The sequence below is a fragment of the Triticum urartu genome, chromosome 3A, assembly GCF_056163025.1.
Source record: "Triticum urartu cultivar PI428250 chromosome 3A, HENAU_Tu73, whole genome shotgun sequence".
NCBI lineage: Eukaryota > Viridiplantae > Streptophyta > Magnoliopsida > Poales > Poaceae > Triticum > Triticum urartu.
The window spans coordinates 290,908,671-290,980,759 of record NC_141875.1 but is presented as its reverse complement, the minus strand read 5'-3'; the positions used below and the strand labels follow the sequence as shown (position 1 = coordinate 290,980,759).

General features: G+C 47.7%; 2 protein-coding genes across 5 annotated transcripts; one reads left to right on the top strand and one right to left on the bottom strand.

Annotated features, from left to right (window-relative positions):
* Positions 1 to 14,761: 14,761 nt before the first annotated feature.
* LOC125543952 (uncharacterized) lies at positions 14,762 to 50,981 on the bottom strand. 4 transcript variants are annotated; one of them, XM_087546955.1, is made up of 9 exons: positions 50,692 to 50,981; positions 31,578 to 31,947; positions 31,345 to 31,462; positions 31,145 to 31,268; positions 30,953 to 31,048; positions 19,668 to 20,375; positions 19,388 to 19,545; positions 15,183 to 15,325; positions 14,762 to 15,086 (listed from the first exon to the last, which is right to left on the bottom strand). In XM_087546955.1, the coding sequence occupies exons 1-9, from the start codon at positions 50,722 to 50,724 to the stop codon at positions 15,001 to 15,003; spliced, it is 1,836 nt and encodes a 611-aa protein (XP_087403081.1). In that variant the 5' UTR covers positions 50,725 to 50,981; the 3' UTR covers positions 14,762 to 15,000. The 4 variants fall into 4 exon arrangements, with proteins under 4 accessions (XP_087403081.1, XP_048563419.1, XP_087403082.1 ...); XM_048707462.2 differs by having other exon boundaries at positions 31,145 to 31,250; positions 50,692 to 50,980; XM_087546956.1 differs by lacking the exon at positions 30,953 to 31,048 and having other exon boundaries at positions 50,692 to 50,978.
* On the top strand, positions 15,626 to 16,965 carry LOC147979485 (uncharacterized). Its single transcript, XM_087545754.1, has 2 exons — positions 15,626 to 16,226; positions 16,459 to 16,965. The coding sequence occupies exons 1-2, from the start codon at positions 15,626 to 15,628 to the stop codon at positions 16,707 to 16,709; spliced, it is 852 nt and encodes a 283-aa protein (XP_087401880.1). The 3' UTR covers positions 16,710 to 16,965.
* Positions 50,982 to 72,089: the final 21,108 nt, after the last annotated feature.

Below are 72,089 nucleotides of genomic sequence, written 5' to 3'. Positions count from 1 at the left end.
TATTCATGATAAAGGTTTATTATTTATGCTAGAATTGTATCGATCGGAAACTTAAATACATGTGTGAAAACATAAACAAATATCATGTCCCTAGTAAGCCTCTACTAGAATAGCTCGTTGATCAAAGATGGTTAAGGTTTCCTAACCATAGACATGTGTTGTCATTTGATAACGGGATCACATCACATTTGATAACGGGGTCACATCATTAGGAGAATGATGTGATGGACAAAACCCATCCGTTAGCTTAGAATATTGATCGTTCAATTTATTGCTATTGCTTTCTCAATGTCAAATGCATGTTCCTTAGACTATGAGATTATGCAACTCCCGGATACCGGAGGAATACCTTGTGTGCTATCAAATGTCACAGCGTAACTGGGTGATCATAAAGATGCTCTACAGGTATCTCCGAAGGTGCTTGTTGAGTTGGCATAGATCAAGATCGGGATTTGTCACTCCGAGTATCGGAGAGGTATCTCTGGGCCCTCTCGGTAATACACATCATAAGAAGCCTTGTAAGCAAAGTGACTAATGAGTTAGTTGCAAGATGGTGTATTATGAAATGAGTAAAGAGACTTGTCGGTAACGAGATTGAACTAGGTATGAAGATACCGACGATCGAATCTCGGGCAAGTAACATACCGATGGTCAAAGGGAATTGCGTATGTTGTCATAAGGTTCGACCGATAAAGATCTTCGTAGAATATGTAGGAGCCAATATGTGACGCCCGGATAATCAAGCTACAGTAACCCTCTAGTAATGATGCCTTGTCACCACTGTTACTGTTGTTAGTCTCGCGTTAGATCGAAACCGGTTCGAATTCAAAATTCAAGATCAGGGAAACAATAAAAGTTTTCAAATGTTAAGACTAAAATGTTAAAAATGGGACAACTAAATCCTAAGTAATAATGGTGGAGAAACCACACTTGTATAAAATGCGTAAATACTCAAAAATGAATAAAACAACAGCAAAATAAATTAATTAAATGCCTTTTGTATTTTGTAAAGTATTAAACTAATTTATTTAGTTGTCCAAATTAATGTGGCAGTGGTATCTTTAACCTACTACATTTAGGTGTTGTTCTCACATTCTATAAAGTTGAAATAAATTAAAATTTTAATAAAACAGAAAAGAAGAAATAAAAGAAAAGAGAAAACAAAAAAAAGAAAACAAAAGAAACCACCCGCTCCCCATGGGCCTCGGCCCTTCCCACCCAACCGGCCTACTTGGCCCAACCGGCCACCCCCTGGCCTATAGGCCACAGCCCCACACCCCAGAAACCCTAACCCCCCACTCCCTCTCCCCCTCCTGATCCAATCTGGATCGGGGACGAAACCCCACTCCCCTCGCTCCTCCCCCCCCCCCCCCCACGAACGGATTGGGATCGAGGGGACGAACCTCCCCACGGCGCCCCGACCCCGTCGACCTTCGCAGCCGCCTCGACACCGCGCGGAACGCCTCCGCCACAGCCACCTCGCCGTCTCCCTCGCCCTCGCACCCCGTCCCCTCTCCCCCGACGGCGCCGCTCGCTGCGCCAATCGCGACCGCGCCCTCGACTCGGCATGGACGCCGCCGCCCCGCCGGACTGCGTCATCTCTGCCCCGCCATCGCCGGACCACCCCAAGCCACATCGAGCCCACTGCCCCGAACCCTACTTCCACCGTGAGCCGCGCCCCTTCTCTCCTTCCCCTGTCCCCGCGTCGCGTCCGACCTCCCCGCGCCGTCCTCTGCAGCGCTGCGTCGCCCGCTCCACCGCGTGTGCGCCCGCAGGCTCCCTCTCGTGCGCACGCCCACGCTCGTGCTCACCGCCGCGGCCGCGCTCACCGCGGCCCTGCTACGCCCCGCCCGCGGTTGCCGTGGACCGCGCACGCCCGCGCCGTCCCGCCGCTCCCTTGCTCTCCTCGGCGTCCCGCTCACGCACGCGCGCCCTTCGCCTTGCCCCTGCCTCGCCCGCCGTGGACAACGGCCCCGCCATCCCGCTCGTCGCCTCACTCATGCGTCGTCCGACGGCGACCACCATGATCTCCAGCCGTTGGCCGCGCCCCCCTCCATTCTGCGGTGGCCGGTGGCCTCGCTGGAGGCCGCGCCCGGCCGCGGAGCCCGAGCCCCCTGGTGCCGTGCGTGCCCAGGTCCGGCCTCCTCGGGCGCCCGCCCGTTAACCCTCGCCCACTTCGCCCGGTTGCCCCCTGGGCCTATGACAGTGGGGGCCGCCCCTAGTACGTTAAAAAAAGAGGTATATAAAAATAAATAAAACAATAATTAAAATAAAAACAAATTTAATTAATTAATTAATTAACTAAATTAATTAAGTTAATTAACCTTAATTAATTAATTAATTAAGTTAATTAACCTTAATTAATTAATCTAATTAACCTGTTAGCTTAACTAAACAGTAATTAGTTTAACTAAACACTACTTAAACTAACAGAGTATGACAAGTGGGTCCCACTGGACCCACGCGTCAGTTTGACCCAGTCAACCCCTGTTGACTGCTGATGTCAGCATGACATCATACTGATGTCATAAATCTATTTTTGAATTAATTAAATAATTAATTAAATTTCAGAATTTAATAAAATCTTTAGAAAATCATATCTTTTAATCCGTAGCTCGGATTAAAATATTTTCAACATGAAAGTTGCTCAGAACGACGAGACGAACCCGGATACGCAGCCCGTTCATCCGCCACATATCCCTAACATATCAAACTCGCAACTTTCCCCCTCCGGCTCCTCTGCCCGAAAACGCGGAACCCCGGGGATACTTTCCCGGATGTTTCCCCCCTTCGCCGGTATCACCTATCCCTGCGTTAGGTCACCCCTAGCACAACGTATTGCCTCGTCTTGCTTTGTGTTACATTTGATTGCTCTGTTATTTATTTTGGTCCCCCTCCGTTACTTCTTTCCGGTAGACTACGAGACTGACGCTGCTGCTGGTACCCCGATCGACTACGGTGTTGACGACCCCTCCTTGTCTGAGCAACCAGGCAAGCCCCCCCTTGATCACCAGATATCGCCTACTCTCCTCTATACTGCTTGCATTAGAGTAGTGTAGCATGTTAATGCTTTCCGTTATTCCTATCCTGATGCATAGCCTGTCCTTGCTACTACTGTTGTTACCATTACCTGCTATCCTACTGCTTAGTATAGGATGCTAGTGTTCCATCAGTGGCCCTACACTCTTGTCCGTCTGCCATGCTATACTACTGGGCCGTGATCACTCGGGAGTTGATCACGGGTATATACTATATACTTTATACATGATACATGTGGTGACTAAAGACGGGTCGGCTTGAGGAGCACCCGCGAGTGGAGTTTTGAGGCGGAGCAGCAGGGCAGGTTCCGACCACCTAGGAGAGAGGTGGGCCTGGCCCTGGTCGGCGTTCGCGGATACTTAACACGCTTAACGAGATCTGGGTTTTTGATCTGAGTTTGGCCATTTGGTCTATACGCACTAACCATCTACGCGGGAGTAGTTATGGGTATCCCGGCGTCGTGGTATCAGCCGAAGCCTTCGTGACGTCAGCGACTGAGTGGCGCGCGCCGGATTGGACTGGAAGGCCACTAGGCTAGGTCTGCTTTCGGCCGCGTTCGCAACGTGCAGGTGTGCTAAGGGCGATGGGCCCAGACCCCTGGGCGCTTAGGTTTAGACCGGCGTGCTGACCTCTCTGTTGGTCTAGGTGGGGCTGCGACGTGTTGATCTTCCGAGGCCGGGCATGACCCAGGAAAGTGTGTCCGGCCAAATGGGATCGAGCGTGTTGGGGTATGTGGTGCACCCCTGCAGGGAAGTTAATCTATTCGAATAGCCGTGATCTTCGGTAATAGGACGACTTGGAGTTGTACCTTGACCTTATGACAACTAGAACCGGATACTTAATAAAACACACCCTTCCAAGTGCCAGATACAACCGGTGATCGCTCTCTCACAGGGCGACGAGGGGAGGACCATCGGTTAGGGTTATGCTATGCGATGCTACTTGGAGGACTTCCGTCTACTCTCTTCTACATGCTGCAAGATGGAGGTTACCAGAAGCGTAGTCTTCGAAAGGACTAGCTATCCCCCTCTTATTCCGGCTTTCTGCAGTTCAGTCCACATATAATAGCCTTATTCCAGTTGATACCAATGCATACATATGTAGTATAGCTCCTTGCTTGCGAGTACTTTGGATGAGTACTCACGGTTGCTTTCTCCCTCTTTTCCCCCTATCCCTTCTACCTGGTTGTCGCAACCAGATGTTGGAGCCCAGGAGCCAGACGCCACCATCGACGACGACTCCTACTACACCGGAGGTGCCTACTACTACGTGCTGCCCGCTGGCGACGACCAGGAGTAGTTAGGAGGATCCCAGGCAGGAGGCCTGCGCCTCTTTCGATCTGTATCCCAGTTTGTGCTAGCCTTCTTAAGGCAAACTTGTTTAACTTATGTCTGTACTCAGATATTGTTGCTTCCGCTGACTCGTCTATGATCGAGCTCTTGTATTCGAGCCCTCGAGGCCCCTGGCTTGTAATATGATGCTTGTATGACTTATTTTATTTGTAGAGTTGTGTTGTGATATCTTCCCGTGAGTCCTTGATTTTGATCGTACACATTTGCGTGCATGATTAGTGTACGGTCAAATCGGGGGCGTCACAAGTTGGTATCAGAGCCGACTGCCTGTAGGAATTCCCCTTCCACACTCCTTGGCCGAAGTTGAGTCTAGTCATTACAAAACTTTTACTAACATGGCTGTGTGCCTTACGGGCCCACGTCGCCATTGGGTGGTATTAGGATCTTTTATTCCTCGTCTATACTCTGGGATTCTGACTCTCTCCTACTCGGGTTAAATGATTTTGCTAAAATCTAACTCTAGGTTCTCGTTACCACTTCCTGCCGAAGAGCCCCTTCATTACAGATGATCGATTGCTTCAACAGAAGATTCTGACAATACTCTCCGATGTTCTCCCGAAACCTTATGCCATTGCTTTTGCAATTCCCTACCACCGAAATATCCCTATGGATAAGTATTTAGACCTGTCGTTCTTACTTTTATTCCCAGTTGATCTTGTTATTACAAGATAACCCGAAATTCTCTATAATGTTTCGAGTATACTTTGTGCCCACTGCCTTGCAGTTCTTTGCCACATGCATACCACTACGGATAATTACTCGCATTTATCGAGTATCCGCTCATCCCCAGATATTCATGAAGTTCACAAAATTCTTCGAAATACCATTCGGTCTTCCGAAAATCCTGAGTAACCTATTGCTCCTGAAATTCTTGCTTGCTTGCATTATGGTTAATCCCATAAGTATAGTAATCTTATTGGCAACCTTTTTCAATATCATTTTGAGTCCATTGACTCAATATGTTGCGAATGCTCGCAATCCTCACTCAGATCATAGAATTCATCCTTCCAGCTCAGACATCATTTTAAACATGAGCTGGTTCTCAACAAATCCAATTGCCGTCGATTGTACCCCTAAGGCTATTCAACTTATCCATCCCTAATCAGAACATTGCTTCTGATCCCTTGAATTGAAAATCATAATTCCTTTGCATTTGTGCTCTGGATTAGTCAGTTGTTTCCATAATCCAATGCCTTTGCATTGTTACTTCCTCTGGTTGTGTGCCGATGCGCACGTCGGCTCTATTATGGACCGGCAGATCCTTTAATGGATTTTATCCGACAGCGTCCTTCATATTCAATAACCTTGTGAGCCTTCCCTCGGATACATAATGCCTTTTGTAAATGGTATCATCTACTTTCTCAACCTTGCTCTACTTTAGAACTTGTAATATTTACTCTTGAAACTTGTGGTATATGTTTCTAAGAAGCCCCTATGGGTTGAACATAGGCCTTCTCTAAACTGTGTGAACTCGAAAGCTTTCGCGAGTCATACACCTCTGGTATTTTGCCAGATAAAATTTCAAACACTACAACTTCTTCGAAAGTGAGAAGTGAATGAAAGGTTATGCATTGGAGAAGTGGGAGTCGACCTTGAACTTTGTGTTCATGCCCATGGACACGATGTAGATCTTATCATTAAAACTTCTCTTAAATTAAATTATTCCTTTGGTATAAGTTCATCTTATATCCGGGATCTGGCCTTTTGCAATCGTGGTTCCGACCATGTTCTCTTTTAAATATCATTTCGCGTGCAAGTTTAAGCGCTTGTCTTCTGTAGAGCAATACCCCAGTCCAACCTCTACTTTGATTTGTCATCGAGTATTACCCCTCTGGTATCTCGAGATTATCACGAAACTGCATAACTTCTTATGAGTTCTTCTTCAAGTATTATTTGACTTTCATTGCATCATCATTTGACTTGATGTCATCGCCGACCGATTACATCTTCATGAAATCTCTCGACAAATGTGTCGTGGTCATCATCAACATCCTGAGCTCTTCCAAGATATATATCGAATTCTTGGTTAGAAATACCATCCTCGCCCCTCAATGGTTTGTGTTATCACCGACCACTTTATTGCCTTCCGTTCAACACAAACTTATTCGTGTTTTGTGTTATACCTTGAGATCCTTTCTATCCAGCATTTGTTCTTCTTTACCTTGGAATATTACCACCTTTTATGTCAAGAATGTCGTGGTAATTTTACCACCTCTTGAGAATTCTTGATATAGTAATATCTCTCGCCTTTTGCGTTCATTTCTTGGTCTCCGTGTTAATTCTAACCGGAATACCGACAAATGGTCTGTGATGTGTAAATTCTAAACTTCTAGCAACCCTATTGCTTTGAACTTATTGGTCTACGTTTCTTTAGAAATTCTATTGCTTATTGAATCATCATTCGAACTTGATCGTGCTACCTAGTCCAGATTCCTGGGTGCACCCTTCTATAATGTTCAGTTGAGTATGTTCCCCTCGAGCATACATCATTATATCATTGACCCGACAAATGATATTTCCTTGTTCACATAATTGTGGAAATCCATCTTTTGGAAATCTCGATGAATTGTCGCTGAGTTCATCAGCCACCTCCTCATTCTATCCTTGATTTAAATGGTGAACTCATGATTCAGGACTTGCCTTCATAGTTCATTTCACGAGAATCTTGCAACGCCATCCCGTCAATGTGTTGCACCTCTTCTTCTCATCCCGAGTCTGAGGTATCCTGACACCAATCTGATCTGAATCCCGGTCAGATATGATGGTTGGAACATATTTCCAAGAGTTTTTAACCTTGGTCTATATATCTCTCGGTAAGGTGATGTCATGCCTAGCACACCTGGCCGGAGGACCTATTGTTACTGTTTCCTTTTCAGCCAGGTTATCCATTCTTCCCTGAGGAAATTGTAAGGCTTATTCTACAAGTTGTTCCTGATGGATCCTTCGTGTATCCGAAGTGTAATCTTTGCTTGACGGCCATGTCAATGCTATCTCAAAGCATGTCTATGGTACTCCAATTTTCAACAAAAACTTTTGAAGCCCAATGCTAAATGTTTCCTGCTCGATTATCCAAACATCGCAGTATGGGTAATATCATGAAAATTATCTCCCCTACCTAAAGAGTTTACTACATTATATCATGTCATGGATATCATGCTCTGCTCGTCCTTCCGAAGATTATACCTTTGAAATATGTGTTTAAACACATTTTCCTTTCCATTGTTCTGTTTAATCTGATGATCATATTTTTCTTTCCATTTTTGGGTTAACATTTCTGGTGATCTATATGATCTAAGCAGTAATATTCTCCTGCTTAGGTAAACACCTCGGTTTACAACTCTGTTAGTGTGACCCTGTTACTATTGCTAACGACATCCTGGTAACCACCGATGGGTGAGAACCTTGCCTATTGGTCCGCCTCGTTTCAACGAGCAGGAAAATGGTTCTCTTCGTCCCTCGCCCTTGGTACCGACGTTATTGCCGACATAATCGACAGGCTACCCTCTGACATGCCTTGCTATCATGGCCGTGCCAGATGTCGACGCCATTCCTACTTTAACCACATGGTGGGCCCATAACCCACAGTTCCACAGGATCGAAACCTGACTCTCCTATACACCCCCTGTTTTTAAGTTTGTTCCTCGCACCTGGCCTCGTATGTAATTCACGAGCCACCTTCCGTGTGATCCTCAATCCTGGTATTAAACACAATACTTGTTTCCGTTGCTTTGAACCCCTTTCACACTCTGTTTCAGGCAACGAACGATTGCCTACCCGCTTGAAACTTCTCATGGTACCTCCTTACTTTATCCTCGATATTTTCTTAAGTTTTAGTTCGAGAGTTACTCCGCCACCTTCCCCGATGTTAACTACCAGGTAGTCAACCTTGCAGAGGTCCGTTCTCCCGGAATATACCCACCCTTTATTCTTTCGTGAGTACGATTGAGTTCTCGAAGAAAGGAAGCCGACTTCATCATGATGACTGAAGCATAGGAATGAAGACATCAATGTTATGGATCGACCTCTTCGAGAAGAGCAACAACGATCAAGAAGAATCACTAGGATTTCGTAACCTATTCTTCCCCCTTACACACCTCTTAAATCTCGGGACGAGATTTCTTGTAGTGGAGGAGAATTGTGACGCCCGGATAATCAAGCTACAGTAACCCTCTAGTAATGATGCCTTGTCACCACTGTTACTGTTGTTAGTCTCGCGTTAGATCGAAACCGGTTCGAATTCAAAATTCAAGATCAGGGAAACAATAAAAGTTTTCAAATGTTAAGACTAAAATGTTAAAAATGGGACAACTAAATCCTAAGTAATAATGGTGGAGAAACCACACTTGTATAAAATGCGTAAATACTCAAAAATGAATAAAACAACAGCAAAATAAATTAATTAAATGCCTTTTGTATTTTGTAAAGTATTAAACTAATTTATTTAGTTGTCCAAATTAATGTGGCAGTGGTATCTTTAACCTACTACATTTAGGTGTTGTTCTCACATTCTATAAAGTTGAAATAAATTAAAATTTTAATAAAACAGAAAAGAAGAAATAAAAGAAAAGAGAAAACAAAAAAAAAGAAAACAAAAGAAACCACCCGCTCCCCATGGGCCTCGGCCCTTCCCACCCAACCGGCCTACTTGGCCCAACCGGCCACCCCCTGGCCTATAGGCCACAGCCCCACACCCCAGAAACCCTAACCCCCCACTCCCTCTCCCCCTCCCGATCCAATCTGGATCGGGGACGAAACCCCACTCCCCTCGCTCCTTCCCCCCCCCCCCCCCGAACGGATTGGGATCGAGGGGACGAACCTCCCCACGGCGCCCCGACCCCGTCGACCTTCGCAGCCGCCTCGACACCGCGCGGAACGCCTCCGCCACAGCCACCTCGCCGTCTCCCTCGCCCTCGCGCCCCGTCCCCTCTCCCCCGACGGCGCCGCTCGCTGCGCCAATCGCGACCGCGCCCTCGACGCCGCATGGACGCCGCCGCCCCGCCGGACTGCGTCATCTCCGCCCCGCCATCGCCGGACCACCCCAAGCCACCTCGAGCCCACTGCCCCGAACCCTACTTCCACCGTGAGCCGCGCCCCTTCTCTCCTTCCCCTGTCCCCGCGTCGCGTCCGACCTCCCCGCGCCGCCCTCTGCAGCGCTGCGTCGCCCGCTCCACCGCGTGTGCGCCCGCAGGCTCCCTCTCGTGCGCACGCCCACGCTCGTGCTCACTGCCGCGGCCGCGCTCACCGCGGCCCTGCTACGCCCCGCCCGCGGTTGCCGTGGACCGCGTACGCCCGCGCCGTCCTGCCGCTCCCTTGCTCTCCTCGGCGTCCCGCTCACGCACGCGCGCCCTCGCCCTTCGCCTTGCCCCTGCCTCGCCCGCCGTGGACAACGGCCCCGCCATCCCGCTCGTCGCCTCACTCATGCGTCGTCCGATGGCGACCACCATGATCTCCAGCCGTTGGCCGCGCCCCCCCTCCATTCTGCGGTGGCCGGTGGCCTCGCTGGAGGCCGCGCCCGGCCGCGGAGCCCGAGCCCCCTGGTGCCGTGCGTGCCCAGGTCCGGCCTCCTCGGGCGCCCGCCCGTTAACCCTCGCCCACTTCGCCCGGTTGCCCCCTGGGCCTATGACAGTGGGGGCCGCCCCAGTACGTTAAAAAAAAGAAGTATATAAAAATAAATAAAACAATAATTAAAATAAAAACAAATTTAATTAATTAATTAATTAACTAAATTAATTAAGTTAATTAACCTTAATTAATTAATTAATTAAGTTAATTAACCTTAATTAATTAATCTAATTAACCTGTTAGCTTAACTAAACAGTAATTAGTTTAACTAAACACTACTTAAACTAACAGAGTATGACAGGTGGGTCCCACTGGACCCACGCGTCAGTTTGACCCAGTCAACCCCTGTTGACTGCTGATGTCAGCATGACATCATACTGATGTCATAAATCTATTTTTGAATTAATTAAATAATTAATTAAATTTCAGAATTTAATAAAATCTTTAGAAAATCATATCTTTTAATCCGTAGCTCGGATTAAAATATTTTCAACATGAAAATTGCTCAGAACGACGAGACGAACCCGGATACACAGCCCGTTCATCCGCCACACATCCCTAACATATCAAACTCGCAACTTTCCCCCTCCGGCTCCTCTGCCCGAAAACGCGGAACCCCGGGGATACTTTCCCGGATGTTTCCCCCCTTCGCCGGTATCACCTATCCCTGCGTTAGGTCACCCCTAGCACAACGTATTGCCGCGTCTTGCTTTGTGTTACATTTGATTGCTCTGTTATTTATTTTGTTCCCCCTCCGTTACTTCTTTCCGGTAGACTACGAGACTGACGCTGCTGCTGGTACCCCGATCGACTACGGTGTTGACGACCCCTCCTTGTCTGAGCAACCAGGCAAGCCCCCCCTTGATCACCAGATATCGCCTACTCTCCTCTATACTGCTTGCATTAGAGTAGTGTAGCATGTTACTGCTTTCCGTTATTCCTATCCTGATGCATAGCCTGTCCTTGCTACTACTGTTGTTACCATTACCTGCTATCCTACTGCTTAGTATAGGATGCTAGTGTTCCATCAGTGGCCCTACACTCTTGTCCGTCTGCCATGCTATACTACTGGGCCGTGATCACTCGGGAGTTGATCACGGGTATATACTATATACTTTATACATGATACATGTGGTGACTAAAGACGGGTCGGCTTGAGGAGCACCCGCGAGTGGAGTTTTGAGGCGGAGCGGCAGGGCAGGTTCCGACCACCTAGGAGAGAGGTGGGCCTGGCCCTGGTCGGCGTTCGCGGATACTTCACACGCTTAACGAGATCTGGGTTTTTGATCTGAGTTTGGCCATTTGGTCTATACGCACTAACCATCTACGCGGGAGTAGTTATGGGTATCCCGGCGTCGTGGTATCAGCCGAAGCCTTCGTGACGTCAGCGACTGAGTGGCGCGCGCCGGATTGGACTGGAAGGCCACTAGGCTAGGTCTGCTTTCGGCCGCGTTCGCAACGTGCAGGTGTGCTAAGGGCGATGGGCCCAGACCCCTGGGCGCTTAGGTTTAGACCGGCGTGCTGACCTCTCTGTTGGTCTAGGTGGGGCTGCGACGTGTTGATCTTCCGAGGCCGGGCATGACCCAGGAAAGTGTGTCCGGCCAAATGGGATCGAGCGTGTTGGGGTATGTGGTGCACCCCTGCAGGGAAGTTAATCTATTCGAATAGCCGTGATCTTCGGTAACAGGACGACTTGGAGTTGTACCTTGACCTTATGACAACTAGAACCGGATACTTAATAAAACACACCCTTCCAAGTGCCAGATACAACCGGTGATCGCTCTCTCACAGGGCGACGAGGGGAGGACCATCGGTTAGGGTTATGCTATGCGATGCTACTTGGAGGACTTCCGTCTACTCTCTTCTACATGCTGCAAGATGGAGGTTACCAGAAGCGTAGTCTTCGAAAGGACTAGCTATCCCCCTCTTATTCCGGCTTTCTGCAGTTCAGTCCACATATAATAGCCTTATTCCAGTTGATACCAATGCATACATATGTAGTATAGCTCCTTGCTTGCGAGTACTTTGGATGAGTACTCACGGTTGCTTTCTCCCTCTTTTCCCCCTATCCCTTCTACCTGGTTGTCGCAACCAGATGTTGGAGCCCAGGAGCCAGACGCCACCATCGACGACGACTCCTACTACACCGGAGGTGCCTACTACTACGTGCTGCCCGCTGGCGACGACCAGGAGTAGTTAGGAGGATCCCAGGCAGGAGGCCTGCGCCTCTTTCGATCTGTATCCCAGTTTGTGCTAGCCTTCTTAAGGCAAACTTGTTTAACTTATGTCTGTACTCAGATATTGTTGCTTCCGCTGACTCGTCTATGATCGAGCTCTTGTATTCGAGCCCTCGAGGCCCCTGGCTTGTAATATGATGCTTGTATGACTTATTTTATTTGTAGAGTTGTGTTGTGATATCTTCCCGTGAGTCCTTGATTTTGATCGTACACATTTGCGTGCATGATTAGTGTACGGTCAAATCGGGGGCGTCACACAATATGGGCATCCAGGTTTCGCTATTGGTTATTGATCGGAGAGGTGTCTCGATCATGTCTACATAGTTCTCGAACCCGCAGGGTCCGCACACTTAACGTTCGCTGGCGATATAGTGTTATATGAGTTACATGATTTGGTGATCGAATGTTGTTCGGAGTCCTGGATGAGATCACGGACATGACGAAGAGTATCTAAATGGTCGAGAGGTAAAGATTGATATATAGGACGATGGTATTCGGACACGACACCGAAAAAGTTTCGGGATGCACCGGGTAGTCATCGGGTCATCGGAAGGGATTCCGGGCACCCCCGGTAGGTGTATGGGCCTAATGGGCCAATGGAGGGACAGACCAGCCCATAGGGGGCTGGTGCGCCCCTCTCCCTGGCCGGCCAGGAAAGGGGGAGGGCTAGCCCCTCCTGCCTTCCCCTTCTCATGGGAGAAAGGAAAAGGGGGGGGGGGCGCCTCCCTCCCCTGCCTTTCCCCCGCACCTAAACATGGCAGGGGGCGCCACTTGGGAGGAGACCCCAAGTAGGATTCGACGTAATTGGGGGCACCTCCTGGCTGCTCCCTCCTCCCCCCCCCCCCCCACCTATATATATGTGGGAGGGGGCGCCTAGCACACCCTGAACAATTGCTTAGCCGTGTGCAGCGCCCCCTCCACCGTTTACACTCTCGGTCATATTTTCGTAGTGCTTAGGTGAAGCCCTGCGGAGATAGCTTCACCATCACCATCCCCATGCCGTCGTGCTGCCGAAACTCATCCACTACCTCGTCGTCTTTCTGGATCAAGAAGGCAGAGAACGTCATCAACGTGACTGTGTGCTGAACGCGGAGGTATCGTATGTTCGGTACTCGATCAGTTGGAACGCGAAGAAGTTCGACTACATCAACCGCCTTGTCAAACGCTTTCGCTTATGGTCTACGAGGGTACGTAGACACTCTCCCCTATCGTTGCTATGCATCTCCATGGATAGATCTTGCGTGTGCGTAGAAAAAATTTATTTTCCATGCAACGTTTCCCAACAGGATTACCACTATCTCTATCCAAACCCAAGCTAGCATTTTGTGCCCCTTTTGCAAAGAGTGGAGAGAAGATTGACTGGTTGCTCAAATATGCTACCATATGGAGAGAAACTAGTGCTAGTAAAATCAGTTTTTTCAAATCTCCCAATTTTCTTCATGAGCTCACTCTCTCTCCCTGTTGGAGTGGTTTCTTGGCTCAATACATATCTCAGGCATTGTTTTTGGAGAAAATGTGGGATGGGAGGTAAGGGCACTCTTTAATTGTTTGGGACAAAGTCTGTCTTTCTAAAGAGCAAGGAGGTTTGGGGTTCTGGATCTTGCAACTCATAACAAGTGTTTGTTGATGAAGCACCTTCATAAAATTTTCAATTCTGAAAATTTGCCCTGGATTAAATTAATTCAGGAAACATACTTTGAAGGTAAGTCACTCTCTAATAGATATGTGGGCTCTTGTTGGTGGAAAAGCATATCAAACTCATAGCAGGATTCAAAGCAGTGACCAAATGCACTATAGGGACATCATCATGATGGGTGTGGGCACATTTGGATGCAAAGAAACTCCTGGATTTTGAATCATGAATACCCAAGTGTTGCCTCTTGGAGATACCTCCTTAAGTCTGATCTTCTATTATTAACTCACACGATCAAGGATAAGTACTCGACAGAGTTCAAGAGCTAGATCTTTGATTGTCTTGCCTAGTTAGCAACTCTTTTCATTAGAGTTTCCTAGGGCTGGAATAGGTTGAGCCAATGGCTTTGTTTTCTCTTTTTTGTTTTGTCTTGTAAAACTTCGTAAATATTTATATTAATAAAAAGTATTAAAATACCATAGAATGATTGTTCTACAGCTTGGGCTTCAAAAAAACTTACCAACCCGGACATTAATTTCATTACATAAAAAAGGAAAACTGAAAAAAAAATATAACTTCAACAAAATTCAGCCCGATTGGTACGTGAGTGATCAAATCCAGTGGATGCATGCCGCCTCAATTAATACAGCCAAATTGGCACTGCCTCTATGCACATATATAAGACGTTTTTGTTTCACATACAGATTTGAAAAACATCTTATATTTGTTTACAGAGAGTACGAAATAAGTTCATCGACCAAAATGACCGTAACTTGCACCTTCGAAAATACAATGACATAAGTGAACTTTAGCGCGGGCGTATTTTACCCCCAAAAATAAGTACAGAGCAGCTGTCTTAGAGCTCTATACACGATTCCAGTCTCACTCTCATGTCGACAAGTCCACATTGGTCTAGTGCATGCAATTCTTGCTGGATCTGATGCAAAGGGGTCAAAAAGCCTGAAAACGGCAAACGTGCTATAAAATACAATACAAAGACCTGCGGGACGCTGCGGCCGCTGTCTATAGAAGTAGGGTACCATTCGGATGTCACGTTGGTCTCCATCTGCGTACTCTATGGAGAAAAACCAACCATCCAGGGGAAATGGGCGTATCAAAATGCAAATACAGAATTCCTATTTTACTATCATTTGAGTAAACTCTGAATACACATCCGTTACACTGAAGGCTGAATTGCCATTTCCTGCGCAGTCTGTTGATCTCCTGATGGTCGCCCAGGCATGGCCCCAGGCATCTTGGAATCTGCAAAATATTGCAATATTCAAGCCATCATGTTTGTTTGTTCTACACGTAGATCTCATGCTGGTAGTCTAGAGATATAGATAATAACATATTCACCAGCTTCAAGTGACATCAGAGTCGAGGATGCGATTTCTTCCTTTGCAAGTGTTGCAACCGTCGAACATGGTCTATGAAACAGCAAATGGGCTACAATTCGATCAACTGGATTGGTGTCTGTTTCTGCTTCCTTCACCAGAGATCTGATATCCAGATACAAGGATGAGCCATTGTGAATATTCGCAGAAAAAAGTACTATTAACTACTCCCTCCGTCCCATAATATAAGAGCGTTTTTGACAATAGTGTAGTGTTAAAAACGCTCTTATATTATGGGACAGAGGAAGTACAAAAAATGCACAAAAGGCAGCTTGCTGTTTACATGCCACAAAAGAAGACACACACGACATGACCTTAGGCTTGACCTAGGAGCATGTGAAGTTCAGATCCTTTCAATTACTTGCTAGGGTTATGAAGGAATTCCAGAGCATCTTACATGTGGACATGGTTGTATTTATTTACGTGGCAGTCCCTTTTCTGAATCTTCTTGTATCAGCCAACAACGATGCATGTTCCAACTACACCAGTAAATACCACCTTTACGCCTGCATCCCCAAGCGACGCCGAAAGATCCGTTGCGTTGCCGACGGGCTGCACGACCATGTTTGGGCTCGTGATATCCATGGCAACCTGGGCGTTCATGAGATTGGCCAACATCTCCTTCTATGGCATGCGATCCAACACACTACCCTCTCGGAAGAGCAGGACCAGCTTGTCTGGAGATGGAGCGCGAGCGGGAGGTACACTGCCCAATCATGCTACCTTGCCACTTTCCAGGGATCAACCAGCTGCAGCGCCTTGACACTGATCTGGAAGACCTGGGCTCCGCCAAAAGTGAAGTTTTTTCATTGGCTAGCCAACCTGGACAGATGCTGGACTGCCGAAAGACTACAACGCCGTGGCCTGCAGCACCACCCCTGCTGCGTCCTTTGTGACCAGGAACCAGAGACGATGCAACACCTTCTTGTCACATGCCCCTTCTCGAGGCAGGTATGGCACGACACCCTTGCCTGGCTAAGGATGACGTGCAGACCACCTGACCGGGTCTTTTTTTCTGGGTCAAGAGGAACTTGTCATTTTGAATTCTTGGGTTCAGGAATTCTTCTATAATTTAAATGACTCAATAAAAGCTTTTTTTATTCTTTTAGTTACTGATTTTTTTGTTGGATTTCACTCCACTCAATGGTGGGCCAATAATGAATTTTTTTGCATATGTATTAAGACGCTTGGCCTGATTTCGAAATTGTCCAGAGTTTTATATGTTGTTTTCATTGCAAAAGCTTCCATCTCCGAATGGTGGCTTGCTGCCAAGGCACTAACCCCCAAGCCACTCCGCAAGGGACTGGCATCTGCAACGCTCTTGACGGGATGGATGATCTGGAAACAACGAAACGGATGTGTATTCGAAGGGGATCAACCATCAGTGCACCTGCTAACAGAGAGAATTAAAGCAGAGGCTGCCTTATGGGTTCGGGCCGGGGCTTCAAGCCTCCGATTGGTGACCCCTAGCACCTGGGATGTCCACTAAGATCATTGTAAAATAAACTGCCAACCACCTCCTAGGAGGCGTGTAACCTGTTCCCCACTTTTCAATGAAAAGAAACGCAAAGTCTTTGCGTTTTCTTGAAAAAAAAAAACCTAGAGCTTCCAAATTTCAGGGGAATATTTGCCTGTTGCCTCAAGCACACCAAAGTGTCCCTATCATCAAAATGTCCATGCCAAAGGAACACTTGTAACCAAGGATTTCCTAGAGCTAAGTAAGAACCAATGAAATGTATATCTTTTACAAAATATATGTTACTTCAAGAAACATGATAAGATTTCCTATTTAACTAGTTTAATTTCTTTTTTTACACAAACCCCAACAATTTTGATATTTTTGGGCATTGATATACAAGTCTTCTTTTCTTTGCATTTTTTCAAGCTAAGCAATTCTGATATGTTGGTCAAATTTGGTATTTCAAACAAAACTAAAATCATTATAGTTGAAGTTGAACTTAATTGAAGCAACAACTATCATGGCATGTTTCGAGCCTTCTTTGCCCTTCTTTTATTTTATTTTCTTTCCCCTTTTTCTTCAGCAGAATAACACATATTGTGTATGAACTACATAAAATAATAAATAGGACCCCAATTTTATAAAGACAGTACAGCAAGTCTGCCTAGCTATACAATCTATCAGGGCATATATACATGCCTAGCTATACAATCTGTCAGGGCAAGTCTGCTTGAGCTAGATGTTAGATCTAGAATCACAGTGGAGTCACCAATAGCCCCTACATACCAGCACACATTTCAAGATTTAACTTTGACCATCAACTAGACCAACACTATAAGTTATGTGACTTCAAAATTATACTAATGAAAATAAAAATGTTGGCGCACATAACCCACATTTTGTTGGTTAAACTGATGGTCAAACTTGATTCTTGAAATGTGTGTGCACCTTATTCACCCCCTCACTTCCAAAACCGGGATTTTAATCCCCTCAACTATCCAAAACCAGGCAAATCATCCCCTCATGCCCTGGTAAGTGGTTTTTGATGGTGGTTCTGCAAACGTGGCAGCGAGGAGACATGGAAAAGGTCTGCTGCACTGGGTGAGGCCATGCGCTGAGCTGGGAGCGTGTTGAGAGCTTGCCGGAGGCGTAGTGAATCGAAGGAGGGGGCGCCATGTCCAGGCACGGAGGCGCGATTGAGGCTGCCGACCGTTGTGACAGCAGCGGAAACTATCCACAGCAGGACGCGTCACTCCATCCCGCACGAGCCATTGTTTTCGGGCTCCACCTGCGTCCATCCCATGGGAGGCTTCGTGTTGCAGAACAACATTAGGAGCTCGTTTCCCCATGATGTCTGTTGTCCGGTCACAGGCCACGTGCATCAGTTCGGCCGTTGTATGGAGCCAGAGAAAAAAGTGATGATGTTGCTCATGGCCTGCGTCTCCAGGGACATGAGATGGACGTGAGAAGGAGCAGGACGAGAGACGTGCAGATCATGTTATCATGGCATGTGCTCGTTCGGAGGTGGAGTTCTTGAATGCCATGGCCGAGGGAGTAGGATAGTCACTGCTCCACGGCACAAGAGTCTTCAGAGGTGCCCGCTCGAACGCCCCCACAGTACCTGCGCAGGGCGACGCAGAGGTGGTGTTGCAGCGTGTCGCCATCGCCACAACATCTCCGGACGAGCAGCGCGTTGGGGACCCTGCCGCTTCTTCTTTGCAGAAAACTTCATGACAATTGTGTGGGTATTGTCATCCCGACACTTGCGGCCTGCTTGATAGGATTTAGCATCTCCGGACGAGCAGCGCGTTGGGGACCCTGCCGCTTCTTCTTTGCAGAAAACTTCATGACAATTGTGTGGGTATTGTCATCCCGACACTTGCGGCCTGCTTGATACTCCCTCTGTAAACTAATATAAGAGCATTTAGATCACTAATATAGTAATCTAAACACTCTTATATTAGTTCACAGAGGGAGTAGGATTTAGCAGCGCCCAAAGTCGCCGACACTTGTCATCCCGACGCGCGCAGCAAGCGGTCATGCACCTCGGCCCTCGGCATTCCCACGGACATCGGGGCCACCATGCATGCTGACTATGGGGAAGGCGGCAGCACAACACTTCCGCCATAGCGCTGTGTGGAGGTGTGCGTAATAGGAATACGCTGACGGCAGTATCAGGTGGACACCCACGCTGGCCTACTCGGATTGTGTAGCGGCGGGATGGCAAGCTCCCTGGAGTCAGGGACTAGGGGCCGTATCTGCTAAACGCGTGTCTTGACTCTTGAGGAGATGGACGATCGAGTACCCTGCTGCTAGTTTTCCTCACCGGCATGCGCCACGGCCTCGTCAGGGGAGCACACGACGGAGTCGCCGGAGATGCGGACATGTGCAGCTCCATTGATGTGTCTTGAGGAAAGAAAAACAGGTTTTCTAAAGAAACAATTGATTACACTGACATGTGAGTCATGAGATGAGATGGCAGTGTAAGTCAAACAAAAAAATCTGGTCAGCGTGCCATGTGGGTAAAACCACCTGCCAAAACAGTTTGAAGGGGGTGATTTGCCTGGTTTTGGATAGTTGAGGCAATTAAGATCCCGGTTTTGGACGTGAGGGGGTTATCTGTCCAAAATGTGATAGTTGTGGGGTTATATACACTCTTTTCCTGGAATGGAGGGAGTACTAACCCACTTTGGCATTAAGCAATATACCTTTTTCTCCTGTTGGATGCGTCATTTTCTGAAACTTCATCTTCATCTCTTTTAGTCTTGTTACTGCTAGTTCTGTCACCAGCAATTTGTCTCTGTGAGGAACTATGAGCCAATCGAAGCAGACTGTCTCGAATGCAGAGTCGAGTTCTGGCATCCAGCTGCACAAGGAATAAAATATTTAGTCAATTTCATTTTCATAAGACCAAATCCTGCAACTGAAAAGTGTTTCACTCAACACATGAACATCAATAACGTTTTACAGAAAGAATAAAGAAATGACCTTCCCAAGGGCATCTTTAAGCTCATAATATATTTTTTCCTCTATAAAGGGATCATCAGGAATTCCAGAATTCTTATGAATCTCTTTACGACAAGCTGAAGTCTGCTCTGGTGCATTTTCGTCTATGATACCTGAACTCCCTAATGAATCTGAGTTCTTCTTCCTTCGGGAGTATGCTCGAGGTACCAAAGTGTCCCTGCCCGAACCCTCTTGACGAAATTGCTGCTGCTGTTGTTGAATAGCTCTCAGGGCATGTTGTTGTTGCCGGAGCCTAAGCTTTTCAATCTTTTCCTGGGGTGTCATCATCAGTGCCCTTGATGGCATATCTTGTGGCTTTTCTGTGGAACTTGATTGCTTCAGAGGATCTACTGAAGTTTGGTAACATGCAGCCTTTGGGTTTGTCTGATGGCCTTCAGCCTGAATATTTGACACCGCCGGAATGGTAGGACACAGATATGCAGGATATCCATAGCCAGGGAATACAAGCTGAATAGCATCTTGAAATAGCTCCATATTCTTGCTATCGTGGAGTAGTGCATATTGACGAGTCTGAAAATGCTGGACAGGAGGTTCGGACAATGAATGCAAACTGTCTGGTTGCTGGTGTCCTTGCTTCTGGGAGAAACCACTTGTATTGTTGGATGTTTTACTTTTGCTTCCTTCATCTGGTTTTCTTTGTGATTTCATTGGTCTCTTCTCTACATCTCCCTACAAAAGTGTCACATTTATACTGGGTTGTAACAAGCCAGGTCACTCACTGAAACAAGATGTAACCAAGTACCTATTGTTTTGACCAATTTTAAACTACATATAAATTCTAGGCTATCAAAACGGCAATTATAGTAGTGAAGACAGTTCCCAATAGGAGGGGGGGAAATGTCATACAGGATGAATCCAGAGAGGATCAACTGAATACATGTATAGAAAAACAGCATACATTACAAGTAGCATCTTTTGTTCAGAGGTGTGTGGAAACTTGCTATCCATGTGCCAGAGCCATGAGTTGGTCGCGAGATCTTATGAGTTTCACCTCTAGCCTACCCCAACTTGTTTGGGACTAAAGGCTTTGTTGTTGTTGTTGTTACTTTTCTGGTGAACATCAACTATTGGAGCCTTAGGCTGGATAACAGATATCAGATTGGTATAGCCAAATTTATCAGGATATGACCATCAGCTCCATTCAGGCCAGTTCAAAAGATCTCTAAATTGCAAGTGAAAAGTAAATGATAACTATGAAGTGAATACGTGTTTAAAAATCACTATACTGGACAATTGACACTCTTATACTATGTGTTAATTTATATGTTTACAAAGGATAGCAACCATGTGAAGAAAACAATATTCCAGATCATCATGAAAGATGGTGATGAATTCATTCATAAAGATGAGCATATGCATCACATGGCTAGCTACCACCTTCAATATCTATACCAATATAAAAAGAGCGAGTTGCAGAGAACCGACAAATCTCACCTGTTCAACCGCATCTATCCAACGGTCTACGCTGCTCTTGTGTTTTGCGTTAAACATTTTTAGCATTAAACATGTTTAACACCCTCCACTAATTAAAAGCATGCCTAATATCAATGTTAGCATTAACCAGGTAATTATATCTTTCCCTATTTAATAATAAAGCGGCTAATAATAAAGCGGTTATTGCTTCTGCCCGCTCACCGTCATCGAAATTACCCTCAAAGTTGTCAAGAATTACCCACCAACGCCACCCGTAAGTGGTAAATAAACGTACGATAGAAAAAAAACGTTTCGTTTTTCTTTTTCCTTCTAAAATTCGTAAGCGGCATGGGCTTCGGTGAAGCAGCACAAAGGTTGTGAAGGAGCAACTCCACCTTGCTGCTACAATGTGTACAGCACAAGTGTTGAAGGAACAGCTTCAACGTGCTGCGCTAGATATCGCTCTAGAGGCGAATGTAGGCTGATAGGGCAGCAAGAGTTCAATCCAGAACTCCTAGGGCACAAGATCTACTCCAAGATCTTAGATAAGAACAACAAGTTCTATTATAGGTAGGGGTACATAGTCTGGGTACAAAGTGGAGGTGAGGACCTCTATTTATAAGGCTTTGGGAAGCCTTCACATACTTCTACTTATAGCTGGAATACTCTAGAAAACATTATGTAAGTTTCACCATTCTACTCATAGCTACTCACAACTAGAAGACTCTAGAAAACAGTAGGTAGGATAGAAAAGAAAAGAAAAGAAATACTACACTAGAGTGGAAGCATCTAGAAGTAGCCAAACAGATCTGGCATGTGTTTTCTTTCTTCTCATCTAGTGTTCCTCATCATTCTCCCCTGGTTGTTTGGAACTCGCCCTCGAGTTATCTTCATAGAGCGTTTCTTCTGGATGGTAGAGAGTCAAGTCCGCAACATTGAAAGTGTTGGAGATACCCATGTCACTTGGAAGATCTATCACATAAGCATTATCATTTATCTTCCTCACGATAGAGAAGGGCCCATACCTTCGCTGCCTAAGTTTCCCTTTTAACACCTAAAGGCAGCCTCTCTTTTCGGAGGTAGACCATCACCTTATCACCGACTTGGAATGATTTTGGCCTCTTTTTGCAATCAGCAAGTTGTTTATATTTCTGATTTTGTGCTTCCAAAGCGCCGCGAATCTCTTCAAATAACTCGGTGTAATTATCAGCAAAGGACAATGCTGATTTTGAGTTTCCCCTTGATGGCAGCTTCACCAGGTCCACCACATGTGTTGGAACTTTAGTGTAGACAATGGAAAAAGGGCTCCTTCCTGTGGATCTATGCTTGGAGTTATTGTAGGAGAACTCTGCAAGAGATAAAGCCAAATCCCATTGCCCCTTTCTTTCTCCACAAATGCAACGGATCAGTTTACCCAAAAACTTGTTCACCACTTCCGTTTGTCCATCTTGGAACTCCATGAAGTCTGACCACTTCTCGAAAGAATAGGTTTGCCACATGATGAGCATCCGTTGTCTTGCTGCATGGAATGAAATGAGCCATCTTAGAGAATATGTCCACGACCACAAACATAGCATCACTCCCTCGTCTTGTTCTTGGCAAGCCCAAGACGAAGTCCATAGAGATGTCCTCCCATGGAGCGACAGGAACAGGCAAAGGCATGTATAACCCTGTGTTCTGGACTTGGCCTTTGTAGGTTTGACATATAGGGCATCGCTGAACAAACTTTCCAGCATCTCTCTTTAGTTGTGGCCAAAAGTAGCGAGCTTCCAGGCTAGCGACAATCTTGTCCCGTCCAACATGGCCACTAAGATCACTTGAATGGAGCTCTCTAACCAGCTTGTCACGTAGAGAACTTCTTGGAATGCACAAACGATCATTTTTGAAGAGATATCCATCTTGCATCAAATAGTCATCACCTAATGGTTGGCCCCTTGCGTGCTTTACCCAAACATGGCCAAAGTCTTCGTCACCCTCATACAACTCCTTTATTTGATCCATGCCTGGAAGTTCAGCTTCAAAAGAAGTCAAGAGGCATGCACGACGACTCAAAGCATCGGCCACTCTGTTAGTTATTCCAGATTTATGCATGATGAGATAGTTAAACCTCTCCAGATATGCTGCCCATCTTGCTAGCATGCGGTCAACATGCTTTTGATTTCTAAAATGCTTCAAGGATTGATGGTCGCTATAAACAATGAACTCTTTAGGCAGCAAATAGACTTCCCAAGTTTTCAACGCTCTGAAAACGGCGTATAATTCTTGCTGATAGGTACTCCATTTCTGTCTAGCTTCACTTAACTTCTCACTAAAAAAAGCAATGTGCTTCCTTTCTTGAGATAGGACAGCTCCAATGCCTACTCCACTTGCATCACACTCCAACTCAAAAGTCTTGTTGAAATCAGGTAGTACCAAGACAGGAGCTTGTGATAGCTTTTGTTTAATCTCATTGAAACTAGCTTCAGCTACTTCTGTCCATTGGAACTTTCCTTTCTTCAAACACTCGGTAATTGGTGCCATGATAGTGCTGAAATTCTTCACAAATCGCCTATAGAAAGTTGCAAGGCCATGAAAGCTTCTTACCTCAGAAATGGTCTTAGGAGTTGGCCATTCTCGGATTGCTTCAACCTTAGAATCATCAACACGAATGTCGTCACATGTTATGACGAATCCTAGGAAAAGAAGTTGTGTTTGCAGGAAAACACATTTCTTCAAGTTGACGTAGAGCTCATTTTCCCTTAGTACTTCTAGCACCTTCCGAATGTGATCAAAGTGTTCATCCTCATCCCTGCTATAGATCAAGATGTCATCGAAATAGACCACAACAAAGTGGGATAAGAAGGGTCTAAGGACTTGATTCCTTAAGTGCATAAAGGTACTTGGTGCATTTGCGAGTCCAAATGGCATGACTAGCCATTCAAACAACCCTTCCTTTGTCTTGAAGGCGGTTTTCCATTCATCCCCGGGTCTTATACGGATTTGATGATATCCACTTCTCAAATCTAGTTTTGTGAACACTCTTGCTCCACTAAGCTGATCCAACATATCATCCAGACGGGGAATAAGGAATCTATACCTTACAGTGATCTTGTTAACGGCTCTACTGTCCGTACACATGCGCCAAGATCCATCTTTCTTAGGCGCGAGCAGGGCTGGTACAGCACATGGGCTAGTACTTTCTCGAATGTGCCCCTTTTGCAGCAATTCCTCCACTTTCTCCTTCAATATATCATGCTCCTTTGGGCTCATTCGATAGTGTGGAAGACTAGGAAGACTTGCTCCCGGAATTAAGTCAATTCTATGTTGAATTCCTCTCATCGGTGGCAAGCCATGTGGCTCCCCAAGTATGTTCTGAAATTCTACCAATAAACCACGTACCTTTGCTGGAATTTCAACAGTCAGGTGCTCTTCTCCCTTTACAACAAGTGCAGCACACAAATCTGCCTCCAAGTCTTCCATAAACTCATGAGAGGTATGGGAGATAGTTAACATAGTTTTCCCCTCCTCCTTAGAGGTATTACCTTCGGTTTTGTTTGGTAGGATAATGATCTTTCTCTTGTTCCAAATGAAAGAGTAAGAATTTTCCTTGCCCCTGTGTGTAGTATCCACATCAAATTGCCAAGGCCTCCCAAGAAGAACATGGCTGGCATCCATGTCAACCACATCACACAACACATTTGAGCGATAATGCTTACCCAAAGAAAGTGGCAGGTTGCATTGTTTGGTGATCCTCATATTCACTCCTTTCTTGATCCATCCAATAGTGTAGGGATTTGGATGATCATGGGTTTCAAGCTTTAAATGGTCCACCAACTTCTAGGAGATAAGATTCTCGCAGCTGCAACTATCAATCACTAGTTTGCATACCTTGCCATTCATCGTGCATTTGCTCTCAAATATTTTCTTCCGTTGTGTGTCATCGAGTTGTGGTGTGGAACATAGGACACGCTGGATCACACATACCACCTCTTCACCTTCTTCTTGACAAACCTCTTGTCCGTCTACATCTTCAGATTCGTATTCTTCCTCATCGCTTTCACCATCATGGATAGTCGTGTTAACAAATTTCCTTAGTGGGCAATTAACAAATTTCCTTAGTGGGCAACCGTTGGATATGTGTCCCTCTTTACCACATTTATAGCACTTTGGGCCTTCATTTGCCTTACCCTTGCCTCTAATTTGCTTCGGGATGGGCTGTTTTGTCTTTGGTGGAGTGGTCTTTTCTTCCACTCTATTAGGTTGGTTCCTAGATGAGCCTTCGGTATGAGGATATGGAGCCTTAGTTGTCTTTCTCATCCTCACAAACCTCTCGGCCTTTAAGGCTAGAGCTTGTGCTTGATCAACGGACCAGATTTGTTGCATCATCAATCGATCTTGAATAGCATCATTGAGACCATTGATGTACCTTGCAACTTGTTGCTCTTCAGTTTCAGCAAGGTTGCACCTCACTTGTAGCCTTAGAAACTCCTCCGTGTAATCTGAAACAGTCCTATTTCCTTGAGCACAATTTTGAAATTGGATAAATAGGATCTGGTCATAATCAACGGGCAAAAATCTCCCTTTCAAGAGGCCTTTCATTTGTTGCCAAGTTCTAACACGAGGTTCTCCTCTCAGCCTGCGCTCTTCTTGAACGCGATGCCACCATGCACCGGCTCCTCCTTTCAGCTTGTATGCGACCAAAGGAACTCTACGATCTTCCGGAACCTCCATGACCTCAAAGAAAGTCTCCACTTCATATAACCAATCTAGGCACCCTTCAATGTCAACATTTCCATTAAAACTTGGGATCTCAGCTTTCATCTTGTATGTATCTCTTGCATATGTAGCGTTGGGTGCTCTCCGATATGCGTAGAGATTTGGTTCTTCAAGGGCATCATCATATTCTTCACCTCCAGAAGCTTCAACATAAATTGGCCTTCTTGAAGCACGTTGAACAACATGTTGTTGTGGCGGTCTTGCTCCAAGATTACCTCTCCTTCCTTGGTGAGGAGAGCTGTTGATATCCTTTGCGTCCAAGAAACCAAATGGAGAGGACAGAAGGCGGAGGAGGTGGAGGATACCGGCTTTAAGTTGTGGTACACGGGGACGGCTACAAACAGAAATGGCGTAGGCATCTTGATCAACAAGAGCCTCAAGTATGGAGTGGTAGATGTCAAGAGACGTGGGGACCGGATTATCCTGGTCAAGCTGGTAAGTGAGGACTTGGTTCTCAATGTTATCAGCGCGTATGCCCCGCAAGTAGGCCACAATGAGAACACCAAGAGGGAGTTCGGGGAAGGCCTGGAAGACATGGTTAGGAATGTACCAATTGGTGAGAAGCTCTTCATAGGAGGAGACCTCAATGGCCATGTGGGTACGTCCAACACAGGTTTTGAAGGGGCGCATGGGGGCTTTGGCTATGGCATCAGGAATCAAGAAGGAGAAAATGTCTTAAGCTTTGCTCTAGCCTACAACATGATTGTAGCTAACACCCTCTTTAGAAAGAGAGAATCACATCTGGTGACTTTTAGTAGTGGCCAACACTCTAGCCAAATTGATTTCATCCTCTCGAGAAGAGAAGATAGGCGTGCGTGCCTAGACTGTGAGGTGATACCTGGAGAGAGTGTTGTACCCCAGCATAAGCGGGTGGTTGCTGACTTCCGCTTTCGGATTCATGTCCAGCGGGATAAGCGTGCCAAAGTCGCTAGAACAAAGTGGTGGAAGCTCAAGGGGGAGGTAGCTCAGGCGTTCAAGGAGAGGGTCATTAAGGAGGGCCCTTGGGAGAAAGGAGGGGATGCGGACAATGTGTGGATGAAGATGGCGAATTGCATTTGTAAGGTGGCCTTGGAGGAGTTTGGAGTGTCCAGGGGAAGGAGAAGCGAAGATAAGGATACCTGGTGGTGGAATGATGATGTCCAGAAGGCGATTAAAGAGAAGAAAGATTGCTTCAGACGCCTATACCTGGATAGGAGTGCAGACAACATAGAGAAGTACAAGATGGCGAAGAAGGCCACAAAGCGAGCTGTTGGTGAAGCAAGGGGTCGGGCATATGAGGACCTCTACCAACGGTTAGGCACGAAGGAAGGCGAAAGGGACATCTATAAGATGGCCAAGATCCGAGAGAGGAAGACGAGGGATATTGGCCAAGTCAAATGCATCAAGGACGAAGCAGGCCAACTCTTGGTGAAGGACGAGGAGATTAAGCATAGATGGCGGGAGTACTTCAACAAGCTGTTTAATGGGGAGAATGAGAGTTCTACCATTGAACTGGACGACTCCTTTGATGAGACCAGCATGCGTTTTGTGCGGCGAATCCAGGAGTCTGAGGTTAAGGAGGCTTTAAAAAGGATGAAAGGAGCCAAGGCGATGGGCCCTGATTGTATCCCCATTAAGGTGTGGAAAGGTCTCGGGGACATAGCGATAGTATGGCTAACCAAGCTTTTCAACCTCATTTTTCGGGCAAACAAGATGCCAGAAGAATGGAGACGGAGTATATTAGTACCAATCTTCAAGAACAAGGGGATGTTCAGAGTTGTACTAATTACCATGGAATTAAGCTGATGAGCCATACAATGAAGCTATGGGAGAGAGTCATTGAGCACCGCTTAAGAAGAATGACGAGCGTGACCAAAAATCAGTTTGGTTTCATGCCTGGGAGGTCGACCATGGAAGCCATTTTCTTGGTACGACAACTTATGGAGAGATAGAGGGAGCAAAAGAAGGACTTGCATATGGTGTTCATTGACTTGGAGAAGGCCTATGATAAGATACCGCGGAATGTCATGTGGTGGGCCTTGGAGAAACACGAAGTCCCAGCAAAGTACATTACCCTCATCAAGGACATGTACGATAATGTAGTGACAAGTGTTTGAACAAGTGATGTCAACACTGATGACTTCCCGATTAAGATAGGACTACATCAGGGGTCGGCTTTGAGCCCTTATCTTTTTGCATTGGTGATGGATGAGGTCACAAGGGGTATACAAGGAGATATCCCATGGTGTATGCTTTTTACGGATGATGTGGTGCTAGTTAACGATAGTCGGACGGGGGTAAATAGGAAGTTATGGAGACAAACCTTGGAATCGAAAGGGTTTAGGCTTAGTAGAACTAAAACCGAGTACATGATGTGCGGTTTCAGTACTACTAGGTGTGAGGAGGAGGTTAGCCTTGATGGCCAGTGGTACCCCAGAAGGACACCTTTCGGTATTTGGGGTCAATGCTGCAGGAGGATGGGGGTATTGATGAAGATGTGAACCATCGAATCAAAGCCGGATGGATGAAGTGGCGCCAAGCTTCTGGCATTCTCTATGACAAGAGAGTGCCACAAAAGCTAAAAGGCAAGTTCTACAGGACGGCGGTTCGACCCGCAATGTTGTATGGAGCTGAGTGTTGGCCGACTAAAAGGCGACATGTTCAACAGTTAGGTGTGGCGGAGATGCGAATGTTGAGATGGATGTGTGGCCACACAAGGAAGGATCGAGTCCGGAATGATGATATATGAGATAGAGTTGGGGTAGCACCAATTGAAGAGAAGCTTGTCCAACATCGCCTGAGATGGTTTGGGCATATTCAACGCAGGCCTCCAGAAGCTCCAGTGCATAGCGGGCGGCTAAAGCGTGCGGAGAATGTCAAGAGAGGGCGGGGTAGACCGAATTTGACATGGGAGGAGTCCGTTAAGAGAGACCTCAAGGAGTGAAGTATCACCAAAGAGCTAGCTATGGACAGGGGTGCATGGAAGCTTGCTATCCATGTACCAGAGCCATGAGTTGGTTGCGAGATCTTATGGATTTCACCTCCAGCCTACCCAACTTGTTTGGGACTAAAGGTTTTGTTGTTGTTGTTGTGTTTAATTTCCGCCAGCCGACTAGTCCTGATCGTTGGCCCAAAACTGCGGTGCGGGTATTTGACAAACTTTGGCCATGGTGGTTCGCCATGCATCATCTCCAGCCGGCTGTACCATAGTGCAGCTGATGAGGACATCAATACCATTGTTACACCCACAGCCCCTACTGTTACATATACTGGACCAATTACTAGAGCTCGCGCACGCCAATTAAATTACCAGGTACTTTCGTTTCTTGGTAATGATTCTAATGTTCATGAGATTATGATGCTGCCTAAATTGGATACATTTGTTTTGCTTTCAAATGAAGGGCCTAGCTTGGAGAAGGATGAACATTGGAGCAAGAACACGCATGAAGTTGATGGCATGCGCAAGGGGATCAAGAACGGAGTTACAAGTGATGATTTCAGGACTTAGAAGCCGCCATAAGGAGTGCATGAAGCCATGGACGAAATATACAAGATGCCACTTCATAATATTCGTCCATAGGCTATTCTAGGTGCTGCGTCACCTTATTAATGGGCCAGGCCCATGTAATTTCGAAATACTTAAGTATAGGCTATTTTTAGAGTCCGTATGTGTGGGGAAACAAGAGTTAGGGTTGGTTTCGGACCCCACCCTCAAGGGCCACGAAATTCCCCTCTCTTCCTCCATATATACAGCCCTTAGGGCGTCGTTTAGACTTTGGGTTTTGTTTAGATTAAAAGTTCGCCATAGCTGCAACTTCGCGTACTTCGTTTGTGTCCAACGACCAGACCAAGACGTCACAGAACCCCACCTTGATCAATAAAGCTTTCATCTTATATTCGCAATATCCAGATTGCAATCTCAGTTTCTTGCTTGTTCTTCGTTTGCTCGCAGGAAACAGGCCCTCGTGGTCAGGTTGATCGTGCTCCGGCGTGGTCAATAACCCCTCGGAAGTTGGTTTAGCGATTGCTAAGGCGCGACGTCTCGCACGTTCGTAGTCGGATCGTCAAGGTCGACTCCCACAGAAAACGATAGCCACCATCTCATCGAAACATCGGGACACCTTTGGCTCTATCAGCAGCATCATCGGTTAGGTGATAGGAGGCCATCCACACCTTTTCCTTGTCCTCCGTCTGGTGGCCCTTGAAGAAGCGCTCGACACGGTTCAACCAAGGCAACAGGTCGCCCTCCCTGTTATAGGTAGGGAATTCCAGCTTGTGGAACTTTGGAGCCTCCCGGTAGGCAAACGGTGCAGCCAGTGCAGCAGCAGCAGCTGTGTTGTCAATCTCATCTTCATCTTTGCTCTGTGCCTTGCTGGATCCTCCCTTCTCCAGAAGGTCAATGGACACCCTAGCAGCCGCTAGTTGTTCCTTCAATGCTGCAACATCAGATCGCATCTCGGGTAGTGCTTTGAGGTCAGGTAGAAAAGGGGGGGGGGGGGGGATTGGTTAACACAGATTCTAGGTTTTCGGTGGTGATGGGTTCGCCCATGGTGGCTGTTCGTGGTGGGTGGCCGAGGAAGGTCCTCTTTGATACCAAGATGTTATGTGCGTGGAGTTGGGAGGTGGAAACTGGGATCTGATCGGAGGGGATAGTGAGGTTCGCCCGTAGGCGCATGTAGGGGCTCGTCCCCTGCCGTGACGCTGGAGGCTCTGAACTTTCAGTTTGGGGCAATTTTCTCTATTTCTTGACTGATAATCCTAATACAAACTATCCTCTCTTTATATAGATCAGAGAGATCACAAAACTTGGAAAGCAAACCAGATCCTAACCGTTTGGGAAGTAAAGAGAACTTCCTAATAGAAATATATTTCCTAGGGATAAACTTGGACTTCTTGGCCGTCAAGGATTAGCCATGTGCCTGCCTAAGGCCCGCCTGTTGGTATTGTGGTTACGGACTGTGTGGCAGGTCCGGGCCTGCGGCTATAGTGCTGCCCCCAATACCTGTCTGTAACATCTACTACCCCCCAAAAATCCTATCGTATATACAAGAGCAACCAAGAGGTGGTTGCTAGGCATGTCAATGCATTTAGCCATGTACCTTGATTTCTTGTTTGGCTATTTTACTGGGAATACAATTAATCAGAACCGAAGAAGATCCACAATCAGAAGATGGTTGCTTATTTAATGGTACACGCTGTAAAACAATCAAGTCGCATTGATAAAAAAGAGCTCAATGCTACAGAGGAAATGAAAATTAGCAATAAAAGATCCTAGTACTACATATACATACCGGAAAGGGGATTGATTGTACAGTACCGTCAACCACATCTGAACTCGTAACAAGGAAATCACTGCCATTAAAAATCATCTCATTTCCAAATAAGGCTTCAGTGTTGCTGCAGAACCACATCAAGCTATAAGTTTATTAAACCGGTAATAGTATCGTACCAACTATCCATACTTATTGTTTCATTTGATTTCCAACCTTACCTAAACAAGTAGTCAAAATCATCAAAATCTCCAATATTGCCCCAGTCACAGTCGAGAAAGTTGTTGCTCTTTTCTTCATGCTCGTTGCCAAACACTTCAGGTTCACCATCCAGCTGCACTGTATATGGGCTAACGAAAGATATATAATTTGCTCTGAAAGTATTGTCTTTACCTTTTTTTTTCCTACATGTGTGGCATGTTTGAATGTAGAAATGTTAAATAATGAAACAAACCTGACACGCTTCTGGTAACTTTTTGTAAACTAGATGCAGAATTGAAATCCAAATATGTTGATGCTATATTATCGTCATTGTAGTTTCTGTCAAATGTAGTGCTCAGGAGAGGCAGGTCAGGCAAGGATTCTATGTCATGTTGTGCAGCTGAATAATGTCCACTAGCCTCAGTGGCAGCCTGCTTTTCCAAACCAGGATGTTCAGTTTGACCCCCTGAAGTACATTCAGTAAGGCCCACAACACTAGCTGCTTCATCATCATTCTTCTTCTGGTCTCGAACACAGATTGATCTACTATCCTTCGTATCCTTGGGGCAAGGTGTTATATGGTCTTCATTCTCCCTGAGTTCAGCCCAGATTCCATCCCCTACCTGCATTTCAAAACCAAAGAATAAATCACCTGGATAAAAAGTAGCAGTGTCTCTGCGTCGCTAATCAAAATTAATTTGCGCATCATACTGAGGAGGGTTGTGATAGGCTTGGCGAGACAACGTCAAAACACAGCCACTCTTATGGAGATAAAACCCAAAAGAGGCGTAACCCACTCAGCGACACGTCACATCGGAACCCGGGTGTTGTGTCGAATGGGCAAGGGCCGGCCATCATCCCCTCGATGGCGCGCCATATCTTGATCTGGATATGGTGGCAAGTGAGCGAGGATCGGGTCGTCGCATCCTTAGTGCCGTGCTACATCGGCGCCCAGATGTAGTGGAAAATGAGCAAGGGTCTTCACATTTGACTCGACGAGTGCGAAGGATAAGGAAGCTAGCCGAGTCTAGGAGTGCTTAGGTAGCTGGAACGTAGGGTCCCTAACAGGGAAGCTTCGGGAGCTAGTTGATGCAACGGTGCGGAGAGGTGTTGATATCCTTTGCGTCGAAGAAACCAAATGGAGGGGACAGAAGGCGAAGGAGGTGGAGGATACCGCCTTCAAGCTGTGGTACACGAGGACAGTTGCAAACAAAAATGGCGTAGGCATCTTGATCAACAAGAGCCTCAAGTATGGAGTGGTAGACGTGGGGACCGGATTATCCTGGTCAAGCTGGTAGTTGGGGACTTAGTTCTCAATGTTATCAGCGCGTATGCCCCGCAAGTAGGCCACAATGAGAACACCAAGAGGGAGTACTGGGAGGCCTGGAGGACATGGTTAGAAGTGTACGATTGGCGAGAAGCTCTTCATAGGAGGAGACCTCAATGGCCACGTGGGTACATCTAACATAGGTTTTGAAGGGATGCATGGAGGCTTTGGCTATGGCATCAGGAATCAAGAAGGAGAAGATGTCTTAAGCTTCGCTCTAGCCTACGACATGATCATAGCTAACACCCTCTTTAAAAAGAGAGGATCACATCTAGTGACTTTTAGTAGTGATCGACACTCTAGTCAAATTTATTTCATCCTCTCGAGAAGAGAAGATAGGCGTGCGTGCCTAGACGGTAAGGTGATACCTGGAGAGAGTGTTGTCCCTCAACATAAGTTGTTCAATGGGGAGAATGATAGTTCTACCATTGAACTAGACGACTCCTTTGATGATACCAGCAAGCGTTTTGTGCGGCGAATCCAGGAGTCTGAGGTCAAGGAGGCTTTAAAAGGGATGAAAGGAGGAAAGGCGATGGGCCCTGATTGTATCCCCATTGAGGTGTGGAGAGGCCTCGGGGATATAGCGATAGTATGGCTAACTAAGCATTCCAACCTCATTTTTCAGGCAAACAAATGCCAGAAGGATGGAGATGGAGTATATTAGTACCAATCTTCAAGAACAAGGGGGTGTTCAGAGTTGTACTAATTACCGTGGAATTAACCTGATGAGCCATACAATGAAGCTATGGGAGAGAGTCATTGAGCACCCCTTAAGAAGAATGACAAGTGTGACCAAAAATCAGTTTGGTTTCATGCCTAGGTGGTCAACCACGGAAGCCATTTTCTTGATACGACAACTTATGGAAAGATACATGGAGCAAAAGGACCTGCATATGGTGCTCATTGACTTGGAGAAGGCCTATGTTAAGATACCACGGAATGTCATGAGGTGGGCCTTGGAGAAAATACAAAGTCCCAGCAAAGTACATTACCCTCATTAAGGACATGTACAATAATGTTGAGACAAGTGTTCGAACAAGTGATGGCGACACTGATGACTTCCCGACTAAAATAGGACTGCACCAGGGGTCATCTTTGAGGCCTTATCTTTTTTGCTTTGGTGATAGATGAGGTCACAAGGGATATACAAGGAGATATCCCATGGTGTATGCTCTTTGCGGATGATGTGGTGCTAGTCAACGATACTCGGATGGGGGTCATAGGAAGTTAGAGTTATGGAGACAAACCTTGGAATCGAAAGGTTTTAGGCCTAGAAGAACTAAAACCAAGTACATGCAGTGCGGTTTCAGTACTACTAGGCACAAGGAGGAGGTTAGCCTTGATGGGCAGATGGTGCCTCACAAGGACACCTTTTGATATTTGGGGTCAATAATGCAGAAGGATGGGTGTATTGATGAAGATGTGAACCATCGAATCAAAGCCAGATAGATGAAGTGGCACCAAGCTTCTGGCATTCTATGTGACAAGAAAGTGCCACAAAAACTAAAAGGCAAGTTCTATAGGACGGCGGTTCGACCCACAATGTCGTATGGCACTGAGTGTTGGCCGACTAAAAGGCAACATGTTCAACAGTTACGTGTGGTGGAGATGCGCATGTTGAGAAGGATGTGTGGCCACACAAGGACCGAGTCCGGAATGATGATATACGAGATAGAGTTGGGGTAGCACCGATTGAAGAGAAGCTTGTCCAACATCATCTGAGATGGTTTGGGCATATTCAACGCAGGCCTCCAGAAGCTCCAGTGCACAGCGGACGGCTAAAGTGTGCTGATAATGTCAAGAGAGGTCGGGGTAGATCGAACTTGACATGGGAGGAGTCCGTAAAGAGATACCTGAAGGATTGGAATATCACCAAAGAGCTTGCCATGGACAGGGGTGCATGGAAGCTTGCTATCCATATGCCAGAACAATGAGTTGGTCGCGAGATCTTATGGGTTTCACCTCTAGCCTACCCCAACTTGTTTGGGACTATGTTGTTACTGTTTTTTAGTCTCACATCATAAAATTTAGCAAATCGCAAACTCTATCACATGCCTCTATTTAAATTTGTAATTTGATGAAATATTAATATTCTCAAAATGCATAAAAGACCACGAATATTCAGGGAGAATAAAGAACATGTAGTCCAGTTCAAAACAAGCCAGTAAATCTATTCAAACTCTAATACGATCTCTAAACTGACTGGACTCTTTCCTAACGAAGTTGCTTAATCAACTAGGACACTAATGTAACAAGTACTTAAGCCGATTGAGTAGAGGAGTGAGACATCGGAGAAGACTGCCCCTTGAGAGAAGTGCATATTTCAACCCCGAACTCATGCCCTAGTCTAGACGGTATTGGAGTTTGGGGTTGTAAATTAGACTAGGGCATGAGCTTGGGGTTGAAATATGCACTTCTTTCAATGCCCTTCTGTTCTTCCTGCTCATCCCACCTGCCTCTATCTCTCTCAAACAATAGTAATCACCTGCGTGTGGGGTTCAGGACTAGCGAATGTAACCAGTACTTAAGTCAAAAGCGTAGAGTGAGGCATCGAAGAAGACTGTAGCAAATCCCTTTCTGGTCTTCCTATTCTTTCCACCTACTTCTATCGCGCTCTCTCTCTCTCTCTCTCTCTCTCTCTCTATTAGGGTATGGCTAGCTACTGACTAGATTATATTGTGAAAGAAGAAACTTTGAAGATTTTAGTGCAAATTGGCTCGAGTTACTAGGGTTTCTATTGCGAAATACTCCCTACGTCTCAAAATAAGTGTCTCAACTTTGTACTAAGCTTGAGACACTTATTTTGGGACGGAAGGAGTAGGAAATTAGGGCACTGTAGCACGCCACAGGCAATTACGGTTACAACCCAATTACACAATTATATAAAGTTGGTCTCAAACGCAAAGAAATGGTGGCTTTATAGCCATTACAGTCGTAAGCAGATGAAAAGCTAAAACAGAAAACAAAGGCAACCAGTCGGCGTTGCCAGATGCTGAACAATGATGCAAGAGAGGTGGTGTAGCGTCTGATCTTCGATCAACGGCTGACAATGAACATAAACAGGCGAACCGGTATCAAGCGATGTGAGCCCTACGATCAAGGATGAACGTTGAGCGCGACCTCAGGAGCATCACGCGGAGACAGTAGAAGTGTCACTATTCTTCAGTTGATTCAGTCTCGAACCTGAGAATACCCCCCCCCCCCCCCCAATTGGGACAATGCTTGTCCTCAAGGCTGAAAGGAGGGAAAAAACTTTTGTATAAATGTTGAGTCCTCCCATGTTGCTGCTTTGATCGACTTGTTCGCTCATTTGACTAGCAAACATACAACAGGAATACTGATGTTCCCCTGTGGTCTGGGAATCAATTTCCTTTCCAGTACCTTTTCTGGCTCCATTTTGATCAGTCCATTCTCATCCACTAGAGGCAAGTGACGAGTTGGTATGACATGATGGCTGACATGCTTATTGAGCTGCCTGACATGGAAGGTATGATGTAGTTGACACCCTTCTGGAAGGAGCAATTTATATGTAGTGTTCCGAATTTATAGCAGCACTCTGAAGGGACCATAAAATTTGGAATGGAGTTTCAGGTGTTTATGGAGACTGAGTGAGGTGTGCTTGTAAGGTTGAAGCTTGAGATAGGCCATGTCACCCACTTGGAATTGCCTGTCAGTTCTCTTATCAGCAAAGTACTTCATTCTGTCTTGAGCTTTCAGCAATTTTTTCTTGATCACTTCCAATGCTAGCTCTCTGTTTTGTAATAAGTTCTCACTGTCCTCACAAATGGAGTCAGGTAGTGTAGACTCAGCTACCATGAGAGGTGGAAAACCATACAAAGCTTAAAATCGGGTCATTTTCAGGTAGGTATGAAAACTGGTGCTAAAATGGGGTCATTTTCAGATAGCCAGATTGCAGCAACACTACACACATCAAACACATTAGTGTCGCGCAAAGGGCGAGTAACCGCGGGGTACACGTGTCTGTTTACTGTGCTAGCGATAGGAAAAAAAAAACAAGACGGGTATAGGAGATCGAAAGCAGCCGGGCAAGACCTAGCCAGGTCCCCTCCGCACGCCCCCCCCCCCCCCCCCGCCTTTCTCACTTGACGCCGCCGCCTTCTCTCCTCCCTCGATTATTCTCCTCGCGCCGCCACCTCCCCATGCGACGCCCCTCCACCTCGAGCAGGCCGGAGGCAGCACCGATGGGTCGAGCCCCGCCACGGTGGTGGACCCCCGGAAGGGCAAGGAGCTCGCCGCGATTCCTTCTCCTCCGAGCTCCACGGGCAGCAGAAGTTCCTCCACCCCCTCCCACGACTACACCGGAGGAGGCGCCGATGGGTCGAGCTCCGCTGCGGCGTGGGTCGACGAGAAGGGCAGGCTGGCCGCCGTTCCCTTTCCGGCACCTTTTTCCCCAACCTCCGCGGGCAGCATCCTCGACTTCGCCTTCCCCTTCGCCTTGGGTCAAGCTCCACGGCAAGGAGGAGGGGGATGGTGCCGAGGGACGCGATGGGGTCGTTCAACTAGGAACTGGAGTTCCACCATATCCTGCGACAGCAGTGGGCGGTTATCATGGAGGACGGTGAGGAGGAGCAGGTGATGGGCGTTCATGATGTTGTTTCTTGGAGTTACTGGAGTGTGTTCTTGAGCGTTTCTTGGTTTCTTCTCAAGCAGGTGGAATCGTCGTACGCCAAGGACATGCTCCCGAGAAAGGAAAAGGTATAGCCTGAATCTTCTTGCTTGCTGGCTTGTGATTTGGAGTATGGAACTGTGATTATTTTCTTGTTCAGGGTGTGGAACTGCGATCTCTTAAGTTTGTTGAAATCTTGGGGATGGTTTAGAGTAATACATGCTCAATCTTGGGCAAATGTTGGGGACAGTTTGATTAGGTATTTCATGATTATGGCTCGGGTTCTTCTTGCAGTGCAGTCTGAATTTAGAGACCAACGAGCATCTAGTTGTGATTATTCGAAACTGTTCAAGATTTAGGTGTCCAGTCTTTTACTCAGTGTGATGGCATATTTTGCTGCAAGTGGAAAATGCAGGGAGATATGAGGATCATGTCGTGGCAACAAATCCTTAAGCCAAAATGAATCACTTTTCAGTGTAAATGACTCATATTATAGGAGAAGTTAATCTGAATGCTTACACTGTATTACTTAACTTGACGTACATTATTTAGATCCTCGGCCACTTTTATGCAAAATCCTTTGATCTCTTACTCCACCCTGGAGTTTGGTCAAGAAGTTTGGGCCTTTGACCATCTGTTACCTAAGCGTTTGAATCTGACTACAAAGCCTCGAAAGTCGAAACTCAATTCATATAAAAATCGGCAAGAGTATAGAGGATTTGAACACTCTGCTCTCCTCCCATCGCCCTCGTCCCACTCACAGGGGCGGCGGCGATGTCGGATCTATCCGTCTCGCGGGGCCAGCCCTCCCATTCGCGCCGTCACGCAAGGCCTGGCCGAGGGCAGCGAGTTTAGGGCATTTGGTGCCCTGCATACTTCGTCGGGGTAAACTGTGATAGCTTTCAGATTATTCATTTTCGTTTTACCCTGTCGAAGATCAGCTTAGTTTAGTTAACCAAGCTATGTAGTGATGGTGCACATTTGTTTCTGATGTGAGAATGTAGATGTTGAAAATGGAGGAAATGAGATCTTAGGTAGTCAGGCGTGTGCTTGCAGTCTGAAGTAACACAAAGGAGATGGTGGCGAGTAGTTTGAGTCTGAAGATCATTTGTGTCTCTCTTCTCTGTTGCTTGTGGAATTGTGGAAGCAAAGATTAATGTGATGTATGTGAGGGGGCCATTGAAGTTACTTAACTGGTGAGAAGATGTGTGTGACATGGATTATAAAAACAGGGCATTTTCATCTGATTGTGTTGTCTTAATTCCAGGAGAAGATGTGTGGATTGCTGAAACTGGATACAGAGGGTGCTTCCCTTCCAGGATATCGACCAAGCCTGGCAGCTATTGCAAGGACCTGGGCTGTGCCCACCCGTGTGTGTGTGTGTGAGTGGCCCGATGGGCCAGCCCACTGTGGCCTGTAATGATAACTACATATAGCCTAGCTCGAGGAGAGGGAGACATCGATCTGTAAACTGAATACTGTTATCTCTAATTCCAAGCTTTCCTCTGTGCTTCTTCCTCCTCTCCAAGCTATTCCACTCTGTCTCTACCTACCACATCCTGGCGTGACGCAAGGAGTTGCTGCGATCCCATAGCATCTGGTACTCAGAGCCCAAATCGGTCCGCGTCCTCTGATCCAAAAAATTCTCGCGATCTTCAGATCAATCCATCGATCAGCTCCTAAGTCCAGGCAAAAGGTGCGGATCCCCTCGGGTGATTCCGTGCAAAACACTTCGGTGTACCTGCGTCTGGTCGAGCAGATCGAACGGCACCAACGGCGCGCTCCCACAAGTCGACGCTCTCTGCGCGCATGGCGGCGGCGGAGCTCTCCTTGGCGGATCTGCAGAAATTGGTGCAGGACACGATCCAGCAAAGCAAGGCGGTCTTAGATGCGGGGGCTGCAACATCGGAGCGGGTGAACGAGCTCCAGGACTCTCTCAACAAGTACGCATCCTCGTCCGCCAAAGCGTTCGATGCGCTTGCGCAGACGACCACGGCCTCGCTGGGCCATACCGAGGCCACCCTCGGCCGCGTCCTCATCGCCAACAACTCACTCGACGCAGCGATGGCAGAGATGAAGCGCGCGCTGGATGGAGTGGTACGCCGGGTGGACCAGTTGGAGAGAGTACCAGCAACGGGCCCTGTGCAGCCACCACCATCACCGCCACTGCAACGCTCCGGGCCGCTGCGCATGGAAGGACAGAGCAGTCTGCCAGCGCCGCAGGCGACAGATCTGCGGGGGCCTCGTCAGAATCGTCCCCAACCACACGGCGGTGAGCTATCTCAGACCCGACCCGCTGCCAGTGAGTATTTCTCGGATGATCAGGAGGACCCAGATCACTCCACTGATTACGGGCACCGATCGCATCACAACAGATACAAACCACGTGTTCCAAGTTCGATGGGGTGGATCCCAAATGGTGGAAACAACAGTGTGAAAAGTACTTCCGGATGTACAATGTGCAGCAGGAATTATGGGTCGATTTTGCAACAATGCATTTTGCAGGCAATGCAGCTCGTTGGCTTCAGACTTACGAAGCCATGCACACAGTCGACAGTTGGGCAGCCTTGTGTGTTGCAGTGTTCGCCAAATTCAACAGAAAAAATACACCAGAGATATTGATGTATTCTTTGCACTGAAACAAACTGACACAGTGGATGAGTATGCCCATCTCTTCGAGGAGCACATGCACAAGATGTTGGTTTACAATCAGTCTTATGATGAGACCTTCTTCATTAACCGCTTTGTTCAAGATCTCAAACCAGCTATAAGAGCACCTGTGAAGCTGCTGCAGCCAAGCACAGTGGATTTGACTTACTCATTGGCACAAACACAAGAGGCACTCCTAGTGGAAGACAACTAAATTCAGCAAGAAGTGGGAGCCACGGTTCAGTTCCAAACCATATGTGCATCAAGGTATAATGGGTGCCTCACCAGCTGACAAACGATTAGAAGATCAAGCTAAAGTGCCGGACAAAGTAGATACACTCCGAGCTCAGCGTAGAGCGAGAGGGGAATGTTTTAAGTGTGGTGAAAAATATGGCCCTGGACACAAATGCCCCAACAAGGTGCAATTACATGTGATGGAAGAATTGTGGGACGCACTGCAGTCGTCTGAATCGGTTTCTAGTGAGTCTGACAATGAACAAGTGGTTTCTCAACCTTCAGATAAAGACAGTGACGACTGTATGAAACTGTCAGTGCAAGCAGCTACAGGAACATCTTCTAAAGAGAGTATTAAGTTGCAAGGCATGGTGGGAAAACGTCAGCTACCAATCTTGGTGGATTCAGGCAGTTCTACCAACTTCATTCGAGCTGATTTGGCGAAAGAACTCAAGTGCACAACTGAAGAAATCCCTGCAGCAACTGTGACTGTGGCAAATGGAGGCACTCTGCCCTGCAATACACAAGTGCCAAATCTACAGTGGTTTTGTCAGGGAAACACCTTCAATACATAGTTCAAAGTGCTTCCCTTAGGCACCTATGATATCATATTGGGAATGCAGTGGCTAGAAACAATGAGTCATATGTGGGTTGACCGGAGAAAGAAGGTCATGAGGTTTAAGTACCAAGGAGCAAGAATCACACTCAGAGGAGTTAAAGATAAACTCAATTCTTGCACAGCCATATCTGGGAAACACTTACAAGGACTCCTCAATACTGGAGCAGTTGAGCAAGTAATCCACCTCTGCCATATGGCAGAGAGACCCATGACAGAAACCTGCATTCCACCTGAAGTTCAGCCACTTATTGACAAGCATCAGCAACTGTTCACTGCTCCTGACTCTCTCCCTCCCCATAGAGAGTTTGACCATCAGATACCTTTGTTACCTGGAGCAAAACCTGTCAGTGTTAAACCATACAGGTATAACCCCATGCAAAAGCAAGAAATAGAAACTCAAGTGGCCACTATGCTTAACCAGGGAGTTATACAGCATAGCACCAGCTCCTTTGCTTCACCTGCGTTGTTGGTCAAAAAGAAAGATGGTACCTGGAGATTCTGTGTAGATTATAGAATGCTCAACTCAGTCACAGTACAACATAAATATCCCATGCCTGTTGTAGAGGAACTGCTAGATGAATTAGCAGGAGCAAAATACTTCACCAAGTTAGATTCTATGTTTTTAAGGCGACGCCTTACCGCCTTAGGGAGGGGGGGCGCTTTGGCGCCTAGGCGACGCCTAGGCGGGCGCTTTGGACGCCTAGGCGCCCAAAGCGGTCGATTTTCCAAAGCGGAGGGGGAGCGCTTCGACGCCTAGGCGTCGCCTTAGGGACGCTTTAAAAACATAGGTTAGATTTGAGAGCTGGCTATCATCAGATCAGATTGGTTGATGGGGAAGAACACAAAACTGCCTTTAAAACTCATCATGGCTTGTATGAATTCAAAGTAATGCCATTTGGGTTAACCAATGCCCCTGCAACTTTTCAAGCTGCCATGAATATCCTGTTTGCACTGTTACTGTTTGCACTGTTACTGAGAAAATGTGTACTAGTTTTTATGGATGATATTCTTATTTATAGTGCAACCTTGGAGGAGCACTTAAAACACTTGGAACAGGTTTTCACCATCCTGCAAGAAAACCAACTATATGTCAAATTGAGCAAGTGTTCCTTTGCCCAACAGGAGCTGGAATACCTTGGTCATGTGATCAGTGGAGCTGGAGTTCAAACTGACCCTACTAAAATTTCAGCTGTCAGAGATTGGCCAGTACCAACAAATGCGAAGCAAGTGAGGGGGTTTTTAGGCCTTATTGGATATTATAGGAGGTTCATCAAACACTATGGCATTATCAGCAGGAGTCTCTTTGATTTGCTAAAGAAGGATGTAGTGTTCACCTGGACACCTACTACAAAAGCTGCATTTCAGAGTCTGAAAACTGCCCTAGCTCAAGCCCCTGTACTGGCTCTGCTTGATTAGAAAACATTTGTGATCGAAACTGATGCCAACAACAATGGAATTGGGGCAGTGTTAATGCAAGAAGGTCACCCTATTTCCTATCTAAGCAAAGCCCTGGGCCCCAAAGCTCAAGCACTCTCCACCTATGAAAAAGAGTGTTTAGCTGTCATACTAGCAGTGGAGAAGTTATTTACAGCATGCTCCATTTACATTGGCAACAGATCACAGGAGTCCGACACACTTGCAAGATCAAAAAATCAGCAGTCCTATGCAACAGAAAACATTGTTGAAGTTATTGGGACTAAGATATACTATACTATACAAGAAAGGGCAGGAAAATACTGCAGCTGATGCTCTCTCAAGATCACCTTTCCCTAGTGAACTGCATACAATTTCCTTTTGCACACCTAAGTGGTTGACTGTGGTATCTGAATGATATCAGCAATATGAGGAGGACAAACAACTGCTCCAATAATTAGCTCTCTCTGGCTCAAATGACAAGGGATATGTGTTACATCAATGTATCATCAGATACAAAGACAAAGTGTGGCTGGGTCATAATACTGAAGCCCACAAAGCAATCATGTTATCCTTATATGCTAGTGGAGTGGGAGGTCACTCGGGTTTCCAAGGTACTTATCAAAGGATTAAAGCTCGGTTTGCCTGCCCTGTCATGAAGCGAGATATTCAAAGCTATGTGAAAGAATGCACTGTGTGTCAACAAGCTGAACATATTAAAAAGCCTGGCTTGCTCAGCCCTCTCCCAGTACCTAAAGAAGCATGGAATTTAGTTACTATGGATTTTATTGGAGGTAGCCCTCTGCCAGTACCTAAAGAAGCATGGAATTTGGTTACTATGGATTTTATTGGAGGTCTACCCAAGAGAAAGAATTTTGACACTATCCTGGTGGTCATTGACAAATTTAGCAAGTATGGCCATTTCCTACCTCTGGCTCTTCCATTCACTGCTCTCCAAGTAGCACAAGTTTACCTGGATAATGTGTATAAACTCCACGGTCTTCCCATGGTTATAGTCACTGATCAGGATCCTATTTTGACAAGCACTTTGTGGCAGGAGTTGTGCAAATTAACTGACACAAAGATGAACATGAGTTCTGCCAGTCATCCAGAAACTGATGGTCAGTCTGAGAAACTCAACAGTGCCTAGAAACATTTCTACGGTGCATGGTACACTCTGCTCCAAAGAAATGGGCTTATTGGCTGCCCCAGGCAGAGTACTGGTACAATACTAACCACCACTCAGCTTTGGGCAAAACACCATTTCAAGTTCTCTATGGATACCAACCCGGACAATTCGGCATTGCCAATCTCCAAAGCTCACTGTCATCTGATCTGTCAGGGTGGCTAGCTGAACATAACCTTATGCAAGGCCTGATCAGGAGCACCTATTGCACGCTCAGTAGTGCATGAAAGCATAGGAAGATAAACACCGGTCAGATCGGCAGTTTGCAGTGGGGGAATGGGCATACCTAAAACTTCAGCCGTATGTGCAACAATCAGTAGTCAGAAGTAAAAAGTGGGCGAAGTGGCTTAGGGCATCTCCAGCCGTTGGCCCCCCAGGGGGCGTCTAAAAGCGCCGCCTGGGGGTGAGCCGGCGCAAAAAATGGCCTTGGGGGCGAGTCGGTCCCCAGCCGTCGGCCCCCAGGGCCGCCCCCAGGCGCATATTAAAATAAAAAAAGAAGGACCGTTCGGCGAAGTTATGATAAAAACTAGTTAAATTTCGGCCAACATGGCAAATTTCGGTGAAATTCGCGCATTTTCATTACATTAACCTAATCTAAAAAAGAAAGGGGCTGAAGTCGTCGCCGCCGTCGCCGCCATCGTCGTCGTCGGCCTTCTCCTCCTTGACGCGGGTGCCCCTGCTGGACCCCTGCCCGGCGTCGCCATGGCGGACTGGCGGCGGCGCGTCGTCGTCGTCGTCACTGTCGCATAAGACGACGACCCCGTCTTCATCACGGCCGCGTCGGCGCTCCTCGAAGCGGCGCAGGGCGGCGCGCTGGCGCTCCTTCTCCTTCTCCCGGCGCGCCTTCTCCATCGCAATGGAGTCCTGGCGCGCCCATTCTAGGGCCGCGTCGTCGTCGTCGAACTCCGCCTTCACCGGCGCCAGCCCCGGCTCCGTCTTCACCAGCGCCAGCCCCGGCTCCATCTTTGGCTTGACGAAGCGCGGAGGAGCCGACGAGGAGGAGGCGCGCCGGCCGCCCTCGTTGATGACGATGCCGACGCTGCAAGTGCGCCGACCGATTGGCGTCTCCGCCGCGGGCTCGGCCTTGACGCCGAGAAGCGCTGGAGAACCGGAGGAGTGGGAAGATGAGCGAGAGGAGGAAGACGAGGAGGAGGCGAACCTCCTTGGCGCCCATGCGCGTCGGTGTTGCGACGGGGCGGCCCCCGTCGCAGGATAGGTCAATGGCGGGTTGTTGCCGCCGTCGAGGTACGCCAGCACGCCATCCAGCGTGCGGCCGGGGACGCCCCACCACAGGTGGCGCCCCTCGCTGTTCTTCGCGCCGCCGACCACCGGCGCATCGTTGGTGGAGGCCAGGCGCTGCTGCTGGCGGCGCTGGAAGTACGCCGCCCAAGCCGCGTGATTGTCGGCGGCGTACTGGGGGAGGGAGCGCTCATCGTCGGTCAGGGAGGCGCGCGCGACCTCGACCTCCTCGGCGAAGTACCTGGGCTTCGCCACGGCGTCGGGTAACGGGGGAACGGGCACTCCCCCGTCGCTGAGCCGCCACCCCGTCGGCCCGGCGCGCATGTCCGGCGGCGACGGGATGTTCGCCTGGAACAGGAGCCAGGACTCCTGTTCGCGGAGCGAACGGCGGCCGAAGCCGTTCACCGCCGCCTCGTCTCCGGGGAAGCGCTCTGCCATGGCGACGGGCTCGGCGATGGTAGAGAGGGAGAGAGAGGGGCTGCCGGTGGCGCTCGGGAGAGGAAGACGGAGACGGAGAGAGAGGGGCTGGGCAGCGGCGAGGGGCGAGTCTGGTGTGGGCACAGGCGACTGAGAGACCGCCGGCTTTTATAGCCGCTCCGCGCCCGTGTGTACGCGTGCGAGGGAGGGGAGGCGTCGGCGCGCCGTCCCGTGACGCGCCGCCCGTGAGGAATCAATGGCAAGGCTCACCGACGGCAGCCTTGCCATTGATTCCCCGTGGGAACCGAGGCAGTTGGGGGAAGACGAGCCGCCGTGTCCCTGACGCGGCTGGCCCGCGGCTTTTTCGCGCCAAAACAGTTCGCCCCGTCGCCCCCGGGCGCCCCCCAGCGCGCCGGGTTCGGCCTGGGTCCGCCGGCGCTGTTTTCGGCCCAGGCCGGCGAAAATCGGGCTCCTGGGGGCGCGACTGGGCCGTTTTTTCGGCGCCGGCGCAAAAAAAACGCCTGGGGAGGCCTTCCTGGGGGCGCGGCTGGAGATGCCCTTACCGGCTCGCCCTTCCAGCGTCCAGCAAGATACATCCAGTGGTTCACGTTTCTCTGCTGAAACCTGCACAACCTCCAGTGCAAAAGGATAGCACCATCGATCTGGCTGCTCTTCAGATCTCAACACCGCTCAATCCTGCTCAGGTATTAGTCTTGTTTGGTGCAGGTAGGCGGACATACTCGGCCGCAAGTCAAGATAGCCTGGCGTGGCCTTCCTCTCTTGATATAGCCTGGCGTGGCCTTCCTCTCTCGATGGCAACCTGGGAGTGCGCATCACTGCTTGCACCAGCGACAACGGCAAGATGATGAACAGTACAAGGGCATCCTGTTTCTTAAGAGGAGGGGCATGCAACGACCTGGGCTGTGCCCACCCGTGTGTTTGTGTGAGTGGCCTGATGGGCCGGCCCACTGTGGCCTGTAATGATAAGTACATATAGCCTAGCTCGAGGAGAGGGAGACATCGATCTGTAAACTAAATATTGTTATCTCTAATTCCAAGCTTTCCTCCGTGCTTCTTCTTCCTCTCCAAGCTATTCCACTCTGTCTCTACCTACCACATCCTGGCGTGACGCAAGGAGTTGCTGCGATCCCGTAGCAGCTATGGATCCGTTCGAGGACCAACTTTGGTTCAGAGCCAGGTTTTGGGCATATCGCAGCGCAAGCGGAGGCAGATCTCAGTCAATGCTACTCCGGTTGATAATGCCCTGAAGCTTCATTCAGTAACTGGTATGACTTGACGCCGGTGTTGTTTTGTGTTCAGAGAAGATGAGTTGTTGTATATTTATTTTGTAGTTGTTGCAAGTTCTGCCATATCTAAATCCATAGAAAAAGTACTGATTGCTAGCTGTCTTGGAGCTGTTATAATTTGCACAACTATTTTTTAAGATTCATTTTGCTTACATTCATTCAGTGAAGCTCCTGCGAAGTCGATATTCATTTGAGTGGTGACCATGCGCATGATTTTGTTTTGTTTACATTCATTTTTAGTGAAGAGCTCCAGTATGTCAGGCTAGCTTGGTGTGAAATGATGAAAAAATGTAGCTGCAACTATGCACATGATGCAAGAGTTATATTTGTGCAGAGGTAGCTGCAACTATGCACATCAGTTGGCTGCCCTATGTTACTATCTTATTTTTTGTTGAATTAACCAATACCCCCACATGAACTCAAGTGTTATGTTGCATGCCATTTTCTGTTGTAGGAGGAGCAGTACACAGAGTGAGAGTTCAAGAGAATCTGCTGAAATTGAGGTCACAACAGATCAGGTACTTTACACTGACGTTTGTAATGTTTTTTCTGTATATTGTGTGCTGATGTTTGTAATGGTATGTGGTCCTGTACTTACCAAGCCTCATGATGCCAATTGAAATGACATCCATGTTAATTAATGCATGTCGATTGAGCTGGCCAGTCGCCAAAACATGACTTCTTGATGGCGAGCATTGTTGGACTCCTTCACTGATATTATTTGCCATGCTTTTATATTTGCCATGCTTCATATTTTTGCCACGCTTCTACATATCTACCACACTTTTTATTTGCATTTACCTGCTGGTTTAGGCATTATACTATATGATTAAACCTCTCTTGATGCTAGATGTTTTGCCTCTTCGAAATAAAACAAGGGATTATGTGCTCGCATGTTTGTTAATTACCAGTAAAATTGTCAAAGTGTGATTTTTGAATTTTCATATATTGGATAAAATTTTCTGTATGATCTTTGTGTGCTTCTGTTCTTTCATCGATTTGGCCATGTAGAACTAAGATTTTATTTATGATTGCATGATGATTCAGATCTTTTCTTTTGACCCTTTCACAATTCTACTCTCTCCATCTCATTCTGTCGCTTATCTTCCTCTTGCGCTTTGTTTTATCTGTTCAGTAGCTTGCTTGTGATCCATGTGCTCATTAACTCCATTCTCATGTGTTTCTATTTTTTTCTCTGCGGCAATGCTGATGAGCCACTCTCGTGTGAGTTAGTTCTAAATTCTCAATCTGACTGCATGATGGTTCAGATATTTTCTTTTCATTTGTGCTTTCCCAATTCTATTCTCTAATCTGTGTGATAACTAAGACTTCATATGTTTGGAATTCCAATTACTTTGTTGAGATTGAAGAAATTCATAACCTTGCTGTTTTTTATGTGAGCTTATCCCTCTACCCTTATAGTAGCTTACAAAATTTCAATGTACTTCACTTTAATGATATAATGTACTGCCATGTGTGGTTTGGTTAAAGTACTATTTTATGTTGACAATCAATTACAGGCAACTCATCCTATTTGTTTTACAGTCTCAGGTTCACATTAGTTTCTCTGCATGGAGACTCAGCTTTGTCAGTGTCACTTTCAGGTCAACAGTCATGAATCAAAGTTAACTTCCTCTCTACTTATCATTTAACTGCAACAAAGAATTCGAGCCGTCAGTAATACAACTGTCTGATGCTTTGCAAAGTAAGGATTGAGAATATGAAAGAGAACTTGCAATTCCATTCATCAATGTGCAGTGCCAGGGAACCCATTTACATTTTGCAGGTATGTTCTGGTTCATACTTCTAAAATTTCAACTTATAATTTGTCGTTGCTTTCCACTCCATTTATACAGATGTCTGTTCGAGCAATTCATTAGAATTAATCACAAAATAATTTGCTTAAGATTTCATTTTCCATTTATAGGTAACAAGCTAACAACGACATCAAGTTGTCGGAAGCAGCGACATCAACGGCTGCAGTGGACTTCGTCATCTCATCGGCATGCTCACCCGCCACGGTACACCACTGCAGCTCCGGCAAGACACTGGAGCTCATGGCAGCATTCACGGCGATGTGCCTCGTTCTGTACCTCAACTATCTTTATGCGCGATGGAGCGGGAGGGACGGTGTGCTCCGGACGGGATCCGGCACAGTCAGCGGGCTGAAGAGGAAGAGGTCCGGCGGAGGGGGGCTTGACAAGGTGGCGCTGGCAGCCATGCTGGTGTTCATATTCAAGGCGGCGCGTGCGGCGAAGGCAGCAAGGTTGGAAGGAGTGCACGGTGTACCTGTGCGTCGGGCCGACGAGTAAGAGGACCATTGGAGTGGGGCTCGACAAGCCCCAGATTCAAGGCGGGGGCGGGTGACAGCTCAAAGGTTGGTAGCTCCTGTATACGTATTGCATCATGGTCTTGCCTTCTTGGAAGCGTGGGTGTCCTCGTCTCCCCTCCCGTGAGCGCCGGGGGGGGGGGGGGGGGGGATCCCTAGCACCGTCGCGAGCAGCCCCCCTCCTCCCTCCCCTCGCCGCCGCCTCGACGTACTGGCGGCGGCGGGGCGCTCTCCTTCCCCCGCTCAATCTGGTGGGCGCGGGCCTCCGGGTCGGGCGGCGGCAGACTCGCGGGTTGTGGGCAGCGGTGTGAAGGGACTGCAGCGATGGTGGTGCGCGGTGGGTTCCAGTGGCGTCTCGGCCAGATCTGGGCCCAGGCGGCGCGAGCTGCGGGCGTCCGCCCCTGTCGTGGCCGCGGCTGGTGATGGTGGAGGCGCAGCGGCGGTGGTAGGTGGGCGTGTTGGTCGGGCTCCAGGCGTTCCGCCGGCTGGACGACGGCAGCGCAGATGGGCTCCCAGGTGAGTATTCTTGGCGATCGGCGGTGGTCCGTGGGGATCCTCCTTGCCGGTGGTCGGATCTGTGTCGGTGGCTTTGCGCAGGTCTGCGTCGGCCACTGCGGTGGGGCGGCACAGGGGTGTGTCCGGTGGGGAGGTTGGCTACAGGGATGGGTGCCGCCGACGTGCTTGGGCCACCCGTCACTGGCACAGGGGTGTGCCGGTCCGGATGCGTCCGCTCCCCCACCTCCCCCTTTCCCCGTCCGTGTATGTGTCGTCGCAGCTCCAACGACGTTCAAGGCGGGGCGTATGCTACGGTTTTCGTCGGTCGGGGCAGTCCCCGTGGCTCAAAGTTGATCTCTTTGGATGGTCTTGGGGGTGTCTGGATGCTGGGCGACGGCCCTGGCGGCGGGAGGCACGATGTTCATGGGCAGAACTTGCGCCTCGGGTGCGGGCGAGCGGCCATGGCCACGCGGATGGGTGGTCGTTGGTGGTGCTAGGATGCGTCGGAGGGGTGGGCGTACCGGGGTACATCACTTGCCCAATCTTGTATTGGCCGACAGCGGCGGCGGCCGTGGACACCGTATCCTTCATGAAGGCTCCGTGGTGCCCTTACTCCTTCGAGTTGCTCCAGGTGAAAACTCGATCTTTGGGATCGGATGGTGGCGGCTATCAGTGGTTGTTCCCTTCTAGGAGGCACCATCTTGGAGTCCTTGTCCCGTCGTTTTCCGTCTCACCTCTCCTCGGAGGCTTGGAGGTCTCCGTTGGCTCCAAGCGGTTCATCCTCGCGCATGTGTAGTGGCTTGGTAGTCGTTAGGGTGGTGTGGTGGTGCTCGGCACCTTTGTATCTTGCCTTGCGTGTGTGTCATGTGCGGTGGTGACGTGAGTTTGTATCGTGTTGCTTGTGGATCGTGCTTTATATATAAAGCGGGGCGAAAGCCTTTTTCGGCAAGCGTGGGTGTTGCTTCAATTGGAACCGTTATTTTTTGTCATGACTTTTGCATCAGTGATATTTGACGTTCATCAAATGACTTTATAATTAAGTTCATATAGTTGATATCTCTCATTTGTATATGCTAACTCTAACAGTATGTGCTAACAAGAGATGAACAAACTAGCTGAAGGGGCGCTTTCCCACCTGGCACCGCCGAGCTACCGCTCAGGTGGCGCGCCCCAGCTGCTAGTACAAAATATTTGTTGTGATTTTTCCCCTCTCAAGCACGTGGCGCAGCATTCCAGTACTCCTCGAAGCAATAGGCAGTCTTACCGGCTACATCCGTAACTAGTACTAGTAGTAAACCATGACTGCTCCCCCGTCAAAAAAAAAGCATAGAGATGTCAAAATGACTTGCTCTGCTGCGCAACCACGCTCAGACCTCCATGGAAAGCATCTCCTACCCCTTCTCAAACCACCACATCTAAACCTAGAACGCAACATACATGACACGTCGTGAACACATAGCAGATCTAACCGTGTGAGGAGAACGCAAATTAGAACAGAGCAGAGAAGAGGGAGGCGGCGGCGCACCTGCTGCTGGGATTCGCCGTTGCAATCAAACATCCTCCTCCACTCCAGCTCAGGTAGCGGCGGCCGCGCCCGATTCGTGCTATCTCCCGGGTGCCAGCGGTAGCATATCCAGACGGCTACGAACAAAAGAGAGGGAGGGAGAGGAAAATCCTCAAATTCGCAGACGGCCTCTTCCCCCCTCCCTGTCTTCTCTGCTCTCTCTCTCTCTCTCTCTCTCAACCGATACGAGCGGAGTCCGAGTCCAGGGAGCGGCAGACGCGTGGTGGCCGGCAAATGGCCGAGCGGTGGGGTGGGGCTTGGACCGCCACGTATGCAGGGAGCGGCATCCGGGTAGTGGCGGAGAGAGCTCGATCAAATGCCGCGCTCCGATTGGCCCCGGGGGTTTACCACCATAGGCTAATTTGGCCCGCGGACGTGCAAAATGTCCGCTTTGAGCCCATATTCGTACGTATTATTATTGGGACACATCAATCAGGGCGCTTCCTATTTAATGGCTTTGTTTGGATACTCTAACTTAGTTAGGCTGGTTATAGCGAGAAGTAATTTATACTAGTGTCATGTATATGACACTAGTCTAAGTTACTATCTTCATAGTGTAGAGTAATATAGTAGTAGTGTCATAGAGTTCTTCATTTATTAGCTTGTAGACTCATCCTATCTTAAGAAGCGCTATGTTATAGTAACATATTATGTTATCACTTTTTATTAACTAAATGCCACGTGAGTAAAATTTCCTTGGAAAGCGCTATGTTACTTGCTAAGTTACTCTCACTACAACTAGCCTTAGAAGTTAGAGTTAGATTCTAACCCTGAACTAACTCTAGCCAAAAAGGTGCTTGGATGGCAGAGTTAGATAGAGCGCGGATACGTCGAGGCGCCTTCACGAACGGTGCGAGAGGGAGGGAGGAAGAGGACGAGAAGCTTCGAGAAAGTGGGGGAGGGGGTCTGCTGCAGGGAGAGCGAGAGAAAAATGTGTTTTTAGTGATCCCAAGAAGAACTAATCCAAATAAACACCTCTTGGATGGGTTAGATGCATCTAACCCAAACTAACCCTTCTGTTTGGATATACCTCATGTTTGGATATATTTGGGTTAGTTGAGTCCAAACTAACCCAAACTAACTCTAACCTATAGATCCAAACAGGGCCAATGTGTAGAGATGCTCAAAAAAATTAATGTTGTAGACACCCGTTAGAGCAACTCCAACAGGGTGACCCATTTCGTTCACCCGCGACTGTTTGGGTCGGCGTGGACAAAAGTGGCGGCCCAACGCGTCGACCAAACGGACGCGCGTCCGTTTTTCGTCCGCAAGCGATCCATTCCCGGCCTAATTTTGAGCCTGATTTGCGTCGGCGCGAATACGAGACGGACGCGCGCGCGCCTACTCCTCTCACCGGGCCCGCCGATCGGTGGCAGCCACCACCATTTCCTCCCATTATTCCCAAAAACACTTCCGCCTGCGCGCGCCCCGCCCCCAACCAGCCATGGAGGACGTCATCGACCTCGACGCCGCCACCGGCCTCGCCTCCCTCGCCTCGTCCGGCGCCGTTGCCCTCTCCGAGAAAGGCAAGCCTCGTGCCCCGCGCAAGACCGTCGTCGCGACCAAGCCGAAGAAGGCGCTGACGCCCGAACAACGGGCAAGGGAGTCGGCCAAGAGGAAGGCCCGGAGGCAAGCCGCGGACGCGAGGGATGAGGCCGCCATGTCGGCCGCCGCTGTCACCGCCGTGCAGCAGGAGTTCACCAACGCCCGCGTCGCGGCGGCAACGAGGGAGGCGCTCTACATGCTAGGGGTAAACCCTTGCCAGCACAGCCTCGTCCAAGCCGCCGTCGCCACCGCCAACACCGGCTCATCGGTGTTTCCTCGGATGGTGCTGCCGGACTCACCCCGCGCGTCGGCTTGTAACCCGGTCCCCGGCTTCCACGTCTATCACGCAGGCCTCCCGCCTCTTCGTGGAGTGCTCACCCGACGTGAGCGTGGTCGCGCCTTCCACGCCCGCGCCCATCGACCTCAACGCCACCCCGGTGGTCGGTGGCTCGTCATCCGGTGACATGAGGAAACGTGCGCGGCAGACGCCAGCCGGTGGGCTCCCGGACGCCCGTAACCTGTTCGAGGAAATGCCGTCCGCCGTCGACGAGGACTACATGCAAAACCTCATCTTCGAGGATGGTGTGCCGGGCGCTGGCTACGATCCCGAGGAGACACAAAGCCAGGACGGTCGCGGGACGTTCACGTCGGCCGCTGGCTATGATCCCGATCAGGCGGCCTTCATGCGTGATCAGGTCGACATCGACCTGGATCGCTTCCCCCTCGACCACGAGTTCTCGGACAACTATGGGCTAGAGGAAGAGGACGAGTGCGACATAGAAGTGGAGTCTTTGTTTGAGGACGAGCTCCCCAACTAAGCCGTCAGTCCTAAGCCGAAGCGCAAGAGCAAGCGCACGAAGGTATACACAGCTGCCGAGGACAAGCTTCTTTGCGAGTGTTGGCGAGACATTGGACAAGACCCAAAGACGGGCGCCGAGCAAAAGCATGCAACCTTTTGGACTCGTGTGCACCGAGAATTTCATGAGCGCAAGAAGTTTCCACCTTACCAATTTGTGAGCACGCGCGGGTGGGTCTCCATTTCCAAGCGGTGGAGGGTGATCCAACAAGAGTGCAACAAGTTTTGCGCCACCCTTGAGAGCGTCAAGGCCCGCCCCATGAGCGGCATCGGCATGCAAGACATGGTATGATAGCAAGCAAGCCGCTCTCTTTTGTGTCATCAAGATCATCCTTTTACGTCTTCATTTGCTATCACTTGCCCATATGCTTGCATGGAAACATTTTGTAGGCATTTCAAGCTTGGGAGGCATTCAAGATTCAACACAATGGCAAGTGCTTCAACCTCTCCCATTGCTATCGGGTTATCAAGGACGAAGAGAAGTTCAAGGCACAATATGCCGCACTCAAGGCATGTGGGGGAAGAAAGTCGTGGAGGATGTTGGGGAGGGCGAGCTGGCAAGGCCGCAGGGGAAGACCAACTCCAAGAAGAAGGACAAGCGAGATGCGGCCACCAACGCCTTGATCGCAAGCGTGGACGGTATGATGAATAAGAAGGACTCAAGGGAGGAGGAGCGCCGGCGTTTCAAGGCGGAGCAAATGGATGCTTTCATGGAGATTCAAAGGAGGAGGCTTGATCTTGACGCCGAGAAGCAAGCCAAGATGTTCGAGCTCGATGCGGAGAAGCAAGCCAAGATGCTAGAGATCGAGCCCGCCAACGCCAAGACCAAAGCGAAAGAAGTGGCTCTTGCGAGTATGATGATTGGGGTAGAGATCATGAAGGTGGATCTCAACACCGTGTCGCCAAGGCAGAGGCCATGGTTCGAGAAGATGCATGCCGACATGCTCAAGTTCGACGACGAGTGATCTATGGCGGCGAGGGCCATCTTTTTTGTATGCCGGCAGGTGTGTCGGCATGACCACGGGAGCCGCAATGGCGTGGTTGAACTCAAGTCGCATCATTTTTTGTGTGCTGGCATGTGTGCCGACCGGCTAGCGAGTGTGCCAGTATGAACTGTGGTGATATTTTCTGAAGCCGACATTGTACGCCGGTGCTGGCATGAGGCCGACATGAGACATGGTCGCTGGCATGATCGACAGCGGGCCATTTTTATTTAAAAGTTGAATGCGGGCATAAAATGAGTCAGCGCGTTGGGTGTACTGCCGGCCCAAATGTAAAACTGAGCGGACGCCGGGCAGGCAGCCGACTCAAACGAATAAAAAGCGGACAAATGCGCCGTCCGTTTGGGTCAACCCGTTAAAGTTGCTTTTATAGGTCATTTTTGCAAACGGGCACATGAAGCTGCTATGAGCTGGGCGGCCACGTATATCTTCTTTTTTCGGTTTAACATTAAAAAAAATGCATCTGCGGGATTTCGAATCCGCGATCACTTGCAGTGAGGCCAACATAGTTACCATTAGGCCATCAACAAATGACTAGTGCTTAGTAACTTGCTTTTTAATTTTTATTTGTATCTTTAATCGCTGGAATCCTTTGGTTTTGGGAAGTCCCGAAACGGTTTTTTCCTAGTTCGCTGGTCATTTTCGAGGTGGTTTTATTTAGTTTTTATTATTTCATTTTTATTTTTAAAATGCGTCTTCTTTTTTCATCGAATTTGTTCTTTTTAGGTCTTTTTTAAATGATGAATCGTTTAAAAAATTTGATTTTTTTTCAAATTTCATAAAGTTTTTTAAAATTTCATGAACTTTTTCCAAATTGGATGATTTTTTTTCAAATTATATGAACTTTTTAAAATTTGATGAACGTTTTCTCAAAATTGAAGAACTTTTTGCAAATTCGATGAAAGTTTTTCCAAATTCAAAGAACATTTTTTCAAATCCATGAACTTTTTTCAAAATCTTGAATTTTTCTAAAATTCAATGAATTCTTTCGAAAATCGATGAACTTTTTCTCACAATCGACAAACTTTTTTCATTTTTGACGAACCTTTTCATATTTTTGAACTGTTTTAAAATTTGTTGTTTTAATATTTTCTGAATTTATTTTCAGTTAAATTAATACTGGGTATATAACATATATTTGTGTAGTACTGGAAGAAGGGTCAAATAGATCTTTTTTCCACTCAGCGGACAAGGAAGACAGCTAGATCCGGTGCTAACGGCAATAGCCTGCTGGTGGTCACGTCATGAGTTCAAATATCTGTTCCTCCATATATATATATATTACTAGTGATCAGTTTTTTTGTTCTTCTCTTCAACGGGTTGCTGGACCGGCCCGGTACGATCGCCCTGCGAGTGTCAGGAGCGCCAACTAGCAGGAGCTCCCTATAGTTAGTGGGGTAATTTATGGTCCCTCAAAAAAAAAAAGAGCAAAAATGGTCTGAGTGAGTCAAATTCGATGTGGCGAACTGCCCAAATACCCTCATATCCTTTTTATATATGGTCTAAGCATGGGTGCTTGCAGACATCCACAACATATGGGGATGAAGTGAAGCGTCCAAGGTAGGCTTTATACTATTTATCATCCAGGTTGCAGAATAATTTATTCCTCACCCGAGGTAATCTTACGATCGCTTCATAAATAAATTACGTTTGAAATACAAATAGTTACATTCATATTGATTCACTACGTGAAATTTAGTATAAGAAAACAAAAAAATAGGTTATGAGACTAGAAATGTCGCATTTTATGTATGTTTTTACGTCCGTAATTTTAGTATCATAAAATATATTTTTACGACGAGTATGTGATTTCTTACTTCTCTTTTTACGTATGAAATAAGATAAAATTTACGAAACCTAAAAATACGGTGCATTGACGTCAAAATAAAGCTGGGGTGAAGAATAACTATTTCTCGCCCAGGGTGACGAATAGCGCGACCCTATATATATAGGACAAATTGTATCTACCACTAGTGGTAGTTACCACCACTTTAGTTTTGTATATTGTATGTAGTATCTATTAAATCGGAGAGTACGTATGCGTAGTATGTAGTATATAAGAATGTTTAGGTAGCATATATAGTATTTTTTAGGTAGTATGCATCGTATTTTGAGTATGTGTTTTTTACGTACAAATATATACGTATTTCACAAATATAATAAACCATGGGTCAACTTGCAAATTTTTCATGTCACTCACTTTGGAATGTGTTATATATAATATATATGAACATGTTTATAATAACAAAGTAGTATGTTTAATACAATATGGTTGTATATGAGATATGTGGGGTAACTGCCATTGGGTGGTAGGATGGATTTTCCCTATTGCAAATCTCCCATACGATCCTCCCCCTCCTACGTGGCGAGCACCCTCCCGCTCACGAGGCCGAGCGTCGTACCAGGCCCAACAGAAAGAAGCCCAACGCACTCAACCCCCCTCCCACAACGCACTCAACCTTTCCCCTACCCCCTTACCTCCCACGCAAGTATACCCTCTCCCCCCCACCCCACCCCGCCCCTTCCCCCTACCCAGCTGCTCAAATCAACACCAGAAACCTACCATTCCTCCAGAGGCCTAGTAGTCTGCATACATCAAACCAGAGGCCTAGACGGTGGGAATTACCAGGGATCCGGTGAACAACTCACCAGGCAACATCACCCCACCCCTCGTAAGAAAGAAAATCATCCAACATCTCTCAAAAATTCTGCTTACTACAAAGACTTACCCTCCCCCCAATCTGTGCAAAAATTACCATCCATCCCCATGATGGAAACAAAACCAGCAAAATTCTCTGATAATTCTGCCTATTACAGTGACTTACCATCAAAATCTGTGCAAAATTACCAACCCCTTGAACTGTTTGTTACCAGCTATATGCAACATAACAGACTACCCACCATATACCCCACCCCCTGCTATAGAAAACATAGACCAGTGGTGTTACCATGTAAAAATACATAGGTAAAGAAAAGAGGAACCTTTATTGATCACAAAAATCATATTGTCCTACAATGGAAAATGCATTACAATAGGTTCATATTTGTGTCTACAATGCTATATTGCATGAAGAAAACAAGTTCCCAATTTGTACATAGTAAAAGTTATCACCCACTTTTGTTAAGAACTACCATTGGATAAAGAAAAGTGGTGCCTTTTAATGGAGATGCTCATGTTGTACTGTAATTATCCTGTTTAATGTTCTTGCCAATCACCGTTGTGTTTCTTGCCTTCAAAAATCTATGTAAAGAATAAACAAAACATTGAGTTCCAAAATAACAGTGACCATGAAAGGATCGAGAAGTGGGGTCTAGAGGGGGTGATTAGACCATCAACAAGTAAAAGTGACAATTTTTAAGTTCTTCTAGTTGAGGTGGAGTTTTAGCACAAGTTTAAGCATTCACAATACATTTCAAGCAAGCATGACAAGAGTATGAGCAGCGGAAAGAGTAAAGCATGCTAATTGCAAGAAAGTAAAGGGATGGTATTGGAGTGTGCAAACGCAATGAAGACTCAGAGATTTTTGGCGTGGTTCTGATAGGTGGTGCTATCGTACATCCACATTGATGGAGACTTCAACCCACGAAGGGTAACGGTTGTGCAAGTCCACAGAGGGCTCCACCCATGAAGGGGCCATGAAGAAGCAACCTTGTCTATCCCACCATGGGCATCGCCCATGAAGGACTTGCCTCACTCGGGTAGATCTTCACGAAGTAGGCGATCTCCTTGCCCAAACTTCTTGGTTCAACTCCACAATCTTGTCGGAGACTCCCAAGTGACACCTAAGCAATCTAGGAGACACCACTCTCCAAAAGGTAATAGATGGTGTGTTGATGATGAACTCCTGGCTCTTGTGCTTCAAATGATAGTCTGCGCAATGTTGGGAAACGTAGCATGCAATTTCAAAAAAAAATCTTGCGCTCATGCAAGATCTATCTAGGAGATGCATAGCAACGAGAAGGGGAGAGTGTGTCTACGTATCCTCGTAGACCAAAGCAGAAGCGTTTGAAAACGCGATTGATGTAGTTGAACTTCTTCTTGTTCCGACCGATCAAGCACCAAACGTACGACACCTCCGAATTCTGCACACGTTTAGCTTGATGACGTCCATAGAACTCTTGATCCAGCAAGGTGTCGAGGAAGTAGACGAGTTTCGTCAGCACGACGGCGTGGTGATGGTGATGGTGAAGTGATCCGCGCAGGGCTTCGCCTAAGCACTACGATAATATGACCGAGGGTGTAATCTGTGGAGGGAGGCGCCGCACACGGCAAACATATGTTGTTGTGTGTTCTAGGCGCCCACTCCCCACGTATATATAGCTGGGAGGGGGAGGGAAGCAGCCACGGGGTGCCCCAAGTAGGAGGAATCCTACTTGGGGCCTAATCCAATTTGGCCCCCCTTACCATATTTTTCGGAGGGGGGAGGAAGGAGGAGGGAGGAGGGAAGGAAGGGGAGGCCGAATCCCTCCCCTTCCTTCTCTCTTCCCCTCTTTCCTTATCCTCTGGTGCGGCCCTTATGGGGGGTGCAGCAGCCCTTGCTGGCTGCTATGTTTTCCCTCTTGGCCCATTAGGCCCATATCTTTTGCCGGGGGTGCTCGGAACCCTTCCGATGACCCGATATGTACCCGGTACCCTCCGGAACACTTCCGGTGTCTGAATATTGTCGTCCTATATATCAATCTTTACCTCTCGACCATTTCGAGGCTCATCGTCATGTTTGTGATCTCATCTGGGACTCCGAACAACATTCGGTCACCAAATTACATAACTCATATAATACAAAATCGTCATTGAACGTTAAGCGTGCGGACCCTACGGGTTTGAGAACTATGTAGACATGACTGAGACACCTCCCGGTCAATAAGCAATAGCAGAACCTGGATGCTCGTATTGGCTCCTACATGTTCTACGAAGATCTTTATTGGTCGAACCGTTATGAAAACATACGTTATTCCCTTTGTCATCGGTATGTTACTTTCCCGAGATTCGATCATCGATATCTTCATACCTAGTTCAATCTCATTACCGGTAAGTCTCTTTACTTGTTCCGTAATACATCATCCCACAACTAACTCATTAGTCACTTTGCTTGCAAGGCTTCTTATGATGTGTATTACCGAGAGGGCCCAGAGATACCTCTCCGATACTCGGAGTGACAAATTCTAATCTCTATCTATGCCAACCCAACAAACACCTTCGGAGATACCTGTACAGCATCTTTATAATTACCCAGTTACATTATGACGTTTGATAGCACACAAGGCATTCCTCCGGTATCCAGGAGTTGCATAATCTCATAGTCGAAGGAATATGCATTTGACATGAAGAAAGCAATAGCAATAAAACTGAATGATCAATATGCTAAGCTAACAGATGGGTCATGTCCATCACATCATTATCCTAATGATGTGATCCCGTTATCAAATGACAACTCATGTCTATGTTAGGAAATGTTATCAACGAGCTAGTCAAGTAGAGTGTAACGCCCCAGATGTAACTTTCCCAATTTGTACTCCAACTCTTGCCGTTTCCGGCGTTAAGTTATTTTATTTTTCTCGAGTTCGGGTTTTCGTCTCCGTGTGCTGTTATCATTGTCATGCATCTCATATCATGTCATCATGTGCATTGCATTTGCATACGTGTTCGTCTCATGCATTCGAGCATTTTCTTCGTTGTCCGTTTTGCATTCCGGTGCTTCGTTCTTCTCCGGTGGTCATTTCTAGCTTTCTTTCGTGTGTGGGGATTAAAAATTTCCGGATTGGACCAAGACTTGCCAAGCGGCCTTGGTTTATATAACGCCCTCGATGCGGCTATAGCTCCCACGTGTCGAGGCACGACTTAGAGACATAACCGCATTAAAAGCAATGTCGCAAGTTAGGCAATCATCACAACATCCCATGTAACATTAATAATAAAAGGGGAGGAACATAGTTGGCTTACACTCGCCACGTCAAACAAAGTACATAAATAACATACATCATCCAAACACTCATGGCCCGACTACAGCGCCAAAATAGAAGAAAACCCAACATACGACACGGTCCCAATCACCCCCAACTGGGCACCACTACTGATCATCGGGAAAGGACACATAGTATCGCTGAGAGTCCTCGTTGAACTCCCACTTGAGCTCGTACTCGTCACCTGGAGCGGAATCACCTGGACCTGCATCTGGTGTAATAGTAATCTGTGAGCCACAGGGACTCAGCAATCTCGCACCCTCGCGATCAAGACTATTTAAGCTTATAGGAAGGGGAAAGGCAAATATATGTGGAGCTACAGCAAGCGGCTAGCATATATGGTGGCTAACTTATTCGCAAAAGAGAGCGAGAAGAGGAGGCAAAGCGCGAGCGAGAATCTAGAGAGAGCAACCTGCGCAAACATAACTCCAACACCGTGTCCACTTCCCGGACTCCGCCGAGAAGGGGCCATCACGGTAACACACTCGGTTGATTCATTTTAATTAAATTAAGGTTCAAGTTATCTACAACCGGACATTAACAAATTCCCATCTGCCCATAACCGCGGGCACGGCTTTCGAAAGTTCAATCCCTGCAGGGGAGTCCCAACTTAGCCCGTGACAAGCTCTCACGGTCAACGAAGAAATAGACCTCCACCCGAGACGTTCCGATCAGACTCGGTATCCCGGTACAACAAGACATTTCGACAGGTTAAAACAAGACCAGCAACACCGCCCGAATGTGCCGACAAATCCCGATAGGAGCTGCACATATCTCGTTCTCAGGGCACACTCAGATGAGACTAGCTACGAGTAAAACCAACCCTCAAGTTGCCCCAAGGTGTCCCCGCAGGCAGCTCAATTCGGACCAACACTCAGAGGAGCACTGGCCCGGGGGGGGGGGGGGTTAAATAAGATGACCCTCGGGCTCCGGAAACCCAAGGGAAAAAGAGGCTAGGTGGCAAATGGTAAAACCAAGGCTGGGCATTGCTGGAAAAGCTTTAATCAAGGCGAACTATCAAGGGGTTCCCATTATAACCCAACCGCGTGAGGAACGCAAAATCCGGGAACATAACACCGATATGACGGAAACTAGGGCGGCAAGAGTGGAACAAAACACTAGGCGAGAGGACGAGCCTTCCACCCTTTACCAAGTATATAGATGCATTAAGATAACATAGCAATATAATTATATCCCAAAAAGTAAATAAATGTTCCAACAAGGAACGGCCTCCAATCTTCACCTGCAACTAGCAACGCTATAAGAGGGGCTGAGCAAAGCGGTAACATAGCCAATCAACGGTTTGCTAGGACATGGTGGGTTAGAGGTTTGACATGGCAATTGGGAGGCTGACAAGAAAATGGTAGGCATCGTAGCATTGGCATAGCAAAGAGCGAGCAAACTAGCATAGCAAAGATAGTAGTGATTTTGAGGGTATGATCATCTTGCCTGCAAAGTTGTCAGAGTTGATTGGATCCTCAAAAGCAAACTCAACGGGCTCCTCATTAGCGAACTCGTCTCCCGGCTCTATCCAAACAAGACAAACAAGCAACAAGGATACAATCAACCACGTGCAAGCTCAAACAACAAGATGCAATGATGGTATGCTATGCGGGATGCGATGCGGGATGCAAAATGCAAGATATGACAGGAAATGCATGAAACTGGCCTCAACTTGGAAAACCAAGTGTGCCACTGGAAAGATGAGATGAAACCGCTTGAAAACGATATAAAGATCGCCGGAATCGGAGTTACGGTTTGGAAATGGCAAGCGATTCAAAATTGGCTCCGGTCTGCGATTTATAGCAAGTAGGCATCTAAATGCAACGAAAAGAATATGCTACAACACTCAAACATGGCATCAAAATACATGGCAGGAAAGCATTCAAGATGCTTAACAAAAGTCTAGCACTGAGCCACGGCCAATTCATCCATTAACAGGTTCAAACAAGCATGGCAAAAACGCAAATGGTAAACAGATCTCAGACTTAGTGAAATTAACACTTGTCTGAAATTTCAGATCATATAGCCCTCTTCGGAGCAACAAAACAACATGCTACAGGACCTGAACATGACAAAGAAGAACATGGCATGGAGCTACTCAACAAGCTTAACAAAAGTCCCTTAGTGACCTTGAGCCAACAGGGGTCATAAAATATACTAACAAGCACACGAACATAGCAAAAACATAATTAGTTTTCAGACTTAGAGAAAACTGAGACATGCTGAAATATAACTCACGAAGGCATGTTAACGAGTTCGATGCACTCACTACAGTGCAATTCATGGCAAGGCAAGCATACATCTATTAAGAAGGCACAAAATTCAAGCTAGAAATGGCAAGAACAATGGCATAGCATGCACGGATCAACTACAACATCACCGGCAAAATCGCAAACAAGTTGACGATCTGCCCAGATTCACAACGAAGCAAAAGTAGAGCTCGATTGACTCAAGCTAGGCTGCTCCATAATTGCAAACAAAGATATGGATGGATAGAGCACTACAATATTAACAAAACTCCTTTACTGATCATCCTCAAAAGAGGCACGGATCACTAGGAAATAGCATGAACATATGGCATCATGAACTAAACAATCCCAGGACAGTGAAAATCCTAAGTCCCTGAAAACAGATTTACCGGGTGCCTCACTTTGCAAGCTTGCACTAGGCACCACACACATCACAAAAATACATGGGTTGCACCTCTGGAAAGATTACAAAACCCTTAACAAAACATATGAAGGACTCATGGGCATATCATGCACACAAAAATCATGGCAAAAATGACAAAAGTCTAAGATGAACTAGCAGATCTGACAATTAACTCACGAAGCCCTCTTCTAACAGCATTTCGGGCATCAAGATGAGATCAAATGAAAATGATACAATGTAATGAAATGATGTACTCTCTGAGACGAACATTTTGATATGCTATATGCCCAAAACGGAGCTACAGATGCGGAGATATCACAGGTCAAAGATAGCACAAAAATCAGGAGGAGAGGGGAAAAAGTCAACCCAGATCTAGGGTTGCATGGAAATCGAGGCGGCGGTCGGGGCACTATTCACGTTGGAGCCGAGGTCGCCGGCGATGGCGTCGTGGTGGCCGGGAGCTTGACGGGGAGGCGGCGGCGAGGCACTCCCGGGCCGGATCTCGCCGGATCCGGCCGGCGGGGAGCCGGAGCGGCGGCGGGGAAGGCGATGGCCGGCCGGTGCGGGGCGCGGCGCGGCGCCGGCCAAGAAGAGGCGGCGAGGCTGCCGGGTTGGCGAGGAGGCGACGGGCGGCGGCTCCGGGCACCGGCGCGGAAGAAGACGGCGGCGGGGCGACCGGACGTGGGCGGCGGGGCGATGGGCTCGCTGGGGCCGGCCGTGGGCTTGGCGGGCCGCGGCGGTGGAGGCGGTGGTGTTGCCACGTGGCGCGCGTTCACTGGCTCGGGGCGGCGGCGCGGCATGTCCGGTGGGAAGCGGACATGTCCGGCGCGCGCGGGGTGAGATTTAGGGTTTGGAGGAGGAGGGGATCCGGGAATTTTTCAAGGGGGGTGTATATATAGGCATAGAGGGGGCTAGGAGACTCCAAATTGAGCACGGTTTGCGGCCACGCGATCGTGATCGAATGGCCTAGATGATGGAGCAGAGTTTGGTGGGTTTTGGGCCAAAATGGAGGGGTGTTGGGCTGCAACGCACACGAGGCCTTTTCGGTCCCTCGGTTAACCGTTGGAGTATCAAACGAAGTCCAAATGATACAAAACTTGACAGGCGATCTACCGGTAGTAAACCAAGGCCGCTTGGCAAGTCTCGGTCCAATCCGGAAATGTTTAATCCCCACACACGAAAGAAAGCTAGAAATGGCCATCGGAGGAGAACGAAGCGCCGGAATGCAAAACGGACAACGGGGAAAATGCTCGAATGCATGAGACGAACACGCATGCAAATGCAATGCACATGATGACATGATATGAGATGCATGACAATGAAAACAACACACGGAGACAAAGACCCGAATCCGAGAAAATAAATATAACTTAACGCCGGAAACGGCAAGAGTTGGAGTACAAATTGAGAAAGTTATATCCGGGGCGTTACAACACTCTACCACTACGAAAGGATCTCGTCCCGAGATCTAGGACTGAAAGAACGCCGGGTACTCATAAAGGAGGTGATCCTCGCGTTCCCAAGTAGCTTCACGGTCGGAATGGTGTGACCACTTGACTTTGAGAAATTTGATTGACTTGTTGCGAGTCTTGCGTTCAGTCTCTTCAAGAATAGCAACTGGGTGCTCACGATAAGAGAGATCTTCTTGGAGCTCAATGTCCTCGAAGTTGACTATGCGGTCAGGAGTCTTGAAGCACTTTCAAAGCTGAGAGACATGGAACACATCATGAACATTTGCAAAGTTTGAAGGAAGCTCGAGTTGATAGGCGAGGTCGCCTCTCTTGCTGACAATCTTGAAAGGTCCCACGTATCTAGGGGCAAGCTTCCCTTTGATACCAAAGCGACGAGTACCTTTCATAGGAGAGACGCGGAGGTAAACATGATCTCCGATCTCGAAAGCCAAATCACGGTGCTTACTATCATAGTAGCTCTTCTGGCGGGATTGGGCTGCTTTGAGGTTATCACGAATGACTTTGCACATTTCTTCTGCCTCTGTGATTAAGTCATTACCCAGCAGCTGACGTTCACCGGTTTCAGACCAGTTGAGAGGGGTACGGCACTTCCTGCCATATAGAATTTCAAATGGGGCCTTTCCCGAGCTTGCTTGAAAACTGTTGTTGTAGGAGAATTCAGCATAAGGAAGACAATCCTCCCACTTCATGCCGAAAGATATCACACAAGCCCTGAGCATATCTTCAAGAATCTGGTTGACACGCTCGACTTGACTGCTTGTTTGAGGATGGAAAGCTGTGCTGAAGCGGATGTTGGTGCCCATGGCCTTCTGAAAAGAATCCCAAAACTTGGAGGTAAAGATGCTGCCACGGTCTGAAGATATCACTTGAGGAATACCGTGCAGAGTGACAATTCGAGAGGTATAGAGTTCCGCCAATTGAGCTGCAGTGATCGACTCTTTGATAGGCAGAAAATGAGCCACTTTGGTGAGCTTGTCGACAACAATGAATATAGCATCATTGCCACGCCTGGACTTTGGAAACCCAGTCACGAAGTCCATTTCAATGTCGTCAAACTTCCATTCTGGAATGGCAAGAGGTTGGAGGAGACCAGCTGGCCTTTGGTGTTCTGCCTTCACTCTTCTGCAGACATCACATTCATTCACGAATTGAGCGATCTCGCGCTTCATTCGAGTCCACCAATAAGCTTGCTTGAGGTCCTGATACATCTTCGTACTCCCAGGGTGGATGGAGAGGAGAGAATTGTGAGCCTCGTTCATGATCGCTTTACGAAGTTCACCTTTGGGTACAACAATTCGATCCTCGAAGAAGAGAGTGTCCTTGTCATCAAGGCGGTAGCACTTGTACTTGGGTTGACTCTTGGCAATCCCAATCTTCACCTTTTTCACCATAGCATCAAGAAGCTGGGCTTGGCGAATCTGGTCTTCCAAGGTAGGAGAGACTTGAAGGTTGGCGAGGAAACCTTGAGGAACAACTTGCAGATTAACTTTGCGGAAAGCTTCACAAAGCTCGGGTTGATAAGGCTTAAGAATCAGACTATTGCAATAAGCTTTTCTGCTCAATGCGTCAGCAATCACATTGGCCTTGCCTGGAGTATACTCGATACTCGGATTATACTCTAGAATCATTTCGACCCATCGAGTTTGCCTGAGGTTGAGATTAGGCTGAGTGAAGATGTACTTGAGACTCTTGTGATCAGTGAAAATGTCCACTTTTCTTCCCAATAGAAGATGTCTCCAAGTCAAAAGAGCATGCACAACTGCCGCCAACTCGAGATCATGACCGGGGTAGTTCTTCTCATTAGGCTTCAACTGGTGAGAGGTATAAGCAACAACTTTCTTCTCTTGCATCAAAACTGCGCCAAGACCTTGGAGAGAGGCATCACAAAAGACCTCGTACGGTTTGGATTCATCAGGCGGAGTCAGAACTGGAGCAGTGATCAATTTTCTCTTTCAAAGTGTTGAAAGCAATATCACACTCCGGAGACCAAACGTACTTGACGTGCTTCTGAAGAAGAGTAGAGAGAGGCTTCGCGATCTTAGAAAAGTTTTCAACGAATCTTCGGCAATAGCTTGCGAGACCGAGGAAACTGCGGAGTTGCTTCACGTTCTGAGGAGGTTCCCAATTCACAATTGCAGACACCTTCTCAGGATTCACGGCAATGCCCTTGGCAGAGATGATTTGTAACGCCCTCGATGCGGCTATAGCTCCCACGTGTCGAGGCATGACTTAGAGACATAACCGCATTGAAAGCAATGTCGCAAGTTAGGAAATCATCACAACATCCCATGTAATATATAGAATAAAAGGGGAGATACATAGTTGGCTTACACTCGCCACGTGACATCAAAGTACATAAATAACATCCATCATTCAAACACTCATGGCCCGACTACGACACCAAAATAGAAAAGAACCCAACATGCGACAAGGCCCTGAATCGAACCCCAACTAGGAACCACTACTGATCATCAGGAAAAGACACGTAGTAACGCTGAGAGTCCTCGTCGAACTCCCACTTGAGTTCGTAATCTTCACCTGGAGCGGAATCACCTGGACCTGCATCTGGAGTTATAGTATCTGTGAGCCACAAGGACTCAGCAATCTCGCACCCTCGCGATCAAAACTATTTAAGCTTATAGGAAGGGGTAAGGCAAATATAAGTGGAGCTGCAGCAAGCGACTAGCATATATGGTGGCTAACTTATACGCAAAAGAGAGCGAGAAGAGGAGGCAATGCGCGAGCGAGAATCTAGAGGAACAACCTGCGCAAGCATAACTCCAACACCGTGTCCACTTCCCGGACTCCGCCGAGAAGGGGCCATCACGGTAACACACATGGTTGATTCATTTTAATTAAGTTTAGTTTAAGTTATCTACAACCGGACATTAACAAATTCCCATCTGCCCATAACCGCGGGCACGGCTTTCGAAAGTTCAATCCCTGCAGGGGAGTCCCAACTTAGCCCATGACAATCTCTCATGGTCAACAAAGGAATATACCTCCACCCGAGACGTTCCGATCAGACTCGGTATCCCGGTACAACAAGACGATTCGACAGGTTAAAACAAGACCAGCAACACCGCCTGAATGTGCCGACAAATCCCGATAGGAGCTGCACATATCTCGTTCTCAGGGCACACTCAGATGAGCAATCCGTACATCTAAAACCAAACCTCGAGTTTCCCCGAGGGGGCGCTGCACAGGGCTCTAGTTCGGACCAACACTCAGAGGAGCACTGGCCCGTGGGGGGCTAAAATAAAGATGACCCTCGGGCTCTGGAAACTCAGGGAAAAAGAGGCTAGGTGGCAAATGGTAAAACCAATGTTGGGCATTGCTGGAAAAGCTTTAATCAAGGCGAACTATCAAGGGGTTCCCATTATAGCCCAACCGCGTAAGGGACGCAAAAATCCGGGAACATAACACCGATATGACGGAAACTAGGGCGGCAAGAGTGGAACAAAACACTAGGCGAGAGGCCGAGCCTTCCACCCTTTACCAAGTATATAGATGCATTAAGATAACATAGCAATATAATGATATCCCAACAAGTAAGTAAATGTTCCAACAAGGAACGGCTCCAATCTTCACCTGCAACTAGCAACGCTATAAGAAGGGCTGAGCAAAGCGGTAACATAGCCAATCAACGGTTTGCTAGGACATGGTGGGTTAGAGGTTCAACATGGCAATTGGGAGGCTGACAAGCAAAAGGTAGGCATCGTAGCATTGGCATAGCAAGAGCGAGCAAACTAGCATAGCAAAGATAGTAGTGATTTCGAGGGTATGATCATCTTGCCTGCAAAGCTGTCAGAGTTGACTGGATCCTCAAAAGCAAACTCAACGGGCTCCTCGTTAGTGAACTCGTCTCCCGGCTCTACCCAAACAAGACAAACAAGCAACAAGGATACAATCAACCACGTGCAAGCACAAACAATAATATGCAATGATAGTATGCTATGCGGAATGCGATGCGGGATGCAAAATACAAGATATGACAGGAAATGCATGAACCTGGCCTCAACTTGGAAAAACCAAGTGTGCCACTGGAAAGAGGGGATGAAATCGCTTGAAAACGATATAAAGAACGCCGGAATCGGAGTTACGATTTGGAAATGGCAAGCGTTTTAAGGTATGACACCGGTCTGCGATTTACAGCAAGTAGGCATCTAAATGCAACGAAATGAACATGCTACAACACCCAAACATGACAACAAACTACATGGCAGGGATGCACACAAGATGCTTAACAAAAGACTAGCACTGAGCCACGGCCAATTCATCCATTAAGAGGTTCAAACAAGCATGGCAAAAACGCAAATGCAAAACAGATTTCAGACTTAGTGAAATTAACACTTGTCTGAAATTTCAGATCGTGAAGCCCTCTTCAGAGCAGCAAAACAACATGATAAATGACCTGATAATGACAAATAAGAACATGGCATGGATCTACTCAACAAGCTTAACAAAAGACCCAAAGTGACCTGGGGCCAAAAGGGTTCACAAAATATACTAACAAGCACATGAACATAGCTAAAACACAATCAGTTTTCAGACTTAGTGAAAACTGAGACATGCTGAAATAAAACTCACGAAGGCATGTAAACGAGCTCGATGCACTCACCACGGTGCAAGTCATGGCAAGGGAATCATACATCCCTTAAGAAGGCACAAAATGCAAGCTAGACATGGCAAGAACAACGGCATAGCATGCACGGATCAACCACAACAACATCGGCAAAATCGTAAACAAGTTGACGATCTGCCCAGATTCACAACGAAGCAAAAGTAGAGCTCGATTGACTCAAGCTAGGTTGCTCCAAAATTGCAAGTAAAGACATGGATGGATAGAGCATAACAAGATTAATAAAACTATTTTACTGATCATCCTCAAAAAAGGCACGGATCATTAGGAAACAGCATGAACATATGGCATCATGAACTAAACAATCCCAGGACTTAGTGAAAATCCTAAGTCCCTGAAAACAGATTTACCGGGTGCCTCACTTTGCAAGCTTGCACTAGGCACCACACACATCACAAAAATACATGGGTTGCACCTCTGGAAAGATTACAAAACCCTTAACAAAACATATGTAGGACTCATGGGCATATCATGCACACAAAAATCATGGCAAAAATGACAAAAGTCTAAGATGAGCTAGCAGATCTGACAATTAACTCACGAAGCCTCCTTCTAGCAGCATTTCGGGCATCAAGACGAACTCAACTGAAAATGATTCAATGGAATGTAATGATGTACTCGTCGAGACGAACGTTTTGATATACTATATGTCCAAATCGGAGCTACGGATGCGGAGATATGGCAGGTCAAAGTATGCACAAAAAATTAGGGTTAGGGACGAAAAAGTCAACCGAAAATATCTCCAGATCCAGATTTGGAATCACTGTTCACGGGCACAGACTTCGAGGTCGCCGGATTCTTCGCCGGAGTTCGTCGGGGATCGCTGGAGCTTGGAGAGGAGGAGGCCGGATGGCGGGGCCGGCCGGATCCGAGGCGCGGCGGGGTCGGTGGCGGCCGGGCGGTGGCTCGGCGGCGCGGGCTCGGCGCCGGGCGGGGCGGCGGCGAGGTGCGGCGGTCGCCGGCGTTGAGTGGCGGGGCGGCTCTGACCACCGGGCGCGGGGACGGAGGAGAGAGGCGGCGGCGCTCGGGCGAGGAGGCGGCGGCCCGGGCGAGGCGGCGCGGGGGCCGGGGTTGGGCCTGGCGGGCCGGCGGCGGTGGGGCGGCTGGGTGACACGTGGCGGCGGTGGATTGGCGCGGCGGCGGAGCGGACAAAGTCCGGCGCGGCCGGACACGTCCGGTGCGCGGCGGATCCGATTTTTTTAGGGTTTTGAGAGGGGGAGATGATCCGAAAACGGGGGGGGGGCTATTTATAGGCATAAGTGGAGCTAGGAGAGTCCAAATGAGGTGCGGTTTTCGGCCACGCGATCGTGATCGAACGCTCTAGGTGATGGAGTAGAGTTTGGTGGGTTTTGGGCCAAATTGGAGGGGTGTTGGGCTGCAACACACACGAGGCCTTTTCGGTCCCTCGGTTAACCGTTGGAGTATCAACCGAAGTCCAAATGATACGAAACTTGACAGGCGGTCTACCGGTAGTAAACCAAGGCCGCTTGGCAAGTCTCGGTCCAACCCGGAAATGTTTAATCCCCACACACGAAAGAAAGCTAGAAATGACCACTGGAGGAGAACGAAGCGCCGGAATGCAAAACGGACAACGGGGAAAATGCTCGAATGCATGAGATGAACACGTATGCAAATGCAATGCACAAGATGACATGATATGAGATGCATGAAAACGAAAACAACACACGGAGACAAAGACCCGAACCCGAGAAATAAATATAACTTAACGCCGGAAATGGCAAGAGTTGGAGTACAAATTGGGAAAGTTATATCCGGGGCGTTACAACACTCCACCACTACGAAAGGATCTCGTCCCGAGATCTAGGACTGAAAGAACGCCGGGTACTCAGAACGGAGGTGATCCCCGCGTTCCCAGGTAGCTTCACGGTCGGAATGGTGAGACCACTTGACTTTGAGAAATTTGATTAACTTGTTGCGAGTCTTGCGTTCAGTCTCTTCAAGAATAGCAACTGGGTGCTCACGATAAGAGAGATCTTCTTGGAGCTCAATGTCCTCGAAGTTGACTGTGCGGTCAGGCGTCTTGAAGCACTTTCGAAGCTGAGAGACATGGAACACATCATGAACATTTGCAAAGTTTGAAGGAAGCTCGAGCTGGTAGGCGAGGTCGCCTCTCTTACTGACAATCTTGAAAGGTCCCACGTATCTCGGGGCAAGCTTCCCTTTGATACCGAAGCGACGAGTACCTTTCATAGGAGAGACGCGGAGGTAAACATGATCTCCGATCTCGAAAGCCAAATCACGGTGCTTACTATCATAGTAGCTCTTCTGGCGGGATTGGGCTGCTTTGAGGTTATCACGAATGACTTTGCACATTTCTTCTGCCTTTGTGATTCAGTCATTACCCAGCAGCTGACATTCACCGGTTTCAGACCAGTTGAGAGGGGTACGACACTTCCTGCCATACAGAATTTCAAATGGGGCCTTGCCCGAACTTGCTTGAAAACTGTTGTTATAGGAGAATTCAACATAAGGAAGACAATCCTCCCACTTCATGCCGAAGGAGATCACACAAGCCCTGAGCATATCTTCAAGAATCTGTTTGACATGCTCAACTTGACCGCTTGTTTGAGGATGGAAAGCAGTGCTGAAGCGGATGTTGGTGCCCATGGCCTTCTGAAAAGAATCCCAAAACTTGGAGGTAAAGATGCTGCCACGGTCTGAAGATATCACTTGAGGAATACCGTGCAGAGAAACAATTCGAGAGGTATAGAGTTCTGCCAATTGAGCTACAGTGATCGACTCTTTGATAGGCAGAAAATGAGCCACTTTGGTGAGCTTGTCGATGACAACGAATATAGCATCATTGCCACGCTTGGACTTTGGAAACCCAGTCACGAAGTCCATTTCAATGTGGTCAAACTTCCATTCTGGAATGGCAAGAGGTTGGAGGAGACCTGCTGGCCTTTGGTGTTCTGCCTTCACTCTTCTGCAGACATCACACTCATTCACGAATTGAGCGATCTCGCGCTTCATTCGAGTCCACCAATAAGCTTGCTTGAGGTCCTGATACATCTTCGTACTCCCAGGGTGGATGGAGAGGAGAGAATTGTGAGCCTCGTTCATGATCACTTTACGAAGTTCACCTTTGGGTACAACAATTCGATCCTCGAAGAAGAGAGTGTCGTTGTCATCAAGGCGGTAGCACTTGTACTTGGACTGACTCTTGGCAATCCCAATCTTCACCTTTTTCACCATAGCATGAAGAA

Excerpts from the sequence above, each read along its gene's own strand:
- LOC147979485 (XM_087545754.1), top strand. The coding sequence starts at position 15,626 with ATGGTTGTATTTATTTACGTGGCAGTCCCTTTTCTGAATCTTCTTGTA. Across the intron at positions 16,227-16,458 it reads GTGCAGACCACCTGACCGGG|AAGCTTCCATCTCCGAATGG; the intron begins TCTTTTTTTCTG and ends TTTTCATTGCAA.
- LOC125543952 (XM_087546955.1), bottom strand. The coding sequence starts at position 50,724 with ATGTTTGATTGCAACGGCGAATCCCAGCAGCAG. Across the intron at positions 31,049-31,144 it reads TACAATCAATCCCCTTTCCG|CGTGTACCATTAAATAAGCA; the intron begins GTATGTATATGT and ends ATTGTTTTACAG. Across the intron at positions 20,376-30,952 it reads TAGCCAAACAAGAAATCAAG|GGAGATGTAGAGAAGAGACC; the intron begins GTACATGGCTAA and ends ACACTTTTGTAG.